The sequence below is a fragment of the Pseudophryne corroboree genome, unplaced genomic scaffold (assembly GCF_028390025.1).
Source record: "Pseudophryne corroboree isolate aPseCor3 unplaced genomic scaffold, aPseCor3.hap2 scaffold_2283, whole genome shotgun sequence".
NCBI classification, from domain to species: Eukaryota; Metazoa; Chordata; class Amphibia; order Anura; family Myobatrachidae; genus Pseudophryne; species Pseudophryne corroboree.
Genome location: NW_026968936.1, coordinates 1 through 62,000, shown reverse-complemented (window position 1 = coordinate 62,000; position 62,000 = coordinate 1). Strand labels below are relative to the sequence as shown.

Here is a 62,000-nt window from a genome sequence, read left to right as displayed (position 1 = left end):
GTCTGCAGAAGACGGATTTGCATACGGTGATGTCATCCAAGCAGTGGGCCAAAGTTGGCTGGAACCCTCATCTGCATATGAAAAGAGAAAAGGGGTATGCAGGGCATGGCGGCCTTTTGCGGCGCTTGGATGACCCTTAGTTCGCATTAAACACCTCCACCCTCCGTCGGTGTGGGGCTCATGTTGGCTACGCCCCAGCCCCTGAAGCATTCAAGCTGATTTCTTGCAGCAGCTGGGCACTGTAACAGCTCCAGAGCTGCTCTGAAAGGCAAGTAAAAGGGTGTGGGCCCTGCAGCACTACCTGTAGTTTGCATTGTGCGTTGGAAGGCACAAAGTAAGCAGACAGGAGAAGTCAGGAGAGTGCACAAGGGCATAGAAGGCAGCGGCTCAAGAAAAGAGAAGTGGAAACAGACAGCAAACTAGGCTGGAGAGAGACCTGAGACAAAGAGATCTGAATTATATGAGAGCCGACTAGGGGAAACACAAATTATGCAGTCAAGTTTCCCACATTTGGGGAAATCGCAGGGGCAGCACACCCAGAGTGCAATGGGTGAGCCTTGCCCTGGGAGAAGCACCTTCATGATCATAGTATCTCACCTGGCAGGTATGTAGGAGTTGGGCTAGAGCTGGGGAGGGTCGCTGCTCGGGTACCCCCCTGTCAAGTGAAGGAGATCAAACTGAGGCAGCACAATGGAACTCTCGAAAGAAGAACAAGGCTAGAGGAAGATCTGAGACAAAGAAATCTGACTTTTACCAGAGCTGACCAGAGGAAAACACAAACACAGTCCCCCACTACCACAAATAATGCAGTTGAGTTTCCCACATTTGGGGAAATCACAGGGGTCAGCATACCCAGAATGCAATGAATGAACCTCACCCTGGGAGAACAATATTTATGACCATGGTATCTCCTATGCAAAATAAGTATGATTTGGGATAGGGCTGGGGAGGGCCGCTGCTCAGGCACATCTCTGTCAAGTAAAGGAGATTCAACTGAGGCAGCACAAGGGAACTCTCATCTGGGGACAACAACTGCCGGGAGAACACATATTTTCAGATGAACATGGGAGGGCAGAAGGCTGCCTAATACTGAAGCACCCCCAAACAACAAACCAAATGCAACAACTAGTACAAGCATTCCTGGGGGAAGGTCTGCAGAAGACGGATTTGCATACAGTGATGTCATCCAAGCAGTGAACCAAAGTTGGCTGGAACCCTCATCTGCATATGAAAAGAGAAAAGGGGTATGCAGGGCATGGCGGCCTTTTGCGGCGCTTGGATGACCCTTAGTTCGCATTAAACACCCCCACCCTCCTTCGGTGTGGGGCTCATGTTGGCCATGCCCCATCCCCTGAAGCATTCAAGCTGATTTCTTGCAGCAGCTTGGCACTGTAACAGCTCCAGAGCTGCTCTGTAAGGCAAGTAAAAGGGTGTGGGCCCTGCAGCACTACCTGTAGTTTGCATTGTGCATCGGAAGGCACAAAGTAAGCAGACAGGAGGAGAAGTCAGGATAGTGCACAAGGGTATAGAAGGGAGGGGCTCAAGAAAAAAGAAGTGGAAACAGACAGCAAACTACGCTGGAGAGAGACCTGAGACAAAGAGATCTGAATTATATGAGAGCCGACTAGGGGAAACACAAATTATGCAGTCAAGTTTCCCACATTTGGGGAAATCGCAGGGGCAGCACACCCAGAGTGCAATGGGTGAGCCTTGCCCTGGGAGAAGCAACTTCATGATCATAGTATCTCACCTGGCAGGTAAGTAGGAGTTGGGCTAGAGCTGGGGAGGGTCGCTGCTCGGGCACCCCCCTGTCAAGTGAAGGAGATCCAACTGAGGCAGCACAAGGGAACTCTTGAAAGAAGAACAAGGCTAGAGGAAGATCTGAGACAAAGAAATCTGACTTTTACCAGAGCTGACCAGAGGAAAGCACAAACACAGTCCCCCACTACCACAAATAATGCAGTTGAGTTTCCCACATTTGGGGAAATCACAGAGGTCAGCATACCCAGAACGCAATGAATGAACCTAACCCTGGGAGAACAATCTTCATGACCATGGTATCTCCTATGCAAAATAAGTATGACTTGGGATAGGGCAGGGGAGGGCCGCTGCTCAGGCACATCTCTGTCAAGTAAAGGAGATTCAACTGAGGCAGCACAAGGGAACTCTCATCTGGGGACAACAACTGCAGGGAGAACACATATTTTCAGATGAACATGGGAGGGCAGAAGGCTGCCTAATACTGAAGCACCCCCAAACAACAAACCAAATGCAACAACTAGTGCAAGCATTCCTGGGGGAAGGCCTGCCGCAGATGGATTTGCATATGGTGATGTCATCCAAGCAGTTGGTCAAAGTTGGCTTCAACCCTCGTCTGCATATGAAAAGAGAAAAGGGGCATGCAGGGCATGGCGGCCTTTTGCGGCGCTTGGCTGACCCCTAGTTTGCATTAAACACCTCCACCCTCCGTCGGTGTGGGGCTCATGTTGGCTATGCCCCAGCCCCTGAAGCATTCAAGCTGATTTCTTGCTGCAGCTGGGCACTGTAACAGCTCCAGAGCTGCTCTGTAAGGCAAGTAAAAGGGTGTGGGCCCTACAGCACTACCTGTAGTTTGCATTGTGCGTTGGAAGGCACAAAGTAAGCAGACAGGAGAAGTCAGGAGAGTGCACAAGGGTATAGAAGGCAGCGGCTCAAGAAAAGAGAAGTGGAAACAGACAGCAAACTAGGCTGGAGAGAGACCTGAGACAAAGAGATCTGAATTATACGAGAGCCGACCAGGGGAAACACAAATTATGCAGTCAAGTTTCCCACAGGAGTATATAGGATACGACCCAGTGGTACCTGACGACATAGATACTAACAGCTTTTTAATAACATTACGCTAGAAAGTGATTATTAGCAACATATATATCTATATAAACAACCCCGCCAGGGTTGTGCCTTCAAAAATAATCACACACGGACACGCTTTTTAAACCTTTTTTTCACATCTCTTTATTCTTCTTATGCACATGTATGTTAGTTCTGTGATTTTAACCTTTATGTTTCACTGCAGTTTGGGATAATAATATTAATATTTATCCAATTTTAATACATACTTAATAAAGGTTATATTTTATGATTCATTCATTCTGTCCAGTGCGTCAACAGTGCAGATTTCTTCTTGTTTTTTCTCCCAAATTCTATAACAATGACAGTAAATGTTGTTTCTTTTCAAACAGAACTTTCTTGACCATGCTACTTGCTTGAAAGATCTGGGAGCACATGGAAAACAGTACAAACCATGCAGTATCACAAGAGCCTTTATTTGATCTTTCATGAAGATAGAGCAGAATTGAGGACACGTCAACTATTTCTGCCGAAGGTGGTTCATCTTTCCACATGGTGCCTTTGGCCACTGACACCTTCGTTGAGTCAAAGTCTCTGGCTGTGGTCAGAACTTTGAAAATTTATGTCACCAGAACGGTTCAGATTAGGAAAACAGAGGCTCTGTTTGTCCTGTATGCTCCCAACAGGATTGGGTGTCCTGCTTCCATGTAGACCATTATGCGCTGGATCTGTGGTAAGATTCAGCATGCTCATTCCACGGCAGGATTGCCGTTACTGAATTAGGTGAAGACCCATTCTACTAGAAAGGTGGGTTCATCCTGGGCAGCTGGTCGGGGAGTCTCGGCATTGCAACTTTGCCGAGCAGCTATTTAGTAAACACTTTTGCTAAGTTTTACAAGTTTTAGAGTAAAGGAGATTCAACTGAGGCAGCACAAGGGAACTCCCATCTGGGGACAACAACTGCAGGGAGAACACATATTTTCAGATGAACATGGGAGGGCAGAAGGCTGCCTAATACTGAAGCACCCCCAAACAACAAACCAAATGCAACAACTAGTACAAGCATTCCTGGGGGAAGGTCTGCAGAAGACGGATTTGCATACAGTGATGTCATCCAAGCAGTGGGCCAAAGTTGGCTGGAACCCTCATCTGCATATGAAAAGAGAAAAGGGGTATGCAGGGCATGGCGGCCTTTTGCGGCGCCTGGATGACCCTTAGTTCGCATTAAACACCCCCACCCTCCTTCGGTGTGGGGCTCATGTTGGCCATGCCCCAGCCCCTGAAGCATTCAAGCTGATTTCTTGCAGCAGCTTGGCACTGTAACAGCTCCAGAGCTGCTCTGTAAGGCAAGTAAAAGGGTGTGGTCCCTGCAGCACTACCTGTAGTTTGCATTGTGCATTGGAAGGCACAAAGTAAGCAGACAGGAGGAGAAGTCAGGATAGTCCACAAGGGTATAGAAGGGAGGGGCTCAAGAAAAAAGAAGTGGAAACAGACAGCAAACTAGGCTGGAGAGAGACCTGAGACAAAGAGATCTGAATTAAATGAGAGCCGACCAGGGGAAACACAAATTATGCAGTCAAGTTTCCCACATTTGGGGAAATCGCAGGGGCAGCACACCCAGGTGAGATACTATAATCAGGAAGGTGCTTCTCCCAGGGCAAGGCTCACCCATTGCACTCTGGGTGTGCTGCTCCTACGATTTCCCCAAATGTGGGACACTTGACTGCATAATTTGTGTTTCCTCTGGTCGGCTCTCGTATAATTCAGATCTCTTTGTCTCAGGTCTCTCTCCAGCCTAGTTTGCTGTCTGTTTCCACTTCTTTTTTCTTGAGCCCCTCCCTTCTATACCCTTGTGCACTATCCTGACTTCTCCTCCCGTCTGCTTACTTTGTGCCTTCCAATGCACAATGCAAACTACAGGTAGTGCTGCAGGGCCCACACCCTTTTACTTGCCTTACAGAGCAGCTCTGGAGCTGTTACAGTGCCCAGCTGCTGCAAGAAATCAGCTTGAATGCTTCATGGGATGGGGCATGGCCAACATGAGCCCCACACCAAAGGAGGGTGGGGGTGTTTAATGCGATCTAGGGGTCATCCAAGCACCGCAAAAGGCCGCCATGCCCTGCACGCCCCTTTTCTCTTTTCATATGCAGATGACGGTTGAAGCCAACTTTGACCCACTGCTTGGATAACATCACCATATGCAAATCCATCTGCTGCAGGCCTTCCCCCAGGAATGCTTGCACTAGTTGTTGCATTTGGTTTGTTGTTTGGGGGTGCTTCAGTATTAGGCAGCCTTCTGCCCTCCCATGTTCATCTGAAAATATGTGTTCTCCCTGCAGTTGTTGTCCCCAGATGAGAGTTCCCTTGTGCTGCCTCAGTTGAATCTCCTTTACTTGACAGAGATGTGCCTGAGCAGCGGCCCTCCCCAGCCCTATCCCAAATCATACTTATTTTGCATAGGAGACACCATGGTCATGAAAATTGTTCACCCAGGGTGAGGTTCATTCATTGCATTCTGGGTATGCTGACCCCTGTGATTTCCCCAAATGTGGGAAAGTCGCCTGCATTATTTGTGGTAGTGGGGGACTGTGTTTGTGTTTTCCGCTGGTCAGCTCTGGTAAAAGTCAGATTTCTTTGTCTCAGATCTTCCTCTAGCCTTGTTCTTCTTTCGAGAGTTCCATTGTGCTGCCTCAGTTGGATCTCCTTCACTTGACAGGGGGGTGCCCGAGCAGCGACCCTCCCCAGCTCTAGCCCAACAACTGCAGGGAGAACACATATTTTCAGATGAACATGGGAGGGCAGAAGGCTGCCTAATACTGAAGCACCCCCAAACAACAAACCAAATGCAACTACTAGTGCAAGCATTCCTGGGGGAAGGCCTGCAGCAGATGGATTTGCATATGGTGATGTCATCCAAGCAGTGGGTTAAAGTTGGCTTCAACCCTCGTCTGCATATGAAAATAAAAAAGGGGTGTGCAGGGCATGGCGGCCTTTTGCGGCGCTTGGATGACCCCTAGTTCACATTAAACACCTCCACCTTCCTTCGGTGTGGGGCTCATGTTGGCTATGCCCCAGCCCCTGAAGCATTCAAGCTGATTTCTTGCAGCAGCTGGGCACTGTAACAGCTCCAGAGCTGCTCTGTAAGGCAAGTAAAAGGGTGTTGGCCCTGCAGCACTACCTGTAGTTTGCATTGTGCGTTGGAAGGCACAAAGTAAGCAGACAGGAGAAGTCAGGAGAGTGCACAAGGGCATAGAAGGCAGGGGCTCAAGAAAAGAGAAGTGGAAACAGACAGCAAACTAGGCTGGAGAGAGACCTGAGACAAAGAGATCTGAATTATACGAGTAGCCGACCAGAGGAAACACAAATTATGCAGTCAAGTGTCCCACATTTGGGGAAATCGTAGGAGCAGCACACCCAGAGTGCAATGGGTGAGCCTTGCCCTGGGAGAAGCACCTTCCTGATCATAGTATCTCACCTGGCAGGTAAGTAGGAGTTTGGCTAGAGCTGGGGAGGGTCGCTGCTCGGGCACCCCCCTGTCAAGTGAAGGAGATCCAACTGAGGCAGCACAAGGAAATTCTCAAAAAAAGAACAAGGCTAGAGGAAGATCTGAGACAAAGAAATCTGACTTTTACCAGAGCTGACCAGAGGAAAGCACAAACACAGTCCCCCACTACCACAAATAATGCAGTCGAGTTTCCCACATTTGGGGAAATCACAGGGGTCAGCATACCCAGAATGCAATGAATGAACCTCACCCTGGGAGAACAATCTTCATGACCATGGTATCTCCTATGCAAAATAAGTATGATTTGGGATAGGGCTGGGGAGGGCCGCTGCTCAGGCACATCTCTGTCAAGTAAAGGAGATTCAACTGAGGCAGCACAAGGGAACTCTCATCTGGGGACAACAACTGCAGGGAGAACACATATTTTCAGATGAACATGGGAGGGCAGAAGGCTGCCTAATACTGAAGCACCCCCAAACAACAAACCAAATGCAACAACTAGTACAAGCATTCCTGGGGGAAGGCCTGCCGCAGATGGATTTGCATATGGTGATGTCATCCAAGCAGTTGGTCAAAGTTGGCTTCAACCCTCGTCTGCATATGAAAAGAGAAAAGGGGCATGCAGGGCATGGCGGCCTTTTGCGGCGCTTGGCTGACCCCTAGTTTGCATTAAACACCTCCACCCTCCGTCGGTGTGGGGCTCATGTTGGCTATGCCCCAGCCCCTGAAGCATTCAAGCTGATTTCTTGCTGCAGCTGGGCACTGTAACAGCTCCAGAGCTGCTCTGTAAGGCAAGTAAAAGAGTGTGGGCCCTGCAGCACTACCTGTAGTTTGCATTGTGCGTTGGAAGGCACAAAGTAAGCTGACAGGAGAAGTCAGGAGAGTGCACAAGGGCATAGAAGGCAGCGGCTCAAGAAAAGAGAAGTGGAAACAGACAGCAAACTAGGCTGGAGAGAGACCTGAGACAAAGAGATCTGAATTATACGAGAGCCGACCAGGGGAAACACAAATTATGCAGTCAAGTTTCCCACAGGAGTATATAGGATACGACCCAGTGGTACCTGACGACATAGATGCTAACAGCTTTTTAATAACATTACGCTAGAAAGTGATTATTAGCAACATATATATCTATATAAACAACCCCGCCAGGGTTGTGCCTTCAAAAATAATCACACACGGACACGCTTTTTAAACCTTTTTTTCACATCTCTTTATTCTTCTTATGCACATGTATGTTAGTTCTGTGATTTTAACCTTTATGTTTTACTGCAGTTTGGGATAATAATATTAATATTTATCCAATTTTAATACATACTTAATAAAGGTTATATTTTATGATTCATTCATTCTGTCCAGTGCGTCAACAGTGCAGATTTCTTCTTGTTTTTTCTCCCAAATTCTATAACAATGACAGTAAATGTTGTTTCTTTTCAAACAGAACTTTCTTGACCATGCTACTTGCTTGAAAGATCTGGGAGCACATGGAAAACAGTACAAACCATGCAGTATCACAAGAGCCTTTATTTGATCTTTCATGAAGATAGAGCAGAATTGAGGACACGTCAACTATTTCTGCCGAAGGTGGTTCATCTTTCCACATGGTGCCTTTGGCCACTGACACCTTCGTTGAGTCAAAGTCTCTGGCTGTGGTCAGAACTTTGAAAATTTATGTCACCAGAACGGTTCAGATTAGGAAAACAGAGGCTCTGTTTGTCCTGTATGCTCCCAACAGGATTGGGTGTCCTGCTTCCATGTAGACCATTATGCGCTGGATCTGTGGTAAGATTCAGCATGCTCATTCCACGGCAGGATTGCCGTTACTGAATTAGGTGAAGACCCATTCTACTAGAAAGGTGGGTTCATCCTGGGCAGCTGGTCGGGGAGTCTCGGCATTGCAACTTTGCCGAGCAGCTATTTAGTAAACACTTTTGCTAAGTTTTACAAGTTTTAGAGTAAAGGAGATTCAACTGAGGCAGCACAAGAGAACTTCCATCTGGGGACAACAACTGCAGGGAGAACACATATTTTCAGATGAACATGGGAGGGCAGAAGGCTGCCTAATACTGAAGCACCCCCAAACAACAAACCAAATGCAACAACTAGTACAAGCATTCCTGGGGGAAGGTCTGCAGAAGACGGATTTGCATACAGTGATGTCATCCAAGCAGTGGGCCAAAGTTGGCTGGAACCCTCATCTGCATATGAAAAGAGAAAAGGGGTATGCAGGGCATGGCGGCCTTTTGCGGCGCTTGGATGACCCTTAGTTCGCATTAAACACCCCCACCCTCCTTCGGTGTGGGGCTCATGTTGGCCATGCCCCAGCCCCTGAAGCATTCAAGCTGATTTCTTGCAGCAGCTTGGCACTGTAACAGCTCCAGAGCTGCTCTGTAAGGCAAGTAAAAGGGTGTGGGCCCTGCAGCACTACCTGTAGTTTGCATTGTGCATTGGAAGGCACAAAGTAAGCAGACAGGAGGAGAAATCAGGATAGTCCACAAGGGTATAGAAGGGTGGGGCTCAAGAAAAAAGAAGTGGAAACAGACAGCAAACTAGGCTGGAGAGAGACCTGAGACAAAGAGATCTGAATTATATGAGAGCCGACCAGGGGAAACACAAATTATGCAGTCAAGTTTCCCACATTTGGGGAAATCGCAGGGGCAGCACACCCAGGTGAGATACTATAATCAGGAAGGTGCTTCTCCCAGGGCAAGGCTCACCCATTGCACTCTGGGTGTGCTGCTCCTACGATTTCCCCAAATGTGGGACACTTGACTGCATAATTTGTGTTTCCTCTGGTCGGCTCTCGTATAATTCAGATCTCTTTGTCTCAGGTCTCTCTCCAGCCTAGTTTGCTGTCTGTTTCCACTTCTTTTTTCTTGAGCCCCTCCCTTCTATACCCTTATGCACTCTCCTGACTTCTCCTCCCGTCTGCTTACTTTGTGCCTTCCAATGCACAATGCAAACTACAGGTAGTGCTGCAGGGCCCACACCCTTTTACTTGCCTTACAGAGCAGCTCTGGAGCTGTTACAGTGCCCAGCTGCTGCAAGAAATCAGCTTGAATGCTTCATGGGATGGGGCATGGCCAACATGAGCCCCACACCAAAGGAGGGTGGGGGTGTTTAATGCGATCTAGGGGTCATCCAAGCACCGCAAAAGGCCGCCATGCCCTGCACGCCCCTTTTCTCTTTTCATATGCAGATGACGGTTGAAGCCAACTTTGACCCACTGCTTGGATAACATCACCATATGCAAATCCATCTGCTGCAGGCCTTCCCCCAGGAATGCTTGCACTAGTTGTTGCATTTGGTTTGCTGTTTGGGGGTGCTTCAGTATTAGGCAGCCTTCTGCCCTCCCATGTTCATCTGAAAATATGTGTTCTCCCTGCAGTTGTTGTCCCCAGATGAGAGTTCCCTTGTGCTGCCTCAGTTGAATCTCCTTTACTTGACAGAGATGTGCCTGAGCAGCGGCCCTCCCCAGCCCTATCCCAAATCATACTTATTTTGCATAGGAGACACCATGGTCATGAAAATTGTTCACCCAGGGTGAGGTTCATTCATTGCATTCTGGGTATGCTGACCCCTGTGATTTCCCCAAATGTGGGAAACTCGCCTGCATTATTTGTGGTAGTGGGGGACTGTGTTTGTGTTATCCGCTGGTCAGCTCTGGTAAAAGTCAGATTTCTTTGTCTCAGATCTTCCTCTAGCCTTGTTCTTCTTTCGAGAGTTCTATTGTGCTGCCTCAGTTGGACCTCCTTCACTTGACAGAGGGGTGCCCGAGCAGCGACCCTCCCCAGCTCTAGCCCAACTCCTACTTACCTGCCAGGTGAGATACTATGATCTTGAAGGTGCTTCTCCCAGGGCAAGGCTCACCCATTGCACTCTGGGTGTGCTGCCCCTGCGATATCCCCAAATGTGGGAAACTTGACTGCAGAATTTGTGTTTCCCCTGGTCGGCTCTCGTATAATTCAGATCTCTTTGTCTCAGGTCTCTCTCCAGCCTAGTTTGCTGTCTGTTTCCACTTCTCTTTTCTTGAGCCGCTCCCTTCTATGCCCTTGCGCTCTATCCTGACTTCTCCCGTCTGCTTACTTTGTGCCTTCCAACGCACAATGCGAACTACAGGTAGTGCTGCAGGGCCCACACCCTTTTATTTGCCTTACAGAGCAGCTCTGGAGCTGTTACAGTGCCCAGCTGCTGCAAGAAATCAGCTTGAATGCTTCAGGGGCTGGGGCATAGCCAACATGAGCCCCACACCGAAGGAGGGTGGAGGTGTTTAATGCGAACTAGGGGTCATCCAAGCGCCGCAAAAGGCCGCCATGCCCTGCATAACCCTTTTCTCTTTTCATATGCAGATGAGGGTTCCAGTCAACTTTGGCCCACTGCTTGGATGACATCACCGTATGCAAATTCGTCTCCTGCAGACCTTCCCCCAGGAATGCTTGTACTCTTTATTGCATATGGTTTGATATTTGATGGTGCTTCAGTATTAGGCAGCATTCCGCCCTCCCATGTTCATCTGAAAAGATGTGGTCTCCCTGCAGTTGTTGTCCCCAGACGAGAGTTCCCTTGTGCTTCCTCAGTTGAATCTCCTTAACTTGACGGGGGAGGGGCTTGCCCGAGCAGCCACCCTCCCCAGCCCTATCCCAACTCATACTTATTTTGCATATGAGATCTCTATATCATGAAGATTGTTCTCACAGGGTGAGGTTCATCCATTATATTTTAAAATAGGAAGGTTCAAATTACATATTTGAATTGCATCTATGTGCTGGATTCAAATGTCCCCCCCCCCTTCCTTTCTCAATTGTGCCCGTCAGCAGCTATTCTAAGGTTGCTGCCAATGGGTGTGACACATTAATTTCTTCTGTGGGGTACACTGGACTCCACAAGGATTCACATTGGGGTGTAGAGTAGGATCTTGATCTGAGGCACCAACCGGCTCAAAGCTTTTGACTGTTCCCAAGATGCTCAGCGCATTCTCCTCTATAATCCCGCTTCCATGAACAGGGAGCTCAGTTTGTAGTTGGTGCCTTCAGTAGCAGGCCACTTAACAGGGGCCTGCCTCAGGCAGCCTATTCTTAGCTATTAATTTTGACAAGAAAATAAGAACTTTTTTTATGAGAATCTACAAGGGCTGCAGCAGGCTAGGTCTAATAGACATCTTTACTGCAGCTTCATCACTCCCAGCGGTGCTGTATACTCCCGTGCCCTGGTTGCTGGGTCACTGCAGCGGAGGCTCCGGTTTCTTCCTAAGGTCAGTCACACACACACCACCCTTCCGGATCACGAGGCCGCTGATGAAGGGGAGCGTGGCCGTAGGGGGTGGACCGTGTGCGCACTGGCGTGGACACTGATTACTGGGCAGCCGCTCCACAAGCCACCAGGTACAGTTAAGGAGCACAGGTCTGGGGGTTTTTCTCCCATATTAAACCAATTTTGTACTGCCCGCAGCGCATTGTGATAGGTAATAGGGCCTGATTCAGGTTGGATTGCAATCACAATAAGCGATCCAACTGCAAAAATTGCTAAGAGCATACGCATGTGCCTGCATTTTCTGCGGCACCCCGCAGAGAATGCGATCACCTCTGCCTGTCAATCGGGGCAGGGGGGGAGAGGGGGGTCAGCAACACTCCATTTCCAAGTCAGGGATCGAGCGGTGCGGGGGCAAGGCTTCAAAATGGGGTCTGCAACGGAGGATACACAGGGGGCGTGGTCACAGCGGCTGTATGACATCACATTCAGCCGCTGTGATCACAAAAATGGTGGCGGCTTCCTGCGCGCACATACAGTCTGCACCAGCAGGAGGCTACACCATTTTTTATGATCACGCTGAACTGCAGTGCGACTGCAATTACAGCATGGTCAAGAAGGGAGGCGTCATGCTGGGTGGCCATGTCCTGTCACTGTGCAGGAGCCAGCACCGCTCACACACTAGTCCCCGGGTGCAGCCCCCAACCCCCGGGACACCCGGAGCAACAAAATGTAGATTCAGGCCACCAGGCCACGCCCCTACCTATGAAACCATGCCTCCTTTTTACCATTGCGCTGCTTATCTGCGCGCACTGCATTACAATCTCCTTCGCCACCTCTCTGGGTGTCACCAGTGATAGTGACACCTCTGCCATGCTTGTAGCAGCTGGTCCTAAGATCTACGCCTCAAGCCCTGAGTGTTTGCCCTTGTGACTTGTTGATCATCATAGCGAAGCAGATGCTTACAGAAAACTGCAGGGGCTTAGATTGAAAATAAAAAAATTTATGGGTATAAGGTAGAGAGGAGCGGGTTCGGTTCTCCGAGAACCGAATTCCCCACGAACTCCATGTGGTTTACACTGGTCCGAGGCAGGCTCGGTTGTTTCCGCCTGACTCGGAAAACCTGAACAAGGGAAAATGTCATCATCCCGCTGTCGGATTCTCGCGAGATTCGGATTTCATATAAAGAGCTGCGCGTTGCCGCCATTTTTACTCGTGCATTGAAGAGAGAGCGGAGAGGACGTGGCTATGTTCTCTCGGTGGAAATCTCAATATCAGTGCTCAGTATCAGTGGTTACTTATTGCTGCTCAGTAATACTAGTAGTGTGTCTCTCCTGCTCAGTGTCAGTTCTCAGTAGTATCCTCATCAGTGCTCAGTATCACTGCTCATTGTCTTGTGCTGCATTGTGGTGCTCAGCATACTACAGTACATTACTAATAGTCCAGTGCTGCATCTTGCTGCTCAGTGTCAGTTCTAGTATCCTCATCAGTGCTCATTATCACTGCTCATTACATTGTGGTGTTCTGTATACTACAGTAACATAGTAATATAGTAACATATAGTAATATAGTTTTTGAGGTTGAAAAGAGGCAAATTGCCCATCGTGTTCAACCTGTTTTAAGTTGTGATGATTCTACATACTTGCTGAATAATGTTTTATGACTAGTTAACTACTACAACTCATGTTACCCCCGGATTAACCATGTTGATATTTTAAGTATTATAACCTTGGATAGCTTTTTCATTCAGAAATGTATCCATTCCTTTTTTAAATCCAATTACAGAGTCCGCCATTACCACCTTCCCTGGCAGGGAATTCCACATCCTGATTGCCCTAACAGTGAAGATCATAGTATCTCACCGGCAGGTAAGTAGGAGTTGGGCTAGAGCTGTGGAGGATTGCTGCTTGGGCACCCCCTGTCAAGTGAAGGAGATCCAACTGAGGCAGCACAAGGGAACTCTCGAAAGAAGAACAAGGCTAGAGGAAGATCTGAGACAAAGAAATCTGACTTTTACCAGAGCTGACCAGAGGAAAGCACAAACACAGTCCCCCACTACCACAAATAATGCAGTCGAGTTTCCCACATTTGGGGAAATCACAGGGTTCAGCATACCCAGAATGCAATGAATGAACCTCACCCTGGGAGAACAATCTTCATGACCATGGTATCTCCTATGCAAAATAAGTATGATTTGGGATAGGGCTGGGGAGGGCCGCTGCTCAGGCACATCTCTGTCAAGTAAAGGAGATTCAACTGAGGCAGCACAAGGGAACTCTCATCTGGGGACAACAACTGCAGGGAGAACACATATTTTCAGATGAACATGGGAGGGCAGAAGGCTGCCTAATACTGAAGCACCCCCAAACAACAAACCAAATGCAACAACTAGTGCAAGCATTCCTGGGGGAAGGCCTGCAGCAGATGGATTTGAATATGGTGATGTCATCCAAGCAGTGGGTCAAAGTTGGCTTCAACCCTCGTCTGCATATGAAAAGAATAAAGGGGTGTGCAGGGCAGGGCGGCCTTTTGCGGCGCTTGGATGACCCCTAGTTCGCATTAAACACCTCCACCCCTCCTTCGGTGTGGGGCTCATGTTGGCTATGCCCCAGCCCCTGAAGCAGTCAAGCTGATTTCTTGCAGCAGCTGGGCACTGTAACAGCTCCAGAGCTGCTCTGTAAAGCAAGTAAAAGGGTGTGGGCCCTGCAGCACTACCTGTAGTTTGCATTGTGCGTTGGAAGGCACAAAGTAAGCAGACGGGAGAAGTCAGGATAGTGCACAAGGGTATAAAAGGGAGGGGCTCAAGAAAAAAGAAGTGGAAACAGACAGCAAACTAGGCTGGAGAGAGACCTGAGACAAAGAGATCTGAATTATATGAGAGCCGACCAGGGGAAACACAAATTATGCAGTCAAGTTTCCCACATTTGGGGAAATCGCAGGGGCAGCACACCCAGAGTGCAATGGGTGAGCCTTGCCCTGGGAGAAGCATCTTCATGATCATAGTATCTCACCTGGCAGGTAAGTAGGAGTTGGGCTAGAGCTGGGGAGGGTCGCTGCTCGGGCACCCCCCTGTCAAGTGAAGGAGATCCAACTGAGGCAGCACAAGGGAACTCTCGAAAGAAGAACAAGGCTAGAGGAAGATCTGAGACAAAGAAATCTGACTTTTACCAGAGCTGACCAGAGGAAAGCACAAACACAGTCCCCCACTACCACAAATAATGCAGTTGAGTTTCCCACATTTGGGGATATCACAGGGGTCAGCATACCCAGAATGCAATGAATGAACCTAACCCTGGGAGAACAATCTTCATGACCATGGTATCTCCTATGCAAAATAAGTATGATTTGGGATAGGGCTGGGGAGGGCCGCTGCTCAGGCACATCTCTGTCAAGTAAAGGAGATTCAACTGAGGCAGCACAAGGGAACTCTCATCTGGGGACAACAACTGCAGGGAGAACACATATTTTCAGATGAACATGGGAGGGCAGAAGGCTGCCTAATACTGAAGCACCCCCAAACAACAAACCAAATGCAACAACTAGTGCAAGCATTCCTGGGGGAAGGCCTGCCGCAGATGGATTTGCATATGGTGATGTCATCCAAGCAGTGGGTCAAAGTTGGTTCAAACACCTTTGCAAAGTTCTATAAGTTTGATACCCTGGCTGAGGAGGACCTCCTGTTTGCTCAATCGGTGCTGCAGAGTCATCCGCACTCTCCTGCCCGTTTGGGAGCTTTGGTATAATCCCCATGGTCCTTACGGAGTCCCCAGCATCCTCTAGGACGTAAGAGAAAATAAGATTTTAAACCTACCGGTAAATCTTTTTCTCGTAGTCCGTAGAGGATGCTGGGTGCCCGTCCCAAGTGCGGTCTACTTCTGCAAGACTTGTATATAGTTATTGCTTACATAAGGGTTATATGTTAGTTTTCATCGGTCTTGGACTGATGCTATGTTGTTTCCATACTGTTAACTGGGTAGTATATCACAAGTTATACGGTGTGATTGGTGTGGCTGGTATGAATCTTGACCTTGGATTAACAAAAATCCTTTCCTAGTACTGTCCGTCTCCTCTGGGCACAGTTTCTCTAACTGAGGTATGGAGGAGGGGCATAGAGGGAGGAGCCAGTGCACACCCAGATCTAAAGTCTTTCTTAAAGTGCCCATGTCTGCTGCGGAGCCCGTCTATCCCCCATGGTCCTTACGGAGTCCCCATCATCCTCTACGGACTAAGAGAAAAAAAAATTACCGGTAGGTTTAAAATGTTATTTTTTTCTCTGCAACCCACTGCTAAATTGTGCTTCCTAGCTGTTTTTTATAAAATCACTTAATTAAATCTAACTCTGATTACGTCAGAGAAGGCCAGGTACCCTACACCATAAGAGGGGGTTTGAAATTTTGACTTGTCTACTTAAAGATCACCAAAATCTGATGACAAGGTCAATTACATCCCTGGGTGGGATTGAACCACCAACCTTTTGGTTAATAGCCCATGTAAGTGCAAGAAATCCTGAAGCACTCACTCATCATGGGAAAGTACCAATGTGTTTCTTACAAAAATTCTCCAGATTATTGACTTTTTCAAGTTTTTCTAGGAAACGTTCTAGATGAATGCTTATTAGCCTTTGTCAGTATTGACTTTTGCAAGGTGTCTCTGTGGCGCAATCGGTTAGCATGTTTGGCTATTAACCAAAAGGTTGGTGGTTCAATCCCACCCAGGGATGTAATTGACCTTGTAATCAGATTTTGGTGATCTTTAAGTAGACAAGTCAAAATTTCAAACCCCCCCCTTATGGTGTAGGGTACCTGGCCTTCTCTGATGTAATCAGAGTTAGATTTGATTAAGTGATTTTATGAAAAAACAGCTAGGAAGCACAATTTAGCAGTGGGTTGCAGAGAAAAAAAATTATGCTGGCAGAAAAGTCCAATTGAGTGATTAAACAGCTCTTCATTTTCTGATTTTATGTTTATGCTAACAAATTTGCTCTCTGAAAAGTGTCCACAAAGCCAAGTCTCTGATTAACACCTTTGTAGGAATGGTTTTTCACCTATTACTGAATTAAACTTGCTTCATTGGAAAGGCATCAAAGATGCATCCTCATTTCAATGTCTACTGAAATAATACAGGTTGACACCAGGAAACGTCACTGCATCCTTGCTGCTTCCTCATGGGGAAGTCTGTTTAATGTGAAAACAAGGTGATATCTAATCAGCACACAGGTAAGGAATTAAGAAAATCTTTCTTTATGGGTGAAGATGTTTCTCACAAATTGTTGTCCCAATGCATCATTGAAATTCAAGATGGAAGATGATTTTCATATATCACTTGTACATTTTGCATTGCTCTTCTGGTGACAATGTAGTTTGTTTTTGTCAATTACCATTTCAGTAATAGGGTAAAGAAAATTAAGTGGATTTTTTAAAGAAAACAATGCTGTCAATATACTATTAAAACAAATTAAAATGATAAAAGTTATTGTACTTTAAGTAAAAATAAAAGAGCCAAAATATCAATCCCAGTTTTTGATTACTTTAATTATAAAAAAAAAATGCACATAGCAGAGGATAGTTTTGATCAATCGACCTCTGGGTTATGGGCCCAGCATGCTTCCATTGCACTACTCTGCTGCTCACGGAAGTGTAAGAGATCCTGAAGACTAAATTGATTAAAGGCCTAAAAGTACTGGACTATAAGGAAAGACTTACTAGGCTGAATATTTATACACTAGAAAAGAGGTGCCTAAGAGGAGATATTATTAATATCTTCAAATATGTAAAGATACATAACAAAGAGTGATCAGAGGAATTATTTATTAAAAGAACACGTGGTCACTCGCTGCGACTGGAGGAAAGTTCAGAACGCAATGGAGGAAAGGTTTCTTCACTGTTAGGGCAATCAGGATGTGGAATTCCCTGCCAGGGAAGGTGGTAATGGCGGACTCTGTAATTGGATTTAAAAAAGGAATGGATACATTTCTGAATTAAAAAGCTATCCAAGGTTATAATACTTAAAATATCAACATGGTTAATCCGGGGGTAACATGAGTTATAGTAGCTAACTAGTCATAAAACATTATTCAGCAAGTATGTAGAATCATCACAACTTAAAACAGGTTGAACACGATGGGCAATTTGCCTCTATTCAACCTCAAAAACTATGTTACTATATTACTATGTTATTGTAGTATACAGAACACCACAATGCAATGAGCAGTGATAGTGAGCACTGATGAGGATACTAGAACTGACACTGAGCAGCAAGATGCAGCACTGGACTATTAGTAATGTACTATAGTATGCTGAGCACCACAATGCAGCACAAGACAATGAGCAGTGATACTGAGCACTGATGAGGATACTACTGAGAACTGACACTGAGCAGGAGAGACACACTACTAGTATTACTGAGCAGCAATAAGTAACCACTGATACTGAGCACTGATATTGAGATTTCCACTGAGAGAACATAGCCACGTCCTCTCCGCTCTCTCTTCAATGCACGAGTAAAAATGGCAGCAACGCGCAGCTCTTTATATGGAATCCGAATCTCGCGAGAATCCGACAGCGGGATGATGACATTTTCCCTTGTTCAGGTTTTCCGAGTCAGGCGGGAACAACCGAGCCTGCCTCGGACCAGTGTAAACCACGTGGAGTTCGTGGGGAATTCGGTTCTCGGAGAACCGAACCCGCTCCTCTCTACCTTATACCCATCAATTTTTTTATTTTCAATCTAAGCCCCTGCAGTTTTCTGTAAGCATCTGCTTCGCTATGATGATCAACAAGTCACAAGGGCAAACACTCAGGGCTTGAGGCGTAGATCTTAAGACCAGCTGCTACAAGCATGGCAGAGGTGTCACTATCACTGGTGACACCCAGAGAGGTGGCGAGGGAGATTGTAATGTAGTGCGCGCAGATAAGCAGCGCAATGGTAAAAAGGAGGCATGGTTTCATAGGTAGGGGCGTGGCCTGGTGGCCTGAATCTACATTTTGTTGCTCCGGATGTCCCGGGGGTTGGGGGCTGCACCCGGGGACTAGTGTGTGAGCGGTGCTGGCTCCTGCACAGTGACAGGGCATGGCCACCCAGCATGACGCCTCACTTCTTGACCATGCTGTAATTGCAGTCGCACTGCAGTTCAGCGTGATCATAAAAAATGGTGTAGGCTCCTGCTGGTGCAGACTGTATGTGCGCGCAGGAAGCCGCCACCATTTTTGTGATCACAGCGGCTGAATGTGATGTCATACAGCCGCTGTGACCACGCCCCCTGTGTCTCCTCCGTTGCAGACCCCATTTTGAAGCCTTGCCCCCGCACCGCTCCATCCCTGACTTGGAAATGGAGTGTTGCTGACCCACCTCTCCCCCCCTTCCCCGCCCCGATTGACAGGCAGAGGCGATCACATTCTCTGCGGGGTGCCGCAGAAAATGCAGGCACATGCGTATGCTCTTAGCAATTTTTGCAGTTGGATTGCTTATTGTGATTGCAATCCAACCTGAATCAGGCCCTATTACCTATCACAATGCGCTGCGGGCAGTACAAAATTGGGTTAATATAGTAGAAAAACCCCCAGACCTGTGCTCCTTAACTGTACCTGGTGGCTAGTGGAGCGGCTGCCCAGTAATCAGTGTCCACCGCAGTGCGCACACGGCCCACCCCCTACGGCCTCGCTCCCCTTCATCAGCGGCCTCGTGATCCGGAAGGGTAGTGTGTGTGTGACTGACCTTAGGATGAAACCGGAGCCTCCGCTGCAGTGACCCAGCAACCAGGGCACGGGAGTATACAGCGCCGCTGGGAGTGATGAAGCTGCAGTAAAGATGTCTATTAGACCTAGCCTGCTGCAGCCCTTGTAGATTCTCATAAAACAAGTTCTTCTTTTCTTGTCAAAATTAATAGCTAAGAATAGGCTGCCTGAGGCAGGCCCCTGTTAATTGGCCTGCTACTGAAGGCACCAACTACAAACTGAGCTCCCTGTTCATGGAAGCGGGGTTATAGAGGAGAATGCACTGAGCTTCTTGGGAACAGTCAAAAGCTTTGAGCCGGTTGGTGCCTCAGATCAAGATCCTACTCTACACCCCAATGTGAATCCTTGTGGAGTCCAGTGTACCCCACAGAAGAAATTAATGTGTCACACCCATTGGCAGCAACCTTAGAATAGCTGCTGACGGGCACAATTGAGAAAGGAAGGGGGGGGGGGGACATTTGAATCCAGCACATAGATGCAATTCAAATATGTAATTTGTACCTTCCTATTTTAAAATATAATGGATGAACCTCACCCTGTGAGAACAATCTTCATGATCAAGAGATCTCATATGCAAAATAAGTATGATTTGGGATAGGGCTGGGGAGGGTGGCTGCTCGGGCAGCCCCTCACCCGTCAAGTTAAGGAGATTCAACTGAGGAAGCACAAGGGAACTCTCGTCTGGGGACAACAACTGCAGGGAGACCACATCTTTTCAGATGAACATGGGAGGGCGGAAGGCTGCCTAATACTGAAGCACCATATGCAACAACTAGTACAAGCATTCCTGGGGGAAGGTCTGCAGCAGACGGATTTGCATACGGTGATGTTATCCAAGCAGTGGGCCAAAGTTGACTGGAACCCTCATCTGCATATGAAAAGAGAAAAGGGGCATGCAGGGCATGGCGGCCTTTTGCAGTGCTTGGATGACCCCTAGTTCACATTAAACACCCCCACCCTCCTTCGGTGTGGGGCTCATGTTGGCCATGCCCCATCCCCTGAAGCATTCAAGCTGATTTCTTGCAGCAGCTGGGCACTGTAACAGCTCCAGAGCTGTTCTGTAAGGCAAGTAAAAGGGTGTGGGCCCTGCAGCACCACCTGTAGTTCGCATTGTGCGTTGGAAGGCACAAAGTAAGCAGACGGGAGGAGAAGTCAGGATAGTGCGCAAGGGCATTCTTTTCTCTTAGTCCGTAGAGGATGCTGGGGTCACATTAAGAACCATGGGGTATAGACGGGATCCGCAAGAGACATGGGCACTTTAAGACTTTCAAAGGGTGTGAACTGGCTCCTCCCTCTATGCCCCTCCTCCAGACTCCAGTTATAGGAACTGTGCCCAGGGAGTCGGACATTTCGAGGAAAGGATTTATTGTTAAACTAAGGTGAGCATCTTACCAGCTCACACCTTAAGCATGCCGCAGAACGTGGCATTCAACAGAACACAAGCCAACGGCATGAACAATTGCAGCAAAAAGCTGACCAGAACCATAACACAACATGTGTATAACCACAAGTAATAACTGCAGACACAGTATGGACTGGGACGGGTGCCCAGCATCCTCTACAGACTAAGAGAAAAGGATTTACCGGTAGGTATTAAAATCCTATTTTCTCATACGACCTAGAGGATGCTGGGGTCACATTAAGAACCATGGGGTTATACCAAAGCTCTTGAACGGGTGGGAGAGTGCGTACGACTCTGCAGCACCGAATGACCCAACTTAAGGTTATCATCAGCCAAGGTATCAAACTTGTAAAACTTAGCAAAAGTGTTTACTAAATAGCTGCTCGGCAAAGTTGCAATGCCGAGACTCCCCGACCAGCTGCCAAGGATGAACCCACCTTTCTAGTAGAATGGGTCTTCACCTACTTCAGAAACGGCAATCCTGCCGTGGAACGAGCATGCTGAATCTTACCACAGATCCAGCGCATAATGGTCTGCATGGAAGCAGGACACCAAATCCTGTTGGGAGCATACAGGACAAACAGAGCCTCTGTTTTCCTAATCTGAACCGTTCTGGTGACATACATTTTCAAAGTTCTGACCACAGCCAGAGACTTTGACTCAACGAAGGTGTCAGTGGCCAAAGGCACCATGTGGAAAGATGAACCACCTTCGGCAGAAATTGTTGACGTGTCCTCAATTCTGCTCTATCTTCATGAAAGATCAAATAAAGGCTCTTGTGATACTGCATGGTTTGTACTGTTTTCCATGTGCTCCCAGATTTTTCAAGCAAGTAGCATGGTCAAGAAAGTTATGTTTGAAAAGAAACAAACATTTACTGTCATTGTTATGCAAATAAACTTACATTAAAGCTAACAAGAAAGCACAATCGTTCTGTCTTTAAACTGATAAAAGAAACCCCAATAACATGGGGCATGCAAAAATTGAGATAAAACTCAGTTTTGCTCCTCTCCACGGAAATCTTTAACAAAAGGCGAAATATTTGTTAGTTCTGAAGAGAAACCAGAGCATGACCAAGATTCCACCTGTCGCCTGAGTGCCATGCCAGCAGTTCTCATTCAGCTCAAAGTGAGCACCCAATTTGAATGAAAGAAAGCATATTTCTCACCAGGCTTCCCCTTGCTATAAACATGGTTTGTACTCTTTTCCATGTGCTCCCAGATCTTTCAAGCAATTAGTGTGGTCAAGAAAGTTCTGTTTGAAAAGAAACAAACATTTACTGTCATTTCTATGCAAATGAGCTTACATTAAAGCACACTCGTTCTATCTTTAAACCGATAAAATAAAACCCCAATAAGATGGGGCATGCAAAAATTGAGATAAAACTCAGTTTTGCTCCTCTCCACGGAAATCTTTAGTAAAAGGCGAAAGATTTGTTCGTTCTGAAGAGAAACCAGAACATGACCAAGATTCCACCTGTCGCCTGAGTGCCATGCCAGCAGTCCTCATTCAGCTCAAAGTGAGCACCCAATTTGAAAGAAAGAAAGCAGATTTCTCACCAGGCTTCCCCTTGCTATAAACATGGTTTGTACTCTTTTCCATTAGAGATGAGCGGGTTCGGTTTCTCTGAATCCGAACCCGCCAGAACTTCATGGTTTTTTTCACGGATCCGAGCAGACTCGGATCTTCCCGCCTTGCTCGGTTAACCCGAGCGCGCCCGAACGTCATCATGACGCTGTCGGATTCTCGCGAGGCTCGGATTCTATCGCGAGACTCAGATTCTATATAAGGAGCCGCGCGTCGCCGCCATTTTCACACGTGCATTGAGATTGATAGGGAGAGGACGTGGCTGGCGTCCTCTCCATTTAGATTATAAGAGACTGAGAGAGATTTACTGGAGCTGACTAGGAGGAGTACTGTTACTGTAGAAGTGTAGAGACTGAGTGGAGAGAGTTTACTAGTGAGGACAGTGCAGTTTACTTTATAATCCGTTCTCTGCCTGAAAAAAGCGATACACAGCACACAGTGACTCAGTCACATACCATATCTGTGTGCACTGCTCAGGCTCAGGCCAGTGTGCTGCATCATCTATTATCTATATATAATATTATATATATCTGTCTGACTGCTCAGCTCACACAGCTTATAATTGTGGGGGAGACTGGGGAGCACTACTGCAGTGCCAGTTATAGGTTATAGCAGGAGCCAGGAGTACATAATATATTATATAGTGAGTGACCACCAGACACACAGTGCAGTTTATTTAATATATCCGTTCTCTGCCTGAAAAAAGCGATACACACAGTGACTCAGTCAGTCACATACCATATCTGTGTGCACTGCTCAGGCTCAGGCCAGTGTGCTGCATCATCTATTATCTATATATAATATTATATATATCTGTCTGACTGCTCAGCTCACACAGCTTATAATTGTGGGGGAGACTGGGGAGCACTACTGCAGTGCCAGTTATAGGTTATAGCAGGAGCCAGGAGTACATAATATATTATATAGTGAGTGACCACCAGACACACAGTGCAGTTTATTTAATATATCCGTTCTCTGCCTGAAAAAAGCGATACACACAGTGACTCAGTCAGTCACATACCATATCTGTGTGCACTGCTCAGGCTCAGGCCAGTGTGCTGCATCATCTATTATCTATATATAATATTATATATATCTGTCTGACTGCTCAGCTCACACAGCTTATAATTGTGGGGGAGACTGGGGAGCACTACTGCAGTGCCAGTTATAGGTTATAGCAGGAGCCAGGAGTACATAATATATTATATAGTGAGTGACCACCAGACACACAGTGCAGTTTATTTAATATATCCGTTCTCTGCCTGAAAAAAGCGATACACACAGTGACTCAGTCAGTCACATACCATATCTGTGTGCACTGCTCAGGCTCAGGCCAGTGTGCTGTATCATCTATATATATTATATATCTGTCTGACTGCTCAGCTCACACAGCTTATAATTGTGGGGGAGACTGGGGAGCACTACTGCAGTGCCAGTTATAGGTTATAGCAGGAGCCAGGAGTACATATTATATTAAAATTAAACAGTGCACACTTTTGCTGCAGGAGTGCCACTGCCAGTGTGACTGACCAGTGACCTGACCACACTGACCACCAGTATAGTTAGTAGTATACTTATATTGTGATTGCCTGAAAAAGTTAAACACTCGTCGTGTGACTTCACTTGTGTGTGTTTTTTTTTTTTATTCTATAAAAATAAAACTCATTCTGCTGACAGACAGTGTCCAGCAGGTCCGTCATTATATAATATATAATATATACCTGTCCGGCTGCAGTAGTGATATATATATATTTTTTATATCATTTATCATCCAGTCGCAGCAGACACAGTACGGTAGTTCACGGCTGTGGCTACCTCTGTGTCTCTGCACTCGGCAGGCAGTCCGTCCATAATTGTAATACCACCTAACCGTGGATTTTTTTCATTCTTCTTTATACATACATAGTTACATAGACATCTTCTCTTTATCAACCAGTCTATATTAGCTGCAGACACAGTACAGTACGGTAGTTCACGGCTGTGGCTACCTCTGTGTCTGCACTCGGCAGGCAGTCCGTCCATAATTGTATACCACCTAACCGTGGTTTTTTTTCATTCTTCTTTATACATACATAGTTACATAGACATCTTCTCTTTATCAACCAGTCTATATTAGCTGCAGACACGGTACAGTACGGTAGTTCACGGCTGTGGCTACCTCTGTGTCTGCACTCGGCAGGCAGTCCGTCCATAATTGTATACCACCTAACCGTGGATTTTTTTCAGTCTTCTTTATACATACATAGTTACATAGACATCTTCTCTTTATCAACCAGTCTATATTAGCTGCAGACACAGTACAGTACGGTAGTTCACGGCTGTGGCTACCTCTGTGTCTGCAGTCGGCAGGCAGTCCATAATTGTATACTAGTATCCATCTCCATTGTTTACCTGAGGTGCCTTTTAGTTGTGCCTATTAAAATATGGAGAACAAAAATGTTGAGGTTCCAAAATTAGGGAAAGATCAAGATCCACTTCCACCTCGTGCTGAAGCTGCTGCCACTAGTCATGGCCGAGACGATGAAATGCCAGCAACGTCGTCTGCCAAGGCCGATGCCCAATGTCATAGTACAGAGCATGTCAAATCCAAAACACCAAATATCAGAAAAAAAAGGACTCCAAAACCTAAAATAAAATTGTCGGAGGAGAAGCGTAAACTTGCCAATATGCCATTTACCACACGGAGTGGCAAGGAACGGCTGAGGCCCTGGCCTATGTTCATGGCTAGTGGTTCAGCTTCACATGAGGATGGAAGCACTCAGCCTCTCGCTAGAAAAATGAAAAGACTCAAGCTGGCAAAAGCAGCACAGCAAAGAACTGTGCATTCTTCGAAATCCCAAATCCACAAGGAGAGTCCAATTGTGTCGGTTGCGATGCCTGACCTTCCCAACACTGGACGTGAAGAGCATGCGCCTTCCACCATTTGCACGCCCCCTGCAAGTGCTGGAAGGAGCACCCGCAGTCCAGTTCCTGATAGTCAGATTGAAGATGTCAGTGTTGAAGTACACCAGGATGAGGAGGATATGGGTGTTGCTGGCGCTGGGGAGGAAATTGACCAGGAGGATTCTGATGATGAGGTGGTTTGTTTAAGTCAGGCACCCGGGGAGACACCTGTTGTCCGTGGGAGGAATATGGCCGTTGACATGCCAGGTGAAAATACCAAAAAAATCAGCTCTTCGGTGTGGAGGTATTTCACCAGAAATGCGGACAACAGGTGTCAAGCCGTGTGTTCCCTTTGTCAAGCTGTAATAAGTAGGGGTAAGGACGTTAACCACCTCGGAACATCCTCCCTTATACGTCACCTGCAGCGCATTCATAATAAGTCAGTGACAAGTTCAAAAACTTTGGGTGACAGCGGAAGCAGTCCACTGACCAGTAAATCCCTTCCTCTTGTAACCAAGCTCACGCAAACCACCCCACCAACTCCCTCAGTGTCAATTTCCTCCTTCCCCAGGAATGCCAATAGTCCTGCAGGCCATGTCACTGGCAATTCTGACGAGTCCTCTCCTGCCTGGGATTCCTCCGATGCATCCTTGCGTGTAACGCCTACTGCTGCTGGCGCTGCTGTTGTTGCCGCTGGGAGTCGATGGTCATCCCAGAGGGGAAGTCGTAAGCCCACTTGTACTACTTCCAGTAAGCAATTGACTGTTCAACAGTCCTTTGCGAGGAAGATGAAATATCACAGCAGTCATCCTACTGCAAAGCGGATAACTGAGGCCTTGACAACTATGTTGGTGTTAGACGTGCGTCCGGTATCCGCCGTTAGTTCACAGGGAACTAGACAATTTATTGAGGCAGTGTGCCCCCGTTACCAAATACCATCTAGGTTCCACTTCTCTAGGCAGGCGATACCGAGAATGTACACGGACGTCAGAAAAAGACTCACCAGTGTCCTAAAAAATGCAGTTGTACCCAATGTCCACTTAACCACGGACATGTGGACAAGTGGAGCAGGGCAGGGTCAGGACTATATGACTGTGACAGCCCACTGGGTAGATGTATGGACTCCCGCCGCAAGAACAGCAGCGGCGGCACCAGTAGCAGCATCTCGCAAACGCCAACTCTTTCCTAGGCAGGCTACGCTTTGTATCACCGCTTTTCAGAATACGCACACAGCTGAAAACCTCTTACGGCAACTGAGGAAGATCATCGCGGAATGGCTTACCCCAATTGGACTCTCCTGTGGATTTGTGGCATCGGACAACGCCAGCAATATTGTGTGTGCATTAAATATGGGCAAATTCCAGCACGTCCCATGTTTTGCACATACCTTGAATTTGGTGGTGCAGAATTTTTTTAAAAACGACAGGGGCGTGCAAGAGATGCTGTCGGTGGCCAGAAGAATTGCGGGACACTTTCGGCGTACAGGCACCACGTACAGAAGACTGGAGCACCACCAAAAACTACTGAACCTGCCCTGCCATCATCTGAAGCAAGAAGTGGTAACGAGGTGGAATTCAACCCTCTATATGCTTCAGAGGTTGGAGGAGCAGCAAAAGGCCATTCAAGCCTATACAATTGAGCACGATATAGGAGGTGGAATGCACCTGTCTCAAGTGCAGTGGAGAATGATTTCAACGTTGTGCAAGGTTCTGATGCCCTTTGAACTTGCCACACGTGAAGTCAGTTCAGACACTGCCAGCCTGAGTCAGGTCATTCCCCTCATCAGGCTTTTGCAGAAGAAGCTGGAGGCATTGAAGAAGGAGCTAAAAGGGAGCGATTCCGCTAGGCATGTGGGACTTGTGGATGCAGCCCTTAATTCGCTTAACAAGGATTCACGGGTGGTCAATCTGTTGAAATCAGAGCACTACATTTTGGCCACCGTGCTCGATCCTAGATTTAAAGCCTACCTTGGATCTCTCGTTCCGGCAGACACAAGTCTGCTGGGGTTGAAAGACCTGCTGGTGACAAAATTGTCAAGTCAAGCGGAACGCGACCTGTCAACATCTCCTCCTTCACATTCTCCCGCAACTGGGGGTGCGAGGAAAAGGCTCAGAATTCCGAGCCCACCCGCTGGCGGTGATGCAGGGCAGTCTGGAGCGACTGCTGATGCTGACATCTGGTCCGGACTGAAGGACCTGACAACGATTACGGACATGTCGTCTACTGTCACTGCATATGATTCTCTCAACATTGATAGAATGGTGGAGGATTATATGAGTGACCGCATCCAAGTAGGCACGTCACACAGTCCGTACTTATACTGGCAGGAAAAAGAGGCAATTTGGAGGCCCTTGCACAAACTGGCTTTATTCTACCTAAGTTGCCCTCCCACAAGTGTGTACTCCGAAAGAGTGTTTAGTGCCGCCGCTCACCTTGTCAGCAATCGGCGTACGAGGTTACATCCAGAAAATGTGGAGAAGATGATGTTCATTAAAATGAATTATAATCAATTCCTCCGCGGAGACATTGACCAGCAGCAATTGCCTCCACAAAGTACACAGGGAGCTGAGATGGTGGATTCCAGTGGGGACGAATTGATAATCTGTGAGGAGGGGGATGTACACGGTGATATATCGGAGGGTGAAGATGAGGTGGACATCTTGCCTCTGTAGAGCCAGTTTGTGCAAGGAGAGATTAATTGCTTCTTTTTTGGGGGGGGTCCAAACCAACCCGTCATATCAGTCACAGTCGTGTGGCAGACCCTGTCACTGAAATGATGGGTTGGTTAAAGTGTGCATGTCCTGTTTTGTTTATACAACATAAGGGTGGGTGGGAGGGCCCAAGGACAATTCCATCTTGCACCTCTTTTTTCTTTTCTTTTTCTTTGCATCATGTGCTGATTGGGGACGGTTTTTTGGAAGGGACATCCTGCGTGACACTGCAGTGCCACTCCTAGATGGGCCCGGTGTTTGTGTCGGCCACTAGGGTCGCTAATCTTACTCACACAGTCAGCTACCTCATTGCGCCTCTTTTTTTCTTTGCGTCATGTGCTGTTTGGGGAGGGTTTTTTGGAAGGGACATCCTGCGTGACACTGCAGTGCCACTCCTAGATGGGCCCGGTGTTTGTGTCGGCCACTAGGGTCGCTAATCTTACTCACACAGCTACCTCATTGCGCCTCTTTTTTTCTTTGCGTCATGTGCTGTTTGGGGAGGGTTTTTTGGAAGGGACATCCTGCGTGACACTGCAGTGCCACTCCTAGATGGGCCCGGTGTTTGTGTCGGCCACTAGGGTCGCTAATCTTACTCACACAGCTACCTCATTGCGCCTCTTTTTTTCTTTGCGTCATGTGCTGTTTGGGGAGGGTTTTTTGGAAGGGCCATCCTGCGTGACACTGCAGTGCCACTCCTAGATGGGCCCGGTGTTTGTGTCGGCCACTAGGGTCGCTAATCTTACTCACACAGCTACCTCATTGCGCCTCTTTTTTTCTTTGCGTCATGTGCTGTTTGGGGAGGGTTTTTTGGAAGGGACATCCTGCGTGACACTGCAGTGCCACTCCTAGATGGGCCCGGTGTTTGTGTCGGCCACTAGGGTCGCTTATCTTACTCACACAGCGACCTCGGTGCAAATTTTAGGACTAAAAATAATATTGTGAGGTGTGAGGTATTCAGAATAGACTGAAAATGAGTGTAAATTATGGTTTTTGAGGTTAATAATACTTTGGGATCAAAATGACCCCCAAATTCTATGATTTAAGCTGTTTTTTAGTGTTTTTTGAAAAAACACCCGAATCCAAAACACACCCGAATCCGACAAAAAAAATTCGGTGAGGTTTTGCCAAAACGCGTTCGAACCCAAAACACGGCCGCGGAACCGAACCCAAAACCAAAACACAAAACCCGAAAAATTTCAGTCGCTCATCTCTATTTTCCATGTGCTCCCAGATCTTTCAAGCAATTAGTATAGTCAAGAAAGTTCTGTTTGAAAAGAAACAAACATTTACTGTCATTTCTATGCAAATGAGCTTACATTAAAGCACACTCGTTCTATCTTTAAACCGATAAAAGAAACCCCAATAAGACGGAGCATGCAAAAATTGAGATAAAACTCAGTTTTGCTCCTCTCCACGGAAATCTTTAGTAAAAGGCGAAAGATTTGTTCGTTTTGAAGAGAAACCAGAGCATGACCAAGATTCCACCTGTCGCCTGAGTGCCATGCCAGCAGTCCTCATTCAGCTCAAAGTGAGCACCCAATTTGAAAGAAAGAAAGCAGATTTCTCACCAGGCTTCCCCTTGCTATAAGCATGGTTTGTACTCTTTTCCATGTGCTCCCAGATCTTTCAAGCAATTAGTATGATCAAGAAAGTTCTGCTTGAAAAGAAACAGACATTTACAGTAGAGATGAGCGGGTTCGGTTCCTCTGAATCCGAACCTGCCCGAACTTCATGTTTTTTTACACGGGTCCGAGCGACTCGGATCTTCCCGCCTTGCTCGGTTAACCCGAGCGCGCCCGAACGTCATCATCACGCTGTCGGATTCTCGCGAGGCTCGGATTCTATCGCGAGACTCGGATTCTATATAAGGAGCCGCGCGTCGCCGCCATTTTCACACGTGCATTGAGATTGATAGGGAGAGGACGTGGCTGGCGTCCTCTCCGTTTAGAAATAGATAGGAGATTGAGAGTGAGACACTTCATTTACTGGAGCTTAGGAGGAGTGCTCAGAGAGTGCAGAATTTTGCTGATAGTAGTTAGTTATACTAGTGACTGACCAGTGACCACCAGTGCAGTTTATAATCCGTTCTCTGCCTGAAAAAAAACGATACACAGTGACTCAGTCACATACCATATCTGTGCTCAGCCCAGTGTGCTGCATCATCTATGTATAATGGCCCTCATTCCGAGTTGTTCGCTCGTTCTTTTTCATCGCATCGCAGTGAATATCCGCTTAGTACGCATGCGCAAAGTTCGCACTGCGACTGCGCCAAGTAACTTTACTATGAAGAAAGTATTTTTACTCACGGCTTTTTCTTCGCTCCGGCGATCGTAATGTGATTGACAGGAAATGGGTGTTACTGGGCGGAAACACGGCGTTTTAGGGGCGTGTGGCTGAAAACGCTACCGTTTCCGGAAAAAACGCAGGAGTGGCTGGAGAAACGGTGGGAGTGCCTGGGCGAACGCTGGGTGTGTTTGTGACGTCAACCAGGAACGACAAGCACTGAACTGATCGCACAGGCAGAGTAAGTCTGGAGCTACTCTGAAACTGCTAAGTAGTTAGTAATCGCAATATTGCGAATACATCGGTCGCAATTTTAAGAAGCTAAGATTCACTCCCAGTAGGCGGCGGCTTAGCGTGAGCAACTCTGCTAAATTCGCCTTGCGACCGACCAACTCGGAATGAGGGCCAATATCTGACTGTGCTCACACAGCTTAATTGTGGGGGAGACTGGGGAGCAGTTATAGGTTATAGCAGGAGCCAGGAGTACATATTAAACAGTGCACACTTTTGCTGCCAGAGTGCCACTGCCAGTGTGACTGACCAGTGACCACACTGACCACCAGTATATTGTGATTGTCTGCCTGAAAAAGTTAAACACTCGTCGTGTGACTTGTGTGGTGTTTTTTTATTCTATAAAAAACTCATTCTGCTGACAGACAGTGTCCAGCAGGTCCGTCATTATATAATATATACCTGTCCGGCTGCAGTAGTGATATATATATATTTTTTATATCATTATTTATCATCCAGTCTATACTAGCAGCAGACACAGTACGGTAGTTCACGGCTGTAGCTACCTCTGTGTCGGCACTGGGCAGTCCATCCATAATTGTATACCACCTACCTGTGGTTTTTTTTTTCTTTCTTCTTTATACATACTACATCTCATTATCATCCAGTCTATATTAGCAGCAGACACAGTACAGTACGGTAGTCCACGGCTGTAGCTACCTCTGTGTCGGCACTGGGCAGTCCATCCATAATTGTATACCACCTACCCGTGGTTTTTTTTTTCTTTCTTCTTTATACATACTACATCTCATTATCATCCAGTCTATATTAGCAGCAGACACAGTACAGTACGGTAGTCCACGGCTGTAGCTACCTCTGTGTCGGCACTCGGCAGTCCATCCATAATTGTATACCACCTACCCGTGGTTTTTTTTTTTCTTTCTTCTTTATACATACTACATCTCATTATCATCCAGTCTATATTAGCAGCAGACACAGTACAGTACGGTAGTCCACGGCTGTAGCTACCTCTGTGTCGGCACTCGGCAGTCCATCCATAATTGTATACCACCTACCCGTGGTTTTTTTTTTTCTTTCTTCTTTATACATACTACATCTCATTATCATCCAGTCTATATTAGCAGCAGACACAGTACAGTACGGTAGTCCACGGCTGTAGCTACCTCTGTGTCGGCACTCGGCAGTCCATCCATAATTGTATACCACCTACCCGAGGTTTTTTTTTCTTTCTTCTTTATACATACTACATCTCATTATCATCCAGTCTATATTAGCAGCAGACACAGTACAGTACGGTAGTCCACGGCTGTAGCTACCTCTGTGTCGGCACTCGGCAGTCCATCCATAATTGTATACCACCTACCCGTGCTTTTTTTTTCTTTCTTCTTTATACATACTACATCTCATTATCATCCAGTCTATATTAGCAGCAGACACAGTACAGTATGGTAGTCCACGGCTGTAGCTACCTCTGTGTCGGCACTCGGCAGTCCATCCATAATTGTATACCACCTACCTGTGGTTTTTTTTTTCTTTCTTCTTTATACATACTACATCTCATTATCATCCAGTCTATATTAGCAGCAGACACAGTACAGTACGGTAGTCCACGGCTGTAGCTACCTCTGTGTCGGCACTCGGCAGTCCATCCATAATTGTATACCTCTACCCGTGGTTTTTTTTTCTTTCTTCTTTATACATACTACATCTCATTATCATCCAGTCTATATTAGCAGCAGACACAGTACGGTAGTCCATGGCTGTAGCTACCTCTGTGTCGGCACTGGGCAGTCCATCCATAATTGTATACCACCTACCCATGGTTTTTTTTTCTTTCTTCTTTATACATACTACATCTCATTATCATCCAGTCTATATTAGCAGCAGACACAGTACGGTAGTCCAAGGCTGTAGCTACCTCTGTGTCGGCACTGGGCAGTCCATCCATAATTGTATACCACCTACCCGTGGTTTTTTTTTTCTTTCTTCTTTATACATACTACATCTCATTATCATCCAGTCTATATTAGCAGCAGACACAGTACGGTAGTCCACGGCTGTAGCTACCTCTGTGTCGGCACTGGGCAGTCCATCCATAATTGTATACCACCTACCCGTGGTTTTTTTTTCTTTCTTCTTTATACATACTACATCTCATTATCATCCAGTCTATATTAGCAGCAGACACAGTACGGTAGTCCACGGCTGTAGCTACCTCTGTGTCGGCACTGGGCAGTCCATCCATAATTGTATACCACCTACCCGTGGTTTTTTTTTTCTTTCTTCTTTATACATACTACATCTCATTATCATCCAGTCTATATTAGCAGCAGACACAGTACGGTAGTCCACGGCTGTAGCTACCTCTGTGTCGGCACTGGGCAGTCCATCCATAATTGTATACCACCTACCCGTGTTTTTTTTTTTCTTTCTTCTTTATACATACTACATCTCATTATCATCCAGTCTATATTAGCAGCAGACACAGTACAGTACGGTAGTCCACGGCTGTAGCTACCTCTGTGTCGGCACTGGGCAGTCCATCCATAATTGTATACCACCTACCCGTGGTTTTTTTTTCTTTCTTCTTTATACATACTACATCTCATTATCATCCAGTCTATATTAGCAGCAGACACAGTACAGTACGGTAGTCCACGGCTGTAGCTACCTCTGTGTCAGCACTCGGCAGTCCATCCATAATTGTATACCACCTACCCGTGGTTTTTTTTTTCTTTCTTCTTTATACATACTACATCTCATTATCATCCAGTCTATATTAGCAGCAGACACAGTACGGTAGTCCACGGCTGTAGCTACCTCTGTGTCGGCACTGGGCAGTCCATCTATAATTGTATACCACCTACCCGTGTTTTTTTTTTCTTTCTTCTTTATACATACTACATCTCATTATCATCCAGTCTATATTAGCAGCAGACACAGTACGGCAGTCCACGGCTGTAGCTACCTCTGTGTCGGCACTCGGCAGTCCATCCATAATTGTATACTAGTATCCATCCATCTCCATTGTTTACCTGAGGTGCCTTTTAGTTGTGCCTATTAAAATATGGAGAACAAAAATGTTGAGGTTCCAAAATTAGGGAAAGATCAAGATCCACTTCCACCTCGTGCTGAAGCTGCTGCCACTAGTCATGGCCGAGACGATGAAATGCCAGCAACGTCGTCTGCCAAGGCCGATGCCCAATGTCATAGTACAGAGCATGTAAAATCCAAAACACCAAATATCAGTAAAAAAAGGACTCCAAAACCTAAAATAAAATTGTCGGAGGAGAAGCGTAAACTTGCCAATATGCCATTTACCACACGGAGTGGCAAGGAACGGCTGAGGCCCTGGCCTATGTTCATGGCTAGTGGTTCAGCTTCACATGAGGATGGAAGCACTCAGCCTCTCGCTAGAAAACTGAAAAGACTCAAGCTGGCAAAAGCACCGCAAAGAACTGTGCGTTCTTCGAAATCCCAAATCCACAAGGAGAGTCCAATTGTGTCGGTTGCGATGCCTGACCTTCCCAACACTGGACGTGAAGAGCATGCGCCTTCCACCATTTGCACGCCCCCTGCAAGTGCTGGAAGGAGCACCCGCAGTCCAGTTCCTGATAGTCAGATTGAAGATGTCAGTGTTGAAGTACACCAGGATGAGGAGGATATGGGTGTTGCTGGCGCTGGGGAGGAAATTGACCAGGAGGATTCTGATGGTGAGGTGGTTTGTTTAAGTCAGGCACCCGGGGAGACACCTGTTGTCCGTGGGAGGAATAAGGCCACTGACATGCCAGGTGAAAATACCAAAAAAATCAGCTCTTCGGTGTGGAAGTATTTCAACAGAAATGCGGACAACAGGTGTCAAGCCGTGTGTTGCCTTTGTCAAGCTGTAATAAGTAGGGGTAAGGACGTTAACCACCTCGGAACATCCTCCCTTATACGTCACCTGCAGCGCATTCATAATAAGTCAGTGACAAGTTCAAAAACTTTGGGTGACAGCGGAAGCAGTCCACTGACCAGTAAATCCCTTCCTTTTGTAACCAAGCTCACGCAAACCACCCCACCAACTCCCTCAGTGTCAATTTCCTCCTTCCCCAGGAATGCCAATAGGCCTGCAGGCCATGTCACTGGCAATTCTGACGAATCCTCTCCTGCCTGGGATTCCTCCGATGCATCCTCGCGTGTAACGCCTACTGCTGCTGGCGCTGCTGTTGTTGCTACTGGGAGTCGATGGTCATCCCAGAGGGGAAGTCGTAAGCCCACTTGTACTACTTCCAGTAAGCAATTGACTGTCCAACAGTCCTTTGCGAGGAAGATGAAATATCACAGCAGTCATCCTGTTGCAAAGCGGATAACTGAGGCCTTGACAACTATGTTGGTGTTAGACGTGCGTCCGGTATCCGCCGTTAGTTCACAGGGAACTAGACAATTTATTGAGGCAGTGTGCCCCCATTACCAAATACCATCTAGGTTCCACTTCTCTAGGCAGGCGATACCGAGAATGTACACGGACGTCAGAAGAAGACTCACCAGTGTCCTAAAAAATGCAGTTGTACCCAATGTCCACTTAACCACGGACATGTGGACAAGTGGAGCAGGGCAGGGTCAGGACTATATGACTGTGACAGCCCACTGGGTAGATGTATGGACTCCCGCCGCAAGAACAGCAGCGGCGGCACCAGTAGCAGCATCTCGCAAACGCCAACTCTTTCCTAGGCAGGCTACGCTTTGTATCACCGGTTTCCAGAATACGCACACAGCTGAAAACCTCTTACGGCAACTGAGGAAGATCATCGCGGAATGGCTTACCCCAATTGGACTCTCCTGTGGATTTGTGGCATCGGACAACGCCAGCAATATTGTGTGTGCATTAAATATGGGCAAATTCCAGCACGTCCCATGTTTTGCACATACCTTGAATTTGGTGGTGCAGAATTTTTTAAAAAACGACAGGGGCGTGCAAGAGATGCTGTCGGTGGCCAGAAGAATTGCGGGACACTTTCGGCGTACAGGCACCACGTACAGAAGACTGGAGCACCACCAAAAACTACTGAACCTGCCCTGCCATCATCTGAAGCAAGAAGTGGTAACAAGGTGGAATTCAACCCTCTATATGCTTCAGAGGTTGGAGGAGCAGCAAAAGTCCATTCAAGCCTATACAATTGAGCACGATATAGGAGGTGGAATGCACCTGTCTCAAGCGCAGTGGAGAATGATTTCAACGTTGTGCAAGGTTCTGATGCCCTTTGAACTTGCCACACGTGAAGTCAGTTCAGACACTGCCAGCCTGAGTCAGGTCATTCCCCTCATCAGGCTTTTGCAGAAGAAGCTGGAGACATTGAAGGAGGAGCTAACACGGAGCGATTCCGCTAGGCATGTGGGACTTGTGGATGGAGCCCTTAATTCGCTTAACAAGGATTCACGGGTGGTCAATCTGTTGAAATCAGAGCACTACATTTTGGCCACCGTGCTCGATCCTAGATTTAAAGCCTACCTTGGATCTCTCTTTCCGGCAGACACAAGTCTGCTGGGGTTGAAAGACCTGCTGGTGAGAAAATTGTCAAGTCAAGCGGAACGCGACCTGTCAACAACATCTCCTCCTTCACATTCTCCCGCAACTGGGGGTGTGAGGAAAAGGCTCAGAATTCCGAGCCCACCCGCTGGCGGTGATGCAGGGCAGTCTGGAGCGACTGCTGATGCTGACATCTGGTCCGGACTGAAGGACCTGACAACGATTACGGACATGTCGTCTACTGTCACTGCATATGATTCTCTCACCATTGAAAGAATGGTGGAGGATTATATGAGTGACCGCATCCAAGTAGGCACGTCACACAGTCCGTACTTATACTGGCAGGAAAAAGAGGCAATTTGGAGGCCCTTGCACAAACTGGCTTTATTCTACCTAAGTTGCCCTCCCACAAGTGTGTACTCCGAAAGAGTGTTTAGTGCCGCCGCTCACCTTGTCAGCAATCGGCGTACGAGGTTACATCCAGAAAATGTGGAGAAGATGATGTTCATTAAAATGAATTATAATCAATTCCTCCGCGGAGACATTGACCAGCAGCAATTGCCTCCACAAAGTACACAGGGAGCTGAGATGGTGGATTCCAGTGGGGACGAATTGATAATCTGTGAGGAGGGGGATGTACACGGTGATATATCGGAGGATGATGATGAGGTGGACATCTTGCCTCTGTAGAGCCAGTTTGTGCAAGGAGAGATTAATTGCTTCTTTTTTGGTGGGGGTCCAAACCAACCCGTCATATCAGTCACAGTCGTGTGGCAGACCCTGTCACTGAAATGATGGGTTGGTTAAAGTGTGCATGTCCTGTTTATACAACATAAGGGTGGGTGGGAGGGCCCAAGGACAATTCCATCTTGCACCTCTTTTTTCTTTAATTTTTCTTTGCGTCATGTGCTGTTTGGGGAGTGTTTTTTGGAAGGGCCATCCTGCGTGACACTGCAGTGCCACTCCTAGATGGGCCCGGTGTTTGTGTCGGCCACTAGGGTCGCTTATCTTACTCACACAGCTACCTCATTGCGCCTCTTTTTTTCTTTGCGTCATGTGCTGTTTGGGGAGGGTTTTTTGGAAGGGCCATCCTGCGTGACACTGCAGTGCCACTCCTAGATGGGCCCGGTGTTTGTGTCGGCCACTAGGGTCGCTTATCTTACTCACACAGCTACCTCATTGCGCCTCTTTTTTTCTTTGCGTCATGTGCTGTTTGGGGAGGGTTTTTTGGAAGGGCCATCCTGCGTGACACTGCAGTGCCACTCCTAGATGGGCCCGGTGTTTGTGTCGGCCACTAGGGTCGCTTATCTTACTCACACAGCTACCTCATTGCGCCTCTTTTTTTCTTTGCGTCATGTGCTGTTTGGGGAGGGTTTTTTGGAAGGGCCATCCTGCGTGACACTGCAGTGCCACTCCTAGATGGGCCCGGTGTTTGTGTCGGCCACTAGGGTCGCTTATCTTACTCACACAGCTACCTCATTGCGCCTCTTTTTTTCTTTGCGTCATGTGCTGTTTGGGGAGGGTTTTTTGGAAGGGCCATCCTGCGTGACACTGCAGTGCCACTCCTAGATGGGCCAGGTGTTTGTGTCTGCCACTAGGGTCGCTTATCTTACTCACACAGCTACCTCATTGCGCCTCTTTTTTTCTTTGCGTCATGTGCTGTTTGGGGAGGGTTTTTTGGAAGGGACATCCTGCGTGACACTGCAGTGCCACTCCTAGATGGGCCCGGTGTTTGTGTCGGCCACTAGGGTCGCTTATCTTACTCACACAGCTACCTCATTGCGCCTCTTTTTTTCTTTGCGTCATGTGCTGTTTGGGGAGGGTTTTTTGGAAGGGCCATCCTGCGTGACACTGCAGTGCCACTCCTAGATGGGCCAGGTGTTTGTGTCGGCCACTAGGGTCGCTTATCTTACTCACATAGCTACCTCATTGCGCCTCTTTTTTTCTTTGCGTCATGTGCTGTTTGGGGAGGGTATTTTGGAAGGGACATCCTGCGTGACACTGCAGTGCCACTCCTAGATGGGCCCGGTGTTTGTGTCGGCCACTAGGGTCGCCCAGCTTAGTCATCCAGCGACCTAGGTGCAAATTTTAGGACTAAAAATAATATTGTGAGGTGTGAGGTATTCAGAATAGACTGAAAATGAGTGTAAATTATGGTTTTTGAGGTTAATAATACTTTGGGATCAAAATGACCCCCAAATTCTATGATTTAAGCTGTTTTTTAGTGTTTTTTAAAAAAAACATCCGAATCCAAAACATACCCGAATCCGACAAAAAAAATTAGGTTAGGTTTTGCCAAAACGCGGTCGAACCCAAAACACGGCCGCGGAACCGAACCCAAAACCAAAACACAAAACCCGAAAAATTTCCGGCGCTCATCTCTAATTTATAGTCATTGTTATGCAAATAAACTTACATTAAAGCTAACAAGATCGCACACTCGTTCTGTCTTTAAACTGATAAAAGAAACCCCAATAATATGGGGCATGCAAAAATTGAGATAAAACTCAGTTTTGCTCCTCTCCACAGAAATCTTTAATAAAAGGCGAAAGATTTGTTCGTTCTGAAGAGAAACCAGAGCATGACCAAGATTCCACCTGTCGCCTAAATGCTGTGCCAGCAGTCCTCATTCAGATCAAAGTGAGCGCCCAACTTGAAAGAAAGCAGATTTCTCACCTGGCTTCTCCTTGCTATAAGCATGGTTTGTACTGTATTTCATGTGCTCCCAGATCTTTCAAGCAAATAGCATGGTCAAGAAAGTTCTGTTTGAAAAGAAACAAACATTTACTGTCATTTCTATGCAAATGAGCTTACATTAAAGCACACTCATTCTATCTTTAAACCGATAAAAGAAACCCCAAAAAGATGGGGCATGCAAAAATTGAGATAAAACTCGGTTTTGCTCCTCTCCACGGAAATCTTTAGTAAAAGGCGAAAGATTTGTTCGTTCTGAAGAGAAACCAGAGCATGACCAAGATTTTTATCTGAAAATGTGTTCTCCCTGCAGTTGTTGTCCCCAGATGAGAGTTCCCTTGTGCTGCCTCAGTTGAATCTCCTTTACTTGACAGAGATGTGCCTGAGCAGCGGCCCTCCCCAGCCCTATCCCAAATCATACTTATTTTGCATAGGAGATACCATGGTCATGAAGATTGTTCTCCCAGGGTGAGGTTCATTCATTGCATTCTGGGTATGCTGACCCCTGTGATTTTCCCAAATGTGGGAAACTCGCTTTTATACCCTTGTGCACTATCCTGACTTCTCCTCCTGTCTGCTTACTTTGTGCCTTCCAATGCACAATGCAAACTACAGGTAGTGCTGCAGGGCCCACACCCTTTTACTTGCCTTACAGAGCAGCTCTGGAGCTGTTACAGTGCCAAGCTGCTGCAAGAAATCAGCTTGAATGCTTCAGGGGATGGGGCATGGCCAACATGAGCCCCACACCGAAGGAGGGTGGGGGTGTTTAATGTGAACTAAGGGTCATCCAAGCGCCGCAAAAGGCCGCCATGCCCTGCATACCCGTTTTCTCTTTTCATATGCAGATGAGGGTTCCAGCCAACTTTGGCCCACTGCTTGGATGACATCACCGTATGCAAATCCGTCTTCTGCAGAACTTCCCCCAGGAATGCTTGTACTAGTTGTTGCATTTGGTTTGTTGTTTGGGGGTGCTTCAGTATTAGGCAGCCTTCTGCCCTCCCATGTTCATCTGAAAATATGTGTTCTCCCTGCAGTTGTTGTCCCCAGATGAGAGTTCCCTTGTGCTGCCTCAGTTGAATCTCCTTTACTTGACAGAGATGTGCATGAGCAGCGGCCCTCCCCAGCCCTATCCCAAATCATACTTATTTTGCATAGGAGATACCATGGTCATGAAGATTGTTCTCCCAGGGTGAGGTTCATTCATTGCATTTTGGGTATGCTGATCCCTGTGATTTCCCCAAATGTGGGAAACTCGACTGCATTATTTGTGGTAGTGGGGGACTGTGTTTGTGCTTTCCTCTGGTCAGCTCTGGTAATAGTCAGATTTCTTTGTCTCAGATTTTCCTCTAGCCTTGTTCTTCTTTCGAGAGTTCCCTTGTGCTGCCTCAGTTGGATCTCCTTCACTTTACAGGGGGGTACCCGAGCAGCGACCCTCCCCAGCTCTCGCCCAACTCCTACTTACCTGCCAGGTGAGATACTATGATCATGAAGGTGCTTCTCCCAGGGCAAGGCTCACCCATTGCACTCTGGGTGTGCTGCTCCTGCGATTTCCCCAAATGTGGGAAACTTGACTGCATAATTTGTGTTTCCCCTGGTCGGCTCTCGTATAATTCAGATCTCTTTGTCTCAGGTCTCTCTCCAGCCTAGTTTGCTGTCTGTTTCCACTTCTCTTTTCTTGAGCCGCTCCCTTCTATGCCCTTGCGCACTATCCTGACTTCTCCTCCTTTCTGCTTACTTTGTGCCTTCCAACGCACAATGCGAACTACAGGTAGTGCTGCAGGGCCCACACCCTTTTACTTGCCTTACAGAGCAGCTCTGGAGCTGTTACAGTGCCCAGCTGCTGCAAGAAATCAGCTTGAATGCTTCAGGGGCTGGGGCATAGCCAACATGAGCCCCACACCGAAGGAGGGTGGAGGTGTTTAATGCAAACTAGGGGTCATCAAAGCGCCGCAAAAGGCCGCCATGCCCTGAATAACCCTTTTCTCTTTTTATATGCAGATGAGGGTTCCAGCCAACTTTGGCCCACTGCTTGGATGACATCACTGTATGCAAATCCGTCTTCTGCAGACCTTCACCCAGGAATGCTTTTACTAGTTTGGCATTTGGTTTGTTGTTTGGGGATGCTTCAGTATTAGGCAGCCTTCTGCCCTCCCATGTTCATCTGAAAATATGTGTTCTCCCTGCAGTTGTTGTCCCCAGATGAGAGTTCCCTTGTGCTGCCTCAGTTGAATCTCCTTTACTTGACAGAGATGTGCCTGAGCAGCGGCCCTCCCCAGCCCTATCCCAAATCATACTTATTTTGCATAGGAGATACCATGGTCATGAAGATTGTTCTCCCAGGGTGAGGTTCATTCATTGCATTCTGGGTATGCTGACCCCTGTGATTTCCCCAAATGTGGGAAACTCGACTGCATTATTTGTGGTAGTGGGGGACTGTGTTTGTGCTTTCCTCTGGTCAGCTCTGGTAAAAGTCAGATTTCTTTGTCTCAGATCTTCCTCTAGCCTTGTTCTTCTTTCGAGAGTTTCTTTGTGCTGCCTCAGTTGGATCTCCTTCACTTGACAGCGGGGTGCCCGAGCAGCAACCCTCCCCAGCTCTAGCCCAACTCCTACTTACCTGCCAGGTGAGATACTATGATCAGGAAGGTGCTTCTCCCAGGGCAAGGCTCACCCATTGCACTCTGGGTGTGCTGCTCCTACGATTTCCCCAAATGTGGGACACTTGACTGCATAATTTGTGTTTCCTCTGGTTGGCTCTCGTATAATTCAGATCTCTTTGTCTCAGGTCTTTCTCCAGCCTAGTTTGCTGTCTGTTTCCACTTCTTTTATCTTGAGCCCCTCCCTTCTATACCCTTGTGCACTATCCTGACTTCTCCTCCCGTCTGCTTACTTTGTGCCTTCCAACGCACAATGCGAACTACAGGTAGTGCTGCAGGGCCCACACCCTTTTAGTTGCCTTACAGAGCAGCTCTGGAGCTGTTACAGTGCCCAGCTGCTGCAAGAAATCAGCTTGAATGCTTCAGGGGCTGGGGCATAACCAACATGAGCCCCACACCAAAGGAGGGTGGGGGTGTTTAATGCGAACTAGGGGTCATCCAAGCACCGCAAAAGGCCGCCATGCCCTGCATGCCCCTTTTCTCTTTTCATATGCAGATGAGGGTTCCAGCCAACTTTGGCCCACTGCTTGGATGACATCACCGTATGCAAATCCGTCTGCTGCAGACCTTCCCCCAGGAATGCTTGTACTAGTTGTTGCATATGGTTTGATATTTGATGGTGCTTCAGTATTAGGCAGCCTTCCGCCCTCCCATGTTCATCTGAAAAGATGTGGTCTCCCTGCAGTTGTTGTCCCCAGACGAGAGTTCCCTTGTGCTTCCTCAGTTGAATCTCCTTAACTTGACGGGGGAGGGGCTGCCCGAGCAGCCACCCTCCCCAGCCCTATCCCAACTCATACTTATTTTGCATATGAGATCTCTTGATCATGAAGATTGTTCTCACAGGGTGAGGTTCATCCATTATATTTTAAAATAGGAAGGTACAAATTACATATTTGAATTGCATCTATGTGCTGGATTCAAATGCCCCCCCCCCTTCCTTTCTCAATTGTGCCCATCAGCAGCTATTCTAAGGTTGCTGCCAATGGGTGTGACACATTAATTTCTTCTGTGGGGTACACTGGACTCCACAAGGATTCACATTGGAGTGTAGAGTAGGATCTTGATCTGAGGCACCAACCGGCTCAAAGCTTTTGACTGTTCCCAAGATGCTCAGCGCATCCTCCTCTATAACCCCGCTTCCATGAACAGGGAGCTCAGTTTGTAGTTGGTGCCTTCAGTAGCAGGCCACTTAACAGGGGCCTGCCTCAGGCAGCCTATTCTTAGCTATTCATTTTGACAAGAAAAGAAGAACTTGTTTTATGAGAATCTACAAGGGCTGCAGCAGGCTAGGTCTAATAGACATCTTTACTGCAGCTTCATCACTCCCAGCGGCGCTGTATACTCCCGTGCCCTGGTTGCTGGGTCACTGCAGCGGAGGCTCCGGTTTCTTCCTAAGGTCAGTCACACACACACCGCCCTTCCGGATCACGAGGCCGCTGATGAAGGGGAGCGTGGCCGTAGGGGGTGGACCATGTGCGCACTGGCGTGGACACTGATTACTGGGCAGCCGCTCCACTAGCCACCAGTTACAGTTAAGGAGCACAGGTCTGGGGGTTTTTCTCCTATATTAAACCAATTTTGTACTGCATTGTGATAGGTAATAGGGCCTGATTCAGGTTGGATTGCAATCACAATAAGTGATCCAACTGCAAAAATTGCTAAGAGCATACGCATGTGCCTGCATTTTCTGCGGCACCCCGCAGAGAATACGATCGCCTCTGCCTGTCAATCGGGGCAGGGGGGGAGAGGGGGGTCAGCAACACTCCATTTCCAAGTCAGGGATGGAGCGGTGCGGGGGCAAGGCTTCAAAATGGGGTCTGCAATGGAGGAGACACAGGGGGCGTGGTCACAGCGGCTGTATGACATCACATTCAGCCGCTGTGATCACAAAAATGGTGGCGGCTTCCTGCGCGCACATACAGTCTGCACCAGCAGGAGGCTACACCATTTTTTCTGATCACGCTGAACTGCAGTGCGACTGCAATTACAGCATGGTCAAGAAGGGAGGCGTCATGCTGGGTGGCCATAAGAGATGAGCGGGTTCGGTTCCTCGGAATCCGAACCCGCCCGAACTTCACCCTTTTTTGCACGGGTCCGAGCAGACTCGGATCCTTTCGCCTTGCTCGGTTAACCCGAGCGCGCCCGAACGTCATCATCCCGCTGTCGGATTCTCACGAGACTTGGATTCTATATAAGGAGCCGCGCGTCGCCGCCATTTTCACACGTGCATTGAGATTGATAGGGAGAGGACGTGGCTGGCGTCCTCTCCGTTTAGATTAGAAGATAGAGACGAGTGACATTTGATTTACTACTAATTTGGGGAGCAGTTGAACTTGTCAGGAGTACTCAGTAGTGCAGAGTTTTGCTGATAGTGACCACCAGTTTTATTATTTATAATCCGTTCTCTGCCTGAAATAAAACGATACACATACCATATCTGTGCTCAGCCTCAGTGTGCTGCATGATATATCATCTATGTATATCTGACTGTGCTGAGTGCTCACTGCTCACACAGCTTAATTGTGGGGGAGACTGGGGAGCAGTTATAGCAGGAGTACAGTGCACACTTTTGCTGCCAGTGTGACCACCAGTATATTGTCTGCCTGAAAAAGTTAAACACTCCTGTGGTGTTTTTTTTATTTATTCTATAAACGCATTCTGCTGACAGTGTCCAGCAGGTCCGTCATACATATATTATATAAATATTTACCTGCAGTAGTGTTATATTTTTTTTTTCATCTTTATCATCTCTATATTAGCAGACGCAGTACGGTAGTCCACGGCTGTGGCTATCTCTGTGTCGTCAGTGCTCGTCCATAATTGTATACCTACCTACCTGTGGTGGGTTTTTTTTTCTATCTTCTTCATACTAGTAGTTTAGGAGTCTGCTGACAGTGTCCACCAGGTCCATCATTATATTATATACCTACAGTAGTAATATATTTATTATATTATCTATACTAGCAGACGCAGTACGGTAGTCCACGGCTGTGGCTATCTCTGTGTCGTCAGTGCTCGTCCATAATTGTATACCTACCTACCTGTGGTGGTTTTTTTTTTTTAATCTTCTTCATACTAGTAGTTTAGCAGTCTGCTGACAGTGTCCACCAGGTCCGTCATTATATTATATACCTACAGTAGTAATATATTTATTATATTATCTATACTAGCAGACGCAGTACGGTAGTCCACGGCTGTACCTACCTCTGTGTCGTCAGTGCTCGTCCATAATTGTATACCTACCTGTGGTGGGTTTTTTTTTTCTATCTTCTTCATACTAGTAGTTTAGGAGTCTGCTGACAGTGTCCACCAGGTCCGTCATTATATTATATACCTACAGTAGTAATATATTTAGTATATTATCTATACTAGCAGATGCAGTACGGTAGTCCACGGCTGTACCTACCTCTGTTTCGTCACTCGTCCATAATTGTATACCTAACTGTGGTGGGTTTTTTTTTCTATCTTCTTCATACTAGTAGTTTAGCAGTCTGCTGACAGTTTCCACCAGGTCCGTCATTATATTATATATACCTACAGTAGTTATATATATTTTTTTTTATATCATTAATTATCATCTCTATACTAGCAGACGCAGTACGGTAGGCCACGGCTGTGGCTATCTCTGTGTCGTCAGTGCTCGTCCATAATTGTATACCTACCTACCTGTGGTGGAAGTTTTTTTCTATCTTCTTCATACTAGTAGTTTAGCAGTCTGCTGACAGTGTCCACCAGGTCCGTCATTATATTATATATACCTACAGTAGTTATATATATATATTTTTTTATATCATTAATTATCATCTCTATACTAGCAGACGCAGTACGGTAGTCCACGGCTGTAGCTACCTCTGTGTCGTCAGTCACTCGTCATCCATAAGTATACTAGTATCCATCCATCTCCATTGTTTACCTGAGGTGCCTTTTAGTTGTGCCTATTAAAATATGGAGAACAAAAATGTTGAGGTTCCAAAAATAGGGAAAGATCAAGATCCACTTCCACCTCGTGCTGAAGCTGCTGTGTCACGATCCGGGTATCTGGACGCCATTTCTTACCTATCAGATGCCTCCTAAGGCTGGCTCAGCGCTCCAGGACCGGATCCCATCTGTCATCCTGATGTGCACATTCCCGCATCCTCGCCTGTCTCTCTGGACGCAGTCACAGTAATGCCTTATACATCTGGCATGGCGTCTCCCGCGGCCTCCGCCGCTGTCCCTGAGCTTCTGCATTCAGAGTGGCGATTACGTCAGCCGCGGCCTCCGCTGTGTCCGCGTGGTTGGATGTGCATCTGTCAGCCCGGCGTCTCCTGTCTCCGGTGGCCGGCGCCGCCATTACTGTTTTCCAGACCACATGGATTACAATCCAAACTTCCCTCCAAGTGTCTGCATGGGCGCAGCCATCTTGGATTCTGTCAGCTGATCATTCCTACCAATCCGTTGTCAGTATTATTAATTTGCATAATTGCCTAGCCAATGCCTTCCTTGCTGCAGGTATAAATAGGTTGTGCCTGAGCAAGGAAGGCGTCAGTGCTTTGGTTGTCAAACCTAGTTCCAGTTTGTCTCTCTCCTGTGATTGTCTTCCAGGTTCCAGCTCCTGTCTCCAGACTTCTGCTATAGAGACCCGCACCAGCATTCCATCTGCGGTGTAGCCTGACTCTCCGATCCATTCTGGACTCACCTGTTTCCAGCTACAACATCACCTGCTTCCAGCTCAGCTTCCAGCAGTGTACAGCTTCTCTTAAAGGGCCGGTGTCCTTTCTGCAGTTTACCACTCTCCACCGGTATTATTATTTCTCCGCTCTCAAACTCTACATTTTATTCATATTGCATCGCTCTCAAGCCTCATTTATTATTTAACTGGTTCCAGCCAGTATCCACTCCGTGCTAACAACAGTCTGGTTCCAGCCAGTATCCACAGCAGCCGTTTTATCTTCAGCAACCCAGCTTTTCCTGGAACACCAGCTGGTACAATCCTGGGTTATCTCCATTGCTACAGTCGGGCCTGGTAAGGACTTTCCATCTAGAAGATTATAAGAACTATCTCACACTACCAGTGCCCTGTGGCTCCTGCCACCCTGTAGTACCCAGGAACTGTATTTATTCTTTGCTGACTTTTATGTTTTCTTTTACTGCTGCTGTGTTGCGGAGTTGTCATAATAAACATCATTGACTTTTATCCAAGTTGTCGTGGTCACGCCTTCGGGCAGTTATTATTCATGTTACTTACATGTCCAGGGGTCTGATACAACCTCCCAGGTTCCGGTACATCTCAGCCCCTACAACTGAGGCTGCCTCCCGTCAGCTCAGGCCCTCAGTTGTGACAGTAAGCACTGACCTAATGAATCCAGCCGGAGACCAGGATCAAGCGGCCAGGCCGATGCAAGAACTGGCAGCCCGACTTGAACATCAGAAGGCTGCACAGGGCCACATCATCCGCTGTCTCCAGGATCTCTCTACTCGGCTGGATGGGATTCAGACAACTCTCCGTGGATCAGGCGCATCTGGGGCGTCAACCACAGTGACTCCAACTATAACCCCACCCACCTTACCCGTTTCTGCTCCACGTCTTCATCTTCCAACGCCAGCAAAATTTGACGGATCTCCAAGATTCTGCAGGGGATTTCTCAACCAGTGTGAGATTCAGTTTGAGCTACAACCTGGCAATTTTCCCAGTGACCGCACAAAAATTGCCTACATCATCTCTCTTCTCAGTGGCTCAGCCCTTGACTGGGCATCACCGTTATGGGAGAGGTCCGACACCCTGCTATCTTCTTACACTGCATTCGTGTCAACATTCAGGCGCATCTTCGACGAGCCAGGCTGGGTAACTTCAGCTTCGTCTGAGATTCTCCATTTACGCCAGGGATCACGTACTGTAGGACAATATCTTATACAGTTTCAGATCCTGGCATCCGAACTGGCATGGAACGACGAGGCCCTGTATGCTGCATTCTGGCATGGTTTATCCGAGCGTATTAAAGATGAGTTAGCTACCAGAGACTAACCCTCCAAGTTAGATGAGCTAATCTCACTTTGTACGAAAGTTGACTTACGTTTCAGAGAGAGAGCAACTGAGCGAGGAAGATCATCTGCTCCAAAATCTTCTGCTCCTCCTCCTCGCCAACTGTCACCAACTAAAGATGAACCCATGCAAATTGGCCGTTCCCGTTTAACTCCTGCTGAGCGCCGAAGACGTCTCTCCGAGTCTCTCTGTCTCTATTGTGCAGCTCCGTCTCACACCATCAATGTCTGTCCCGAACGTCCGGGAAAACTCCAAACCTTAGCTCGCCCAGGAGAGGGCCGGCTAGGAGTAATGATCTCCTCTCCATCTCCTCATGATTGTAATCTCCCAGTGTCGCTCCAAATTGCTCAACGTTACAGGAACGTCATTGCCCTCCTTGATTCCGGAGCAGCTGGGAACTTTATTACCGAAGCTTATGTTAAACGGTGGTCCCTACCCACCGAGAGACTTCCTTCGTCCATCTCCTTAACTGCCGTGGATGGCAGCAAGATTTTTGATACAGTCATTTCTCTAAGGACTCTACCAGTTCGTCTGAGAGTGGGAGTTCTTCATTCCGAACTTATTTCTTTTTTAGTGATTCCAAGAGCCACACATCCTGTGGTCCTGGGCCTTCCATGGCTCCGTCTTCACAATCCTACAATTGATTGGACGACTACGCAAATTCTGGCATGGGGTTCCTCCTGTGCTGAGACATGTTTGTTTAAAGTGTTGCCTGTCTGTTCTTCCTCCCCCAGGTCGTCTGATGTTCCACCTCCTCCATATCAAGATTTCACGGATGTGTTCAGTAAAGCTTCTGCTGATATCCTTCCTCCTCATAGAGAATGGGACTGCCCGATTGATCTCGTTCCAGGGAAGGTTCCACCTCGAGGCCGAACGTATCCGTTGTCTCTGCCTGAGACGCATTCTATGGAGGAATACATTAAAGAGAACCTAGCAAAGGGGTTCATTCGACCTTCTTCTTCTCCAGCCGGCGCAGGCTTCTTTTTTGTAAAAAAGAAAGATGGTGGTCTGCGGCTGTGCATCGACTACAGAGGTTTGAACGACATTACCATCAAGAAACGCTATCCTTTACCCCTGATTACTGAGCTCTTTGACAGAGTTAGCGGAGCTACCATCTTTACAAAGTTGGACCTGAGAGGTGCATACAATCTCATCCGGATCCGTGAGGGAACGAGTGGAAGACCGCATTTAACACCCGTGACGGACATTATGAGTACCTCGTCATGCCCTTCGGATTGAGCAATGCTCCAGCTGTCTTCCAGCATTTCGTCAATGAGATTTTCAGAGACATTCTATACCGTCATGTCGTGGTCTATCTAGATGATATCCTCATTTTTGCCAACAATTTAGAGGAACATCGTTTTTGGGTAAAGGAGGTTCTGTCCCGTCTCCGTGTCAATCATCTCTATTGCAAATTAGAGAAATGCGTCTTTGAAGTCAAGTCCATTCCGTTTCTAGGGTACATTGTGTCCGGTTCCGGACTAGAGATGGATCCTGAGAAACTACAAGCAATCCAGAATTGGCCGGTACCCTTAACCCTCAAAGGGGTCCAGAGGTTCTTAGGGTTCGCCAATTATTACCGAAAGTTTATACGAGACTTTTCCACCATTGTGGCGCCTATTACTGCTTTCACCAAGAAGGGTGCTAACCCGTCCAAGTGGTCTGAAGAAGCCATGCAAGCTTTTCATCTTTTAAAACAGGTTCATCTCTGCGCCTGTCCTGAAACAGCCTGACATCGACTCTCCTTTCATCTTAGAGGTGGATGCCTCCTCCGTTGGAGTAGGAGCGGTGTTATCTCAGAGGGCTAAATATGGCCATTTACATCCTTGCAGTTTCTTCTCACGGAAGTTCTCCCCAGCGGAGCGCAACTATGCCATTGGCGACCAGGAGTTGCTAGCCATCAAGCTCGCTCTAGAGGAGTGGAGATATCTGTTGGAGGGAGCTTCTCATTCAATCACCATCCTTACAGACCATAAGAACCTTCTATATCTGAAAGGCGCACAATGTCTCAACCCTCGTCAGGCCAGATGGGCACTTTTCTTTTCCAGGTTCGACTTTAAACTCCAGTTCTGTCCGGGCTCTCAGAATCGCAAGGCCGATGCCCTTTCCCGCTCATGGGAGCAAGAAAATGAGTCAGAGTCTTCAGACAAGCATCCTATTATAAATCTGTTGGCATTCTCCACGGTAGGGATGGACTCTACGCCCCCATCAGGGAAAAGTTTTGTGAAGCCGACACTAAGGAAGAAGCTCATGCATTGGGCCCATGCTTCCCGCTTTGCCGGACATACAGGTATCCAAAAAACCCTGGAGTTTATCTCTAGGTCCTATTGGTGGCCAACTCTGAAAAAAGACGTTTTGGAGTTTATTGCATCTTGCCCAAAGTGTGCTCAACATAAAGTATCCCGCCAGTCGCCTGCGGGGCAACTGGTTCCACTATCTGTTCCCCGTCGACCATGGACCCATTTGTCGATGGATTTTATTACAGATTTGCCCATGTGCAACAAGTTTAATACCATCTGGGTGGTAGTTGACCGGTTCACCAAGATGGCACACTTCATTCCTCTCACCCGTCTTCCGTCAGCTTCTAAGTTGGCTCAAGTATTCATACAAGAGATCTTTCGACTCCACGGTCTTCCAGAAGAAATTATCTCAGATCGAGGAGTTCAATTCACAGACAAATTCTGGCGAAGTTTATGTCAAGTCCTCCAAGTCAAGCTAAGGTTTTCCACGGCTTACCATCCTCAGACCAATGGTCAAACTGAGAGGGTGAATCAGGACTTGGAGTCCTTCCTCCGCATCTATGTGTCCTCCTCTCAAGATGACTGGGTTCAATTACTTCCCTGGGCCGAGTTTTGTCATAACAACCAGTATCATTCTTCATCTTCTTCAACACCATTCTTCACCAACTTTGGATTCCACCCTAAAGTCCCTGAGTTCCAACCGCTTCCAGCAACTTCTGTTCCCGCAGTGGATATCACCTTGCATCAGTTTGCCAATATCTGGAAGAGCGTACGATCTGCTCTGCTCAAGGCTTCGTTCAGGTACAAGAAGTTTGCAGATAAGAAGCGTCGAGCAGTTCCTGCTCTCAAGGTGGGTGATCGGGTATGGTTATCCACGAAGAATTTGAGGTTAAGAGTTCCCAGTATGAAGTTTGCACCTAGCTTCATCGGTCCTTTTAAAATTGATCAAGTCATCAATCCTGTTGCTTACAGACTCCAGTTGCCTCCCTTCTTAAAAATACCCAGGACATTCCATGTTTCCCTGTTGAAACCGCTAATCTTGAATCGGTTTCATTCCTCACTTCCTCCAACTCTGAAAGTCCAAACTCAACGAGGCGTTGAGTATGAAGTAGCCAAGATCCTGGACTCACGTCACCGTTACGGTCAACTTCAGTATCTTATTGACTGGAAGGGTTATGGCCCTGAGGAACGTTCTTGGACCAATGCTTCTGATGTCCATGCTCCTGCCTTGGTCCGGAGATTCCATTCCAAGTTTCCTCAAAAGCTAAAGAAGTGTCCTGGGGCCACTCCTAAAGGGGGGGGTGCTGTCACGATCCGGGTATCTGGACGCCATTTCTTACCTATCAGATGCCTCCTAAGGCTGGCTCAGCGCTCCAGGACCGGATCCCATCTGTCATCCTGATGTGCACATTCCCGCATCCTCGCCTGTCTCTCTGGACGCAGTCACAGTAACGCCTTATACATCTGGCATGGCGTCTCCCGCGGCCTCCGCCGCCGTCCCTGAGCTTCTGCATTCAGAGTGGCGATTACGTCAGCCGCGGCCTCCGCTGTGTCCGCGTGGTTGGATGTGCATCTGTCAGCCTGGCGTCTCCTGTCTCCGGTGGCCGGCGCCGCCATTACTGTTTTCCAGACCACATGGATTACAATCCAAACTTCCCTCCAAGTGTCTGCATGGGCGCAGCCATCTTGGATTCTGTCAGCTGATCATTCCTACCAATCCGTTGTCAGTATTATTAATTTGCATAATTGCCTAGCCAATGCCTTCCTTGCTGCAGGTATAAATAGGTTGTGCCTGAGCAAGGAAGGCGTCAGTGCTTTGGTTGTCAAACCTAGTTCCAGTTTGTCTCTCTCCAGTGATTGTCTTCCAGGTTCCAGCTCCTGTCTCCAGACTTCTGCTATAGAGACCCGCACCAGCATTCCATCTGCGGTGTAGCCTGACTCTCCGATCCATTCTGGACTCACCTGTTTCCAGCTACAACATCACCTGCTTCCAGCTCAGCTTCCAGCAGTGTACAGCTTCTCTTAAAGGGCCGGTGTCCTTTCTGCAGTTTACCACTCTCCACCGGTATTATTATTTCTCCGCTCTCAAACTCTACATTTTATTCATATTGCATCGCTCTCAAGCCTCATTTATTATTTAACTGGTTCCAGCCAGTATCCACTCCGTGCTAACAACAGTCTGGTTCCAGCCAGTATCCACAGCAGCCGTTTTATCTTCAGCAACCCAGCTTTTCCTGGAACACCAGCTGGTACAATCCTGGGTTATCTCCATTGCTACAGTCGGGCCTGGTAAGGACTTTCCATCTAGAAGATTATAAGAACTATCTCACACTACCAGTGCCCTGTGGCTCCTGCCACCCTGTAGTACCCAGGAACTGTATTTATTCTTTGCTGACTTTTATGTTTTCTTTTACTGCTGCTGTGTTGCGGAGTTGTCATAATAAACATCATTGACTTTTATCCAAGTTGTCGTGGTCACGCCTTCGGGCAGTTATTATTCATGTTACTTACATGTCCAGGGGTCTGATACAACCTCCCAGGTTCCGGTACATCTCAGCCCCTACAACTGAGGCTGCCTCCCGTCAGCTAAGGCCCTCAGTTGTGACATGCTGCCACTAGTCATGGCCGAGATGATGAAATTCCATCAACGTCGTCTGCCAAGGCCGATGCCCAATGTCATAGTACAGAGCATGTAAAATCCAAAACACAAAAGATCAGTAAAAAAAGGACTCAAAAATCTAAATAAAAATCGTCGGAGGAGAAGCGTAAACTTGCCAATATGCCATTAACCATACGGAGTGGCAAGGAACGACTGAGGCCCTGGCCTATGTTCATGGCTAGTGGTTCAGCTTCACATGAGGATGGAAGCACTCAGCCTCTCGCTAGAAAAATGAAAAGACTTAAGCTGGCAAAAGCACAGCAAAGAACTGAGCGTTCTTCAAAATCACAAATCCACAAGGAGAGTCCAATTGTGTCGGTTGTGATGCCTGACCTTCCCAACACTGGACGTGAAGAGCATGCACCTTCCACCATTTGCACGCCCCCTGCAAGTGCTGGAAGGAGCACCCGCAGTCCAGTTCCTGATAGTCACATTGAAGATGTCAGTGTTGAAGTACACCAGGATGAGGAGGATATGGGTGTTGCTGGCGCTGGGGAGGAAATTGACAAGGAGGATTCTGATGGTGAGGTGGTTTGTTTAAGTCAGGCACCCGGCGAGACACCTGTTGTCCGTGGGAGGAATATGGCCATTGACATGCCTGGTGAAAATACCAAAAAAATCAGCTCTTCGGTGTGGAAGTATTTCAACAGAAATGCGGACAACAGGTGTCAAGCCGTGTGTTGCCTTTGTCAAGCTGTAATAAGTAGGGGTAAGGACGTTAACCACCTCGGAACATCCTCCCTTATACGTCACCTGCAGCGCATTCATCATAAGTCAGTGACAAGTTCAAAAACTTTGGGCAACAGCGGAAGCAGTCCACTGACCAGTAAATCCCTTCCTCTTGTAACCAAGCTCACGCAAACCACCCCACCAACTCCCTCAGTGTCAATTTCCTCCTTCCCCAGGAATGCCAATAGTCCTGCAGGCCATGTCACTGGCAATTCTGACGAGTTCTCTCCTGCCTGGGATTCCTCCGATGCATCCTTGAGTGTAACGCCTACTGCTGCTGGCGCTGCTGCTGTTGTTGCTGCTGGGAGTCGATGGTCATCCCAGAGGGGAAGTCGTAAGACCACTTTTACTACTTCCACCAAGCAATTGACTGTCCAACAGTCCTTTGCGAGGAAGATGAAATATCACAGCAGTCATCCTGCTGCAAAGCGGATAACTGAGGCCTTGGCATCCTGGGCAGTGAGAAACGTGGTTCCGGTATCCATCATTACTTCAGAGCCAACTATAGACTTGATTGAGGTACTGTGTCCCCGGTACCAAATACCATCTAGGTTCCATTTCTCTAGGCAGGCGATACCGAAAATGTACACAGACCTCAGAAAAAGACTCACCAGTGTCCTAAAAAATGCAGTTGTACCCAATGTCCACTTAACCACGGACATGTGGACAAGTGGAGCAGGGCAGACTCAGTACTATATGACTGTGACAGACCACTGGGTAGATGTATTGACTCCCGCCGCAAGAACAGCAGCTGCGGCACCAGTAGCAGCATCTCGCAAACGCCAACTCTTTCCTAGGCAGGCTACGCTTTGTATCACCGCTTTCCAGAATACGCACACAGCTGAAAACCTCTTACGGCAACTGAGGAAGATCATCACAGAATGGCTTACCCCAATTGGACTCTCATGTGGATTTGTGGCATCGGACAACGCCAGCAATATTGTGCGTGCATTATATCTGGGCAAATTCCAGCACGTCCCATGTTTTGCACATACCTTGAATTTGGTGGTGCAGAATTATTTAAAAAACGACAGGGGCGTGCAAGAGATGCTGTCGGTGGCCACAAGAATTGCGGGACACTTTCGGCGTACAGGCACCACGTACAGAAGACTGGAGCAAGACCAAAAACGCCTGAACCTGCCCTGCCATCATCTGAAGCAAGAAGTGGTAACGAGGTGGAATTCAACCCTCTATATGCTTCAGAGGTTGGAGGAGCAGCAAAAGGCCATTCAAGCCTATACATCTGACCACGATATAGGAGGTGGAATGCACCTGTCTCAAGCGCAGTGGAGAATGATTTCAACGTTGTGCAAGGTTCTGCAACCTTTTGAACTTGCCACACGTGAAGTCAGTTCAGACACTGCCAGCCTGAGTCAGGTCATTCCCGTCATCAGGCTTTTGCAGAAGAAGCTGGAGACATTGAAGGAGGAGCTAAGACAGAGCGATTCCGCTAGGCATGTGGGACTTGTGGATGGAGCCCTTCATTCGCTTAACCAGGATTCACGGGTGGTCAATCTGTTGAAATCAGAGCACTACATTTTGGCCACCGTGCTCGATCCTAGATTTAAAACCTACGTTGTATCTCTCGTTCCGGCAGACACAAGTCTGCAGGGGTTCAAAGACCTGCTGGTGAGAAAATTATCAAGTCAAGCGGAACTTGATCGGTCAACAGCTCCTCCTTCACATTCTCCCGCAATTGGGGGTGCGAGGAAAAGGCTCAGAATTCCGAGCCCACCCGCTGGCGGTGATGCAGGGCAGTCTGGAGCGACTGCTGATGCTGACATCTGGTCCGGACTGAAGGACCTGCCAACGATTACGGACATGTCGTCTACTGTCACTGCATATGATTTTCTCACCATTGAAAGAATGGTGGAGGATTATATGAGTGACCGCATCCAAGTAGGCACGTCAGACAGTCCGTACGTATACTGGCAGGAAAAAGAGGCAATTTGGAGGCCCTTGCACAAACTGGCTTTATTCTACCTAAGTTGCCCTCCCACAAGTGTGTACTCCGAAAGAGTGTTTAGTGCCGCCGCTCACCTTGTCAGCAATCGGCGTACGAGGTTACTTCCAGAAAATGTGGAGAAGATGATGTTCATTAAAATGAATTATAATCAATTGCTCCGTGGAGACATTGACCAGCAGCAATTGCCTCCACAAAGTACACAGGGAGCTGAGATGGTGGATTCCAGTGGGGACGAATTGATAATCTGTGAGGAGGGGGATGTACACGGTGATGAATCGGAGGATGATGATGAGGTGGACATCTTGCCTCTATAGAGCCAGTTTGTGCAAGGAGAGATTAATTGCTTCTTTTTTGGTGGGGGTCCAAACCAACCCGCCATTTCAGTCACAGTCGTGTGGCAGACCCTGTCACTGAAATGATGGGTTGGTTAAAGTGTGCATGTCCTGTTTATACAACATAAGGGTGGGTGGGAGGGCCCAAGGCAATTCCACCTTGCACCTCTTTTTTCTTTTATTTTTCTTTGCGTCATGTGCTGTTTGGGGAGTGTTTTTTGGAAGGGCCATCCTGCGTGACACTGCAGTGCCACTCCTAGATGGGCCAGGTGTTTGTGTCGACCACTTGGGTCGCTGAGCTTAGTCACACAGCTACCTCATTGCGCCTCTTTTTTTCTTTGCGTCATGTGCTGTTTGGGGAGTGTTTTTGGAAGGGCCATCCTGCGTGACACTGCAGTGCCACTCCTAGATGGGCCAGGTGTTTGTGTCGGCCACTTGGGTCGCTGAGCTTAGTCACACAGCTACCTCATTGCGCCTCTTTTTTTCTTTGCGTCATGTGCTGTTTGGGGAGTGTTTTTTGGAAGGGCCATCCTGCGTGACACTGCAGTGCCACTCCTAGATGGGCCAGGTGTTTGTGTCGGCCACTTGGGTCGCTGAGCTTAGTCACACAGCTACCTCATTGCGCCTCTTTTTTTCTTTGCGTCATGTGCTGTTTGGGGAGTGTTTTTTGGAAGGGCCATCATGCGTGACACTACAGTGCCACTCCTAGATGGGCCAGGTGTTTGTGTCGGCCACTTGGGTCACTAAGCTTAGTCATCCAGCGACCTCGGTGCAAATTTTAGGACTAAAAATAATATTGTGAGGTGTGAGGTGTTAAGAATAGACTGAAAATGAGTGGAAATTATGGTTATTGAGGTTAATAATACTTTGGGATCAAAATGCCTCCCAAATTCTATGATTTAAGCTGTTTTTTAGGGTTTTTTGAAAAAAACACCCGAATCCAAAACACACCCGAATCCGACAAAAAAAATTCGGTGAGGTTTAGCCAAAATGCGTTCGAACCCAAAACACGGCCGCGGAACCGAACCCAAAACCAAAACACAAAACCCGAAAAATTTCCGGTGCACATCTCTAGTGGCCATGCCCTGTCACTGTGCAGGAGCCAGCACCGCTCACACACTAGTCCCCGGTGCAGCCCCCAACCCCCAACCCCCGGGACACCCGGAGCAACAAAATGTAGATTCAGGCCACCAGGCCACGCCCCTACCTATGAAACCATGCCTCCTTTTTACCATTGCGCTGCTTATCTGCGCGCACTGCATTACAATCTCCCTCGCCACCTCTCTGGGTGTCACCAGTGATAGTGACACCTCTGCCATGCTTGTAGCAGCTGGTCCTAAGATCTACGCCTCAAGCCCTGAGTGTTTGCCCTTGTGACTTGTTGATCATCATAGCAAAGCAGATGCTTACAGAAAACTGCAGGGGCTTAGATTGAAAATAAAAAAAATTGATGGGTATAAGGTAGAGAGGAGCGGGTTCGGTTCTCCGAGAACCGAATTCCCCACGAACTCCACGTGGTTTACACTGGTCCGAGGCAGGCTCGGTTGTTCCCGCCTGACTCGGAAAACCTGAACAAGGGAAAATGTCATCATCCCGCTGTCGGATTCTCGCGAGATTCGGATTCCATATAAAGAGCTGCGCGTTGCCGCCATTTTTACTCGTGCATTGAAGAGAGAGCGGAGAGGACGTGGCTATGTTCTCTCAGTGGAAATCTCAATATCAGTGCTCAGTATCAGTGGATACTTATTGCTGCTCAGTAATACTAGTAGTGTGTCTCTCCTGCTCAGTGTCAGTTCTCAGTAGTATCCTCATCAGTGCTCAGTATCACTGCTCATTGTCTTGTGCTGCATTGTTGTGCTCAGCATACTACAGTACATTACTAATAGTCCAGTGCTGCATCTTGCTGCTCAGTGTCAGTTCTAGTATCCTCATCAGTGCTCACTATCACTGCTCATTGCATTGTGGTGTTCTGTATACTACAGTAACATAGTAATATAGTAACATATAGTAACATAGTTTTTGAGGTTGAATAGAGGCAAATTGCCCATCGTGTTCAACCTGTTTTAAGTTGTGATGATTCTACATACTTGCTGAATAATGTTTTATGACTAGTTAGCTACTACAACTCATGTTACCCCCGGATTAACCATGTTGATATTTTAAGTATTATAACCTTGGATAGCTTTTTCATTCAGAAATGTATCCATTCCTTTTTTAAATCCAATTACAGAGTCCGCCATTACCACCTTCCCTGGCAGGGAATTCCACATCCTGATTGCCCTAACAGTGAAGATCATAGTATCTCACCTGGCAGGTAAGTAGGAGTTGGGCCAGAGCTGTGGAGGATTGCTGCTCGGGCACCCCCTGTCAAGTGAAGGAGATCCAACTGAGGCAGCACAAGGGAACTCTCGAAAGAAGAACAAGGCTAGAGGAAGATCTGAGACAAAGAAATCTGACTTTTACCAGAGCTGACCAGAGGAAAGCACAAACACAGTCCCCCACTACCACAAATAATGCAGTCGAGTTTCCCACATTTGGGGAAATCACAGGGGTCAGCATACCCAGAATGCAATGAATGAACCTCACCCTGGGAGAACAAGGGCCCTCATTTCGAGTTGATCGGTCGCAATGCGAATGTAGCAGAGTTACACACGCTAAGCCGCCGCCTACTGGGAGTGTATCTTAGCTTCTTAAAAGTGCGACCGAAGTAATCGCAATATTGTGATCACAAACCTCGTAGCAGTTTTGGAGTAGCTTCAGACTTACTCTGCCTGTGCGATCAGTTCAGTGCTTGTCGTTCCTGGTTGACGTCACAAACACACCCAGCGTTCGCCCAGGCACTACCACCGTTTCTCCGGCCACTCCTGCGTTTTTTCCGGAAACGGTAGCGTTTTCAGCTACACGCCCCTAAAACGCCGTGCTTCCGCCCAGTAACACCCATTTCCTGTCAATCACATTACAATCGCCGGAGCGATGAAAAAGCCGTGAGTAAAATTACTTTCTTCATAGCAAAGTTACTTGGCGCAGTCGCAGTGCGAACATTGCGCATGCGTACTAAGCGGATTTTCATTGCGATGCGATGAAAAATACCGAGCGAACAACTCGAATGAGGGCCAATCTTCATGACCATGGTATCTCCTATGCAAAATAAGTATGATTTGGGATAGGGCTGGGGAGGGCCGCTGCTCAGGCACATCTCTGTCAAGTAAAGGAGATTCAACTGAGGCAGCACAAGGGAGCTCTCATCTGGGGACAACAACTGCAGGGAGAACACATATTTTCAGATGAACATGGGAGGGCAGAAGGCTGCCTAATACTGAAGCACCCCCAAACAACAAACCAAATGCAACAACTAGTGCAAGCATTCCTGGGGGAAGTTCTGCAGAAGACGGATTTGCATACGGTGATGTCATCCAAGCAGTGGGCCAAAGTTGGCTGGAACCCTCATCTGCATATGAAAAGAGAAAAGGGGTATGCAGGGCATGGCGGCCTTTTGCGGCGCTTGGATGACCCTTAGTTCGCATTAAACACCCCCACCCTCCTTCGGTGTGGGGCTCATGTTGACAATGCCCCAGCCCCTGAAGCATTCTAGCTGATTTCTTACAGCAGCTTGGCACTGTAACAGCTCCAGAGCTGCTCTGTAAGGCAAGTAAAAGGGTGTGTAGTTTGCATTGTGCATTGGAAGGCACAAAGTAAGCAGACAGGAGGAGAAGTCAGGATAGTGCACAAGGGTATAAAAGGGAGGGGCTCAAGAAAAAAGAAGTGGAAACAGACAGCAAACTAGGCTGGAGAGAGACCTGAGACAAAGAGATCTGAATTATAAGAGAGCCGACCAGGGGAAACACAAATTATGCAGTCAAGTTTCCCACATTTGGGGAAATCGCAGGGGCAGCACACCCAGAGTGCAATGGGTGAGCCTTGCCCTGGGAGATGCACCTTCATGATCATAGTATCTCACCTGGCAGGTAAGTAGGAGTTGGGCTTGAGCTGGGGAGGGTCGCTGCTCGGGCACCCCCCTGTCAAGTGAAGGAGATCCAACTGAGGCAGCACAAGGGAACTCTCGAAAGAAGAACAAGGCTAGAGGAAGATCTGAAACAAAGAAATCTGACTTTTACCAGAGCTGACCAGAGGAAAACACAAACACAGTCCCCCACTACCACAAATAATGCAGTCGAGTTACCCACATTTGGGGAAATCACAGGGGTCAGCATACCCAGAATGCAATGAATGAACCTCACCCTGGGAGAATAATCTTCATGACCATGGTATCTCCTATGCAAAATAAGTATGATTTGGGATAGGGCTGGGGAGGGCCGCTGCTCAGGCACATCTCTGTCAAGTAAAGGAGATTCAACTGAGGCAGCACAAGGGAACTCTCATCTGGGGACAACAACTGCAGGGAGAACACATATTTTCAGATGAACATGGGAGGGCAGAAGGCTGCCTAATACTGAAGCACCCCCAAACAACAAACCAAATGCAACAACTAGTGCAAGCATTCCTGGGGGAAGGCCTGCCGCAGATGGATTTGCATATGGTGATGTCATCCAAGCAGTGGGTCAAAGTTGGCTTCAACCCTCGTCTGCATATGAAAAGAGAAAAGGGGCGTGCAGGGCATGGCGGCCTTTTGCGGTGCTTGGATGACCCTTAGTTTGCATTAAACACCCCCACCCTCCTTCGGTGTTGGTCTCATGTTGGCCATGCCCCAGCCCCTGAAGCATTCAAGCTGATTTCTTGCAGCAGCTTGGCACTGTAACAGCTCCAGAGCTGCTCTGTAAGGCAAGTAAAAGGGTGTGGGCCCTGCAGCACTACCTGTAGTTTGCATTGTGCATTGGAAGGCACAAAGTAAGCAGACAGGAGGAGAAGTCAGGATAGTGCACAAGGGTATAAAAGGGAGGGGCTCAAGAAAAAAGAAGTGGAAACAGACAGCAAACTAGGCTGTAGAGAGACCTGAGACAAAGAGATCTGAATTATACGAGAGCCGATCAGGGGAAACACAAATTCTGCAGTCAAGTTTCCCACATTTGGGGAAATCGCAGGGGCAGCACACCCAGAGTGCAATGGGTGAGCCTTGCACTGGGAGAAGCACCTTCATGATCATAGTATCTCACCTGGCAGGTAAGTAGGAGTTGGGCTAGAGCTGGGGAGGGTCGCTGCTCGGGCACCCCCCTGTCAAGTGAAGGAGATCCAACTGAGGCAGCACAAGGGAACTCTCGAAAGAAGAACCAGGCTAGAGGAAGATCTGAGACAAAGAAATCTGACTTTTACCAGAGCTGACCAGAGGAAAACACAAACACAGTCCCCCACTACAACAAATAATGCAGTCGAGTTTCCCACATTTGGGGAAATCACAGGGGTCAGCATACCCAGAATGCAATGAATGAACCTCACCCTGGGAGAACAATCTTCATGACCATGGTATCTCCTATGCAAAATAAGTATGATTTGGGATAGGGCTGGGGAGGGCCGCTGCTCAGGCACATCTCTGTCAAGTAAAGGAGATTCAACTGAGGCAGCACAAGGGAACTCTCATCTGGGGACAACAACTGCAGGGAGAACACATATTTTCAGATGAACATGGGAGGGCAGAAGGCTGCCTAATACTGAAGCACCCCCAAACAACAAACCAAATGCAACAACTAGTGCAAGCATTCCTGGGGGAAGGCCTGCAGCAGATGGATTTGCATATGGTGATGTCATCCAAGCAGTGGGTCAAAGTTGGCTTCAACCCTCGTCTGCATATGAAAAGAGAAAAGGGGCGTGCAGGGCATGGCGGCCTTTTGCGGCGCTTGGATGACCCCTAGTTCGCATTAAACACCTCCACCCTCCTTCGGTGTGGGGCTCATGTTGGCTATGCCCCAGCCCCTGAAGCATACAAGCTGATTTCTTGCAGCAGCTGGGCACTGTAACAGCTCTAGAGCTGCTCTGTACAGCAAGTAAAAGGTTGTGGGCCCTGCAGCACTACCTGTAGTTTGCATTGTGCATTGGAAGGCACAAAGTAAGCAGACGGGAGAAGTCAGGATAGTGCGCAAGGGCATAGAATGGAGCAGCTCAAGAAAAGAGAAGTGGAAACAGACAGCAAACTAGGCTGGAGAGAGACCTGAGACAAAGAGATCTGAATTATACGAGAGCCGACCAGGGGAAACACAAATTATGCAGTCAAGTTTCCCACATTTGGGGAAATCGCAGGAGCAGCACACCCAGAGTGCAATGGGTGAGCCTTGCCCTGGGAGAAGCACCTTCATGATCATAGTATCTCACCTGGCAGGTAAGTAGGATTTGGGCTAGAGCTGGGGAGGGTCGCTGCTCGGGTACCCCCCTGTCAAGTGAAGGAGATCCAACTGAGGCAGCACAAGGGAACTCTCGAAAGAAGAACAAGGCTAGAGGAAGATCTGAGACAAAGAAATCTGACTTTTACCAGAGCTGACCAGAGGAAAGCACAAACACAGTCCCCCACTACCACAAATAATGCAGTCGAGTTTCCCACATTTGGGGAAATCACAGGGGTCAGCATACCCAGAATGCAATGAATGAACCTCACCCTGGGAAAACAATCTTCATGACCATGGTATCGCCTATGCAAAATAAGTATGATTTGGGATAGGGCTGGGGAGGGCCGCTGCTCAGGCACATCTCTGTCAAGTAAAGGAGATTCAACTGAGGCAGCACAAGGGAACTCTCATCTGGGGACAACAACTGCAGGGAGAACACATATTTTCAGATGAACATGGGAGGGCAGAAGGCTGCCTAATACTGAAGCACC

At 47.6% G+C, this 62,000-nt stretch overlaps 26 non-coding genes and 5 pseudogenes across 26 annotated transcripts; 10 read left to right on the top strand and 21 right to left on the bottom strand.

Moving 5' to 3' along the window:
* Positions 1 to 477: 477 nt before the first annotated feature.
* On the bottom strand, positions 478 to 612 carry LOC135010118 (U1 spliceosomal RNA; annotated as a pseudogene).
* Positions 613 to 764: 152 nt separating this feature from the next.
* LOC135010103 (U1 spliceosomal RNA) lies at positions 765 to 928 on the bottom strand. The gene has a single exon (XR_010209573.1). It is a non-coding gene; the product is annotated as a U1 spliceosomal RNA (small nuclear RNA).
* Positions 929 to 1,630: 702 nt separating this feature from the next.
* On the bottom strand, positions 1,631 to 1,765 carry LOC135010119 (U1 spliceosomal RNA; annotated as a pseudogene).
* Positions 1,766 to 1,917: 152 nt separating this feature from the next.
* Positions 1,918 to 2,081, bottom strand: LOC135010106 (U1 spliceosomal RNA). Its single transcript, XR_010209576.1, has one exon. It is a non-coding gene; the product is annotated as a U1 spliceosomal RNA (small nuclear RNA).
* A 2,361-nt stretch (positions 2,082 to 4,442) lies between these two features.
* On the top strand, positions 4,443 to 4,598 carry LOC135010126 (U1 spliceosomal RNA). The gene has a single exon (XR_010209590.1). It is a non-coding gene; the product is annotated as a U1 spliceosomal RNA (small nuclear RNA).
* A 674-nt stretch (positions 4,599 to 5,272) lies between these two features.
* LOC135010109 (U1 spliceosomal RNA) lies at positions 5,273 to 5,436 on the top strand. Its single transcript, XR_010209579.1, has one exon. It is a non-coding gene; the product is annotated as a U1 spliceosomal RNA (small nuclear RNA).
* Positions 5,437 to 6,155: 719 nt separating this feature from the next.
* LOC135010110 (U1 spliceosomal RNA) lies at positions 6,156 to 6,319 on the bottom strand. The gene has a single exon (XR_010209580.1). It is a non-coding gene; the product is annotated as a U1 spliceosomal RNA (small nuclear RNA).
* A 152-nt stretch (positions 6,320 to 6,471) lies between these two features.
* Positions 6,472 to 6,635, bottom strand: LOC135010113 (U1 spliceosomal RNA). The gene has a single exon (XR_010209583.1). It is a non-coding gene; the product is annotated as a U1 spliceosomal RNA (small nuclear RNA).
* A 2,361-nt stretch (positions 6,636 to 8,996) lies between these two features.
* Positions 8,997 to 9,152, top strand: LOC135010124 (U1 spliceosomal RNA). Its single transcript, XR_010209588.1, has one exon. It is a non-coding gene; the product is annotated as a U1 spliceosomal RNA (small nuclear RNA).
* A 674-nt stretch (positions 9,153 to 9,826) lies between these two features.
* On the top strand, positions 9,827 to 9,990 carry LOC135010108 (U1 spliceosomal RNA). Its single transcript, XR_010209578.1, has one exon. It is a non-coding gene; the product is annotated as a U1 spliceosomal RNA (small nuclear RNA).
* A 152-nt stretch (positions 9,991 to 10,142) lies between these two features.
* LOC135010121 (U1 spliceosomal RNA) lies at positions 10,143 to 10,305 on the top strand. The gene has a single exon (XR_010209586.1). It is a non-coding gene; the product is annotated as a U1 spliceosomal RNA (small nuclear RNA).
* Positions 10,306 to 13,608: 3,303 nt separating this feature from the next.
* LOC135010133 (U1 spliceosomal RNA) lies at positions 13,609 to 13,772 on the bottom strand. Its single transcript, XR_010209596.1, has one exon. It is a non-coding gene; the product is annotated as a U1 spliceosomal RNA (small nuclear RNA).
* A 693-nt stretch (positions 13,773 to 14,465) lies between these two features.
* On the bottom strand, positions 14,466 to 14,607 carry LOC135010115 (U1 spliceosomal RNA; annotated as a pseudogene).
* Positions 14,608 to 14,759: 152 nt separating this feature from the next.
* LOC135010134 (U1 spliceosomal RNA) lies at positions 14,760 to 14,923 on the bottom strand. Its single transcript, XR_010209597.1, has one exon. It is a non-coding gene; the product is annotated as a U1 spliceosomal RNA (small nuclear RNA).
* Positions 14,924 to 21,671: 6,748 nt separating this feature from the next.
* LOC135010131 (U5 spliceosomal RNA) lies at positions 21,672 to 21,787 on the bottom strand. The gene has a single exon (XR_010209595.1). It is a non-coding gene; the product is annotated as a U5 spliceosomal RNA (small nuclear RNA).
* Positions 21,788 to 22,062: 275 nt separating this feature from the next.
* LOC135010128 (U5 spliceosomal RNA) lies at positions 22,063 to 22,178 on the bottom strand. Its single transcript, XR_010209592.1, has one exon. It is a non-coding gene; the product is annotated as a U5 spliceosomal RNA (small nuclear RNA).
* A 7,074-nt stretch (positions 22,179 to 29,252) lies between these two features.
* Positions 29,253 to 29,368, bottom strand: LOC135010129 (U5 spliceosomal RNA). The gene has a single exon (XR_010209593.1). It is a non-coding gene; the product is annotated as a U5 spliceosomal RNA (small nuclear RNA).
* Positions 29,369 to 38,408: 9,040 nt separating this feature from the next.
* LOC135010130 (U5 spliceosomal RNA) lies at positions 38,409 to 38,524 on the bottom strand. The gene has a single exon (XR_010209594.1). It is a non-coding gene; the product is annotated as a U5 spliceosomal RNA (small nuclear RNA).
* Positions 38,525 to 38,794: 270 nt separating this feature from the next.
* On the bottom strand, positions 38,795 to 38,910 carry LOC135010127 (U5 spliceosomal RNA). Its single transcript, XR_010209591.1, has one exon. It is a non-coding gene; the product is annotated as a U5 spliceosomal RNA (small nuclear RNA).
* Positions 38,911 to 39,052: 142 nt separating this feature from the next.
* Positions 39,053 to 39,180, top strand: LOC135010123 (U1 spliceosomal RNA; annotated as a pseudogene).
* A 593-nt stretch (positions 39,181 to 39,773) lies between these two features.
* Positions 39,774 to 39,937, top strand: LOC135010125 (U1 spliceosomal RNA). Its single transcript, XR_010209589.1, has one exon. It is a non-coding gene; the product is annotated as a U1 spliceosomal RNA (small nuclear RNA).
* A 152-nt stretch (positions 39,938 to 40,089) lies between these two features.
* LOC135010112 (U1 spliceosomal RNA) lies at positions 40,090 to 40,252 on the top strand. Its single transcript, XR_010209582.1, has one exon. It is a non-coding gene; the product is annotated as a U1 spliceosomal RNA (small nuclear RNA).
* Positions 40,253 to 40,925: 673 nt separating this feature from the next.
* On the top strand, positions 40,926 to 41,089 carry LOC135010102 (U1 spliceosomal RNA). Its single transcript, XR_010209572.1, has one exon. It is a non-coding gene; the product is annotated as a U1 spliceosomal RNA (small nuclear RNA).
* A 152-nt stretch (positions 41,090 to 41,241) lies between these two features.
* Positions 41,242 to 41,404, top strand: LOC135010114 (U1 spliceosomal RNA). The gene has a single exon (XR_010209584.1). It is a non-coding gene; the product is annotated as a U1 spliceosomal RNA (small nuclear RNA).
* Positions 41,405 to 57,710: 16,306 nt separating this feature from the next.
* On the bottom strand, positions 57,711 to 57,875 carry LOC135010122 (U1 spliceosomal RNA). Its single transcript, XR_010209587.1, has one exon. It is a non-coding gene; the product is annotated as a U1 spliceosomal RNA (small nuclear RNA).
* A 1,193-nt stretch (positions 57,876 to 59,068) lies between these two features.
* LOC135010117 (U1 spliceosomal RNA) lies at positions 59,069 to 59,210 on the bottom strand (annotated as a pseudogene).
* Positions 59,211 to 59,362: 152 nt separating this feature from the next.
* LOC135010107 (U1 spliceosomal RNA) lies at positions 59,363 to 59,526 on the bottom strand. Its single transcript, XR_010209577.1, has one exon. It is a non-coding gene; the product is annotated as a U1 spliceosomal RNA (small nuclear RNA).
* Positions 59,527 to 60,200: 674 nt separating this feature from the next.
* LOC135010120 (U1 spliceosomal RNA) lies at positions 60,201 to 60,363 on the bottom strand. Its single transcript, XR_010209585.1, has one exon. It is a non-coding gene; the product is annotated as a U1 spliceosomal RNA (small nuclear RNA).
* Positions 60,364 to 60,515: 152 nt separating this feature from the next.
* On the bottom strand, positions 60,516 to 60,679 carry LOC135010105 (U1 spliceosomal RNA). The gene has a single exon (XR_010209575.1). It is a non-coding gene; the product is annotated as a U1 spliceosomal RNA (small nuclear RNA).
* A 671-nt stretch (positions 60,680 to 61,350) lies between these two features.
* On the bottom strand, positions 61,351 to 61,513 carry LOC135010111 (U1 spliceosomal RNA). The gene has a single exon (XR_010209581.1). It is a non-coding gene; the product is annotated as a U1 spliceosomal RNA (small nuclear RNA).
* A 152-nt stretch (positions 61,514 to 61,665) lies between these two features.
* On the bottom strand, positions 61,666 to 61,829 carry LOC135010104 (U1 spliceosomal RNA). The gene has a single exon (XR_010209574.1). It is a non-coding gene; the product is annotated as a U1 spliceosomal RNA (small nuclear RNA).
* Between the last annotated feature and the right edge of the window lie 171 nt (positions 61,830 to 62,000).